The following is a 72,089-nucleotide window of genomic DNA, read 5'->3' on the forward strand; positions in this document are numbered from 1 at the left end:
TGATGGGTAAGGGCCATAATTTAACTAAGATAATAAATAGTGGCATCGTACTCGCGGCTTATATCCCGTCAAAACGAAAAAGTGTGTTAGTCACTCCCCTGCCAGAAAACCCAGGTCATATGTTATATAGTCGTCCGGCCTTAAAAAATGTTACTTTAAATTTGGTTACTGAATGCGAAGATATTAAAGATAACTTGAGTGCAATACCTAATATTTCTACGCTTATTATTGAAGTCTTGTTCGGAGATGCACCGGAAAATGCCTTCGAAATATTACCAGGTCTATATATTAAATGGCAAAAGAAACACCAACGTCAACGTTGCAGTATTATTCATATCGGAGCATCATCTGTTGCAACCCTCGAGGGGGTCCAAATTATCAAAAGTGACAGTATTTCTCTTACTAAGATATTCTTGCCGTATAATATACATTTGATAAGATTGATGTATAGTCTCAAAACATTTAAGCAAGACCAATTAAAGACTATTATATGATCGTAATATACACTATGAGTTTATATCCAGCGCTCGATGAAGCATTTGAAAAGATGGAAACTGTTGATTGATTTCGATTACATCAAATAAGCGACATAAAACATCGAATAGAGAAGGATAGGGAGTTGAGACTTGGATTGTATAAAAAGTATTGCAGAGCCGTGAATGCTCTGGACGGAGTTGACACCGCTCTTGTAGTATCTGGCATGGGACTCGGTGTAGCGGGTATCGGTTTACTATCAACTATAATCGCCGCGCCTATCGTGCTCGGCATGGAAATAACCGCTGTAGTCTCGGGACTGGTAGGAATAGTGATAAAATTCATTTCTCGTAGGTTACAAAAGAAAGCATTAAAACACGATAGTATTCGGATACTCGCCGAAGCAAAGTTGAACAGCATTGAGGATCATATTTCGACAGCAATGGCCGATTGTAAGATATCCGATGATGAGTTTCGTTTAGTGCTGTCGGAGCTCACCAAATACAACGATATGAAGCAGGAGATTCGATCAAAATCTCATAAGACCAGTGGTATTAGCGAGGATGAGAAAAAAAAGTTCATAGAACAGGGGAGGCAACAAGCGCGTCAATTATTCCGTGCCAAAACCAAAGAACTGGTTGGAGATTAAAAATAGATTGTTTACTATCGTGTGATTACATTTAGACAAATGCTTACATAAATATATATAATAATGGAGAAAGCTATTAAATAGAGAGAATTACCACAAGGTTTTTATTATATCAGTGATGTCAAACCAACCAAATACGGTTATCAATTGTTTCTTATCAATTTACAAAAAGAGTGTAGTTATATAGTCTGGTCTCCTAGTAAAATGAACGAAGAACTTAATAAAAATGTTGAATATCGCTTTATCGATAAAAATAATGAAGAATATTTTTATTACCATTTAGGCTCATCTAAAGCAATGATTGGCCCCAGGTATTGGTGAGCTAGAGCCAATTTAGCTGAATCTTATGACTATCGTTGAATCGCATAGTCATTTTGCCATAAAAAATTCCATCTGTAGTAGCAGTATAGGTATATGAATCCGGCTCCAGTGGAAGTGAGCCAGAACCATCATTACCTATAAAAAATTTGTATCATAGACTCCAGGTGGTGGTGAGCTGGAGTCAATTTAACTCAATCTCATGACTATCATTAAATCGCATAATCATTTTGGCATAAAAAATGCCCCCTGTAGTAGCAGTATAGGTATATGAATCTGGCTCCAGTGGAAGTGAGCCAGAACCATCATTACCTATACTACTTGGTTTAAGGCAGGTTTAAGGCGCATTTAAACAGTATTCCCGTTATATCATGGAGTACAAAAGAAAGAAACGCAACACAAGTGTACACAAATCCCAATTTGAAAATACAATACTTACAAAGTGTATTTACAAACCAAGGAAGTGACTAAATACTAAATTTACAGACAACACAGATGGAGTGGTAGGGGATGTCAGTAACAAAATGTGAAATGTTCAAAGAAAGTGCAAAAGTCTGTCGTCATACAGTCAGTAAATTAAGACATGTTTAGCTTACATTTTATTTATACAATTACATTATATTTGCTAACCTTTTATTTGATTAAACAAGGAGAGAAAGTAGAAATGAAACAAGCTATTTTCATACACACTGAGTTCCGTTATATAAGTAAACTAACTAAAAGCTGATGGTAAACTAAATCAAAACTATATAAACATACCAAGCTAAGCTAAACTTAACAATACCAAACAGAACTAAACTAAACTAAACTTAACACATGACATCACAAAAGAACCTGTAGTTACGTAGACAATGTTGGTACCAACAGGATAATGAGAAGTAGCTGACAAAGAAGTCTACAGTAATACAAAGCTTTGTACACAAACAAAATACGAAATATGTGACGTAAACAAAGTCACAGTTTACAGAACTCAACTGAACTGGCGCCAGGTACAAAGGAAATTTAAAGTTAAATGCTAGATAGCAAAGGATGTAATATTTATACAATGAATTAATACACGATGGGGACTCACATGATCAGAATGTCCATGAATTGAATTGAATGTCCAAGCTGAAGTAGCAATAACCAATACTGGAAAAGTCACAACAAACACACAAAGGTCACTTCAAAGAAATCATCAAAAGTGGATGTTGCTGGCGATCTATGTCGTTCCTTCCATGGCGACTATAGTCCTCACTGGGGGCTCCATTTGTAGCAGGGCAGTGAATGAGTGATAGGCAAACACACGCTACGGGTGAGAGACGTTTATTCCGCCAATGGATTTGTCATATATTTATCTATCTAGGATATAGGATCTACACCCTGAAACATATTAAAGGAATGATAAGTAATATTAACAATATACATAAATGCAGTCATCGACATCACAGTATTACAAACCGTTTTACATTACAAACACATCTTATTCATATATTAGTTGTTATACTGCACAATGATCTGTTAACTGATGTAAGAACCAAATAGAATAATTTAATATATTATATTATCTAAGTGTAAGGTGATTATAAATCTCTTCCAAATACATACATATACATTACGGGTGTGACACACTTTTGTTATTATGTGCCTACCCTGTGGGTGAGACTGGGGTGTCTTCCCGACTAGCGCCGCAACTTATAATTCCGGATATCTGAATAAAACATATACTTTTATAACAATGACTAATACAACCATTTACATACACGTTAAATTATTTCTCCGGATCCCGTATAGTACAGACTGTATATTATACAGAACTGATCACAAAAGCATTTAAAACATAGCCTATTCCATAAAACAACACATACACTCTTCCTCATACATACAAGAATAAAGAGACAGAAAAGTGATATATTAGTAACTACCAAAGCTTACAATTTATAAGTCTTGTTTATCTCATTTACATAAACAGATTGTAACTGAGAATATGATAATGTTAAACACGTTTAGTTAAGTTTAAGTTAAGTTTAATATACTGCAACATTTAACTGCAATAACAACAATACAAGTATACACATACATATTAAACTAACCTGATTTTAGATGATTTCACCTGACAACTTGTCTGTGCAGGAAATGTGTGCAGACTGAGAACATGCAGTGAGACAAAGGGTCAACTTTGAGGGTTAGCTTGGCCAATCTGTTGAGCACGTCATGACTTGGGTTTGTTAAGGCTTACAACATGAAGGACATATTAACTACATTTTATCTAGCTTAACTAGTGATTTATGTTTAAAGTTGAACACTTAAAAGCAGATACTGAAGGTGAATAAAATAAATATGTACAATGTTGTATCTGTCACATTTAAACCATGCGATTAAATATACACACTTTAATTCATCTGGGAAATAGTATGAACGTCGTCACTATAATGACATTCCCAAAGACATACACACGACTATGAATGTCACCAACTGTATGGTTAGGGTAACGAATGAGTCACTCACTGGGAATGAAGGAGCGCGCTGCGACACACGTACTTAGCTGGGTCCCGTCTCTTCATATCCAGCTTTAAGTGCCGATACAGGCCAAAGAGACGCTCGATCGGAACTCCTCCGAATAGAGGGGTAAACACTATAAGTTGTAGCGGATCACCAGAGGTACATGGGGTGTTATGCGTTCCTCGTTAGGTTGTTTTTTTCACTCCCCTGCGTCCCTCGTTAGTGACCCTGCCACAACGAATTTATCTTACCGATATGTTTTAATAAAATTATGATTTTGCAAAGGAACTAAAACAAATTCAAAATTGATGGAAAACAGCTGTTCGATTGAACGGAGGTTCGCCTGTTCCATGTCACGGGATTTGCATTGACTAGGAAAAAGAGTGCGGCTTACAAGGGATTTATTCCGCGGCTCAGAAGTCCACATGCACCTTGCCTTGCTCGTGGCGGAGTATGAGGGATTTATTCGCCCCCTGAGACAATTATTCCCCTCCAAGGTGGGATACATCGTATTATCATATTTTGTCAAGATCACGTGGACCAATCAGGTCTTATTATTGTGATATAATTTTTAGACGAAAACTTCATGCCACAGTTGCGGTGCAGGACTACAGCTAAGGCAGAGCGAGTTTCATTCGGTTTCGAAACCGGTCGAACCTGTACATGTAAACGTTCAAGAGATAAATTCTTAACATGCTGTCATCGAATAAAAATAATACTAGCCTAAAGTGAAGGAAAGACAACGAGTTACCTCCCTTCAACCGTAGCCCGTCATATGCAGTCACCTGGCAATCTCATTGACGCATTGATGTTGCATCGGTGTAAAAGATTTGATTTTAATTAGATTGATAAGATTTGGTTCTTGGGGCTTTTTTGACCAAAACTAATATATGTTTGCAATCAACTTATTGTGATTAATATAAGTGTTGTCTGCATCCTTTGAAACGCACACAACACGACCCGAACACACGGAGATTCGTACCCAACGAAACTGGCAAAGGCGTGTTCTGACGTTGACGTACACGTCGATCGAATTTATCCCAGAGGTGTCCGATTGGGTTGAGATCTGGAGATCTCGACGGCCAGGGCAAAACGTTGAGGTTGGCATTATGAAGGTAGTCTACCGTGACACGAGCTGTGTGCGGTGGAGCGTTGTTCTGTTGAAACAGCTCCCTCTGTCGGTCAATGATTGGAAGAAGGTGAGGTTGAAGAATTTGATTTATGTAGCGATTTTCTGTCAAATGTCCCTGAACCACAACTAAGTCAGATCTCGTGATGTAGGATATGGCCCCCACGTCACGACACTACCGCCACCGAAATTGTCGAGTTCACGTACACAATCAGGGGTAAAACGCTCATTTCAACGACGATAAACACGTTGTCTTCCATCTCGCCGGTGAAGAAGAAATCGTGATTCATCGCTAAACCACACTCGTCTTCAGTTTCTCGAATTCCAAGGCTGCAAGGTATGGAACCAACGCAAGCGTCGCTGTCGATGGATCTGTTGCAAAACAGGGACGATAACTTGTCTTCTGGGTCGGATTCCAGCCTCGCGAAGATGGTTCCTGACAGTCTGTTCCGATATTCTCCTCAAACCAGGGATGCGTCCTGCAGTTTCCGTAGCTGTGGCATTGCGATGACGTAGGTGGAACAGTTGAATTTAGCGATCCTGTACAGGGGTGGTAACTCTTGGTCGGCCGGTTCCCGGACGGTCTGCAGTACAATTGAACTGTGTGGATGGGTCCCAAAGGCAGCAATTGGTGCTGTGGTGGACGTTTAAGTGACGTGCAACAGAACACTGCGATTCCCCCCTTTAGATACGTCATATGGCGATGTTCTGATCGGCAGCGCTGCGACTCGGCATTTTCGAACTTGAAAATTCTTGACAATTGAATGACACATTATTGACTTATGCTTGCCTTTTTATAGCCACTACCACGAATTACGAATGCCATAACTTGCACGTGCATTTTCCTTTACTGTTTTCCTCCATGACATTTTTTAATAAGAGTGAAAACAATGCCGTTTAAGACATTGCAAATCGAAAATGGCTGCGTTTTGACGCACCGTTTGTCGAACATCAGGCCACCAACATTTTCCAATAACATATATCCAATTTACCGGTTTTTTTTGTGTAGTCAGGTTCTGTGAACTACATTCTACATGTGCGTTTCTTTTTCTTTTGAAGAGCGGGCATTGCAAATGATTCCATGGGATTTGATTAGTAATTTAGTAATTGTAAGCGTTTATGTAGCAGAATTATGTTACTGATTTCCCATCTTTTCCTACAGATTGATGTTGTTTATTTTTACTGTGAAGTTGTTAATCCATTAATATTTAACAATTGACCTCACCATGCTAAGTGTTTGTGGAGTTCATATTTTAATACCCCCATAAACGCAAAAAAACCATCAGTTGTTTCGGGTCAAAATAAAACGAGTGTCAACTGCATATTTTGCAGTTATTGTTTTCGTTTTACAATTTTATTGCTGCCACTGTCACTAGTTTCAACACAGTAGTCAGAATGTAACTATACTGCCCATCCACTGTGACTGAAAGTCAGTTACACTATTTACGCCCTGTTGTTATAAGAAGCCCTCCATTCATTATGATGCCACGTGGATTACTGTGGAAAACCTGATTTGTAACCTAACACTAAAGAAACACAATTACTATGATAGCATCACCAGGCTGTTTTTGTGTGTTAGGCTAAACACGAGGCTTTCTTAGCTGAGACAAGTCTTAGCGACCTACGACCAACAATACGAATGTCATAAGAGCTACTCTTGAAGGTAAAGCTGTCTTTCACCTGTCACAACGTTATCTTACTTACGACATAATAGTTATGCCCTGTTCACACATACCTCTCTACACATGTGCATAAATATACACACGTGATGTACTTGTCACGTGAACGAGCTTACCGTGTGTAGATTTTAACCAGAATAAAATTTGTACCATAGCTGCATCATGTGCAAATGTAAATTTAAACAAATTTGCACTGTGTGTAGATGTTGCCATGTGAAAGTTTATGTCAACGTCAGAGGATGATCTATGTCATATATCTGCTGAGGTAGATTCCATATAGCGTTAACGTGATTGTCGATATGAAGATTCACGCATGAATCACTGGATAACCAGTGATGCAACAAGGTGTCTACTGACAGTGAAATCATTTACTTTGTCGTACAGCTTGGCACAAAGGCTATCATCGTTCTGAATGTCAGTGCATAGATCCAGAAAAGACGCTTAATACAGTTTCTCCGTTGTTTCTTAAATTTCCAATTCTGTTAAATAGGCATGATGTAGATATTTATTCCTTTTGGCATTATGGAAAGAAAAATGGTTATCTATTTGGTCATCTCTACTCCGGTTCCAAGCTTATCTCTTCTCCAAATTAAAAGTCAACAACACTTAAAAAAACTGACAATAAATATTAATCACAAACAATTGAAGTCTAAGAAACTTAAAATAGAAAACGTTATGTAAGCAATTAGCATGTTTCTTCCCAACGTTAGATTGTCTGAGTGATGTCAACAGCAGGAAGTGAGATCCTCTGACACTCAGGACGCAAGTAGGACATAAGCTCCATGACACATGCTTGCATGATGTTGAGACGTCCAGAGTTGTCTTGTTGTCTTGCATCCCCAAGGGTCTCCACAATCAGGCTGTCATCATCCCAGCTGTCGTCATACCTCTCTGCGTGTACATCAATACGATATGAGGAACCTTTCAACCTTCCAAACGAATTTCAGTGTTCATTTTGCCACTGCTGTGACAGTAGTTAAATGGTTTTGGATAATGTACCGAGATTAGATATTTTCTCAGCTACAGCTACAAAACGAGAAATTTTATTATTTAAAGCTATGAGTCTGAATTTGTTTTTATGAAAAACATCTTGCCACAATCTGAAACATAATATCTTTTTTCAATATCCCCCACATCTTGACCTTGCGTTATCAAAGCTAGGACGACAGGAGTGCATTGGAGAACGTCAGAAAAGAACGACGTTGAACTCAAACAATAACTTAATGTTGCACAGTTAGATCATTCAACTGATTATTTACTATTTTGTTATTTCAGACAACCATGAATGAATGAATGATCTTTATTTCCTCCATTAATTTCGGAGAGTGATCATCATTGAAACCCACGTCACAAAAATAAACATAGTACTTTGTAAACATGCTGAATGTTTCTTCTCGTAAATGTATGTTCAGGATTTCCCTGTGACATCTCGTCAGCTATCTCCTGTCACATGTGTAGGATCTAACACCAAGCCAAACGGAAATATATCTACCAGGACAGGGAATACGTGTATCTTATCACACACTTATAACGAATATCCTTGAAGATATTATGATAGTGAATTTAAAATAATATCGTTGCAATCTCATTCAAATCAAATCTTTTCTTACGGCTACTGTCATGTCGATGTCTCACTGCATCTGAGGATCTCTGAACAATAGCGATGGACACTACTTCAGCAAGTGTGGTAGACGTGAGTAGACAGTTCACTACAATGTGAACAGACGTATTGTTGCTTTGCAATCTACGAAAACACCATATGTAAATGTAGTAACATTTATATTTGTGTGTCCAGTTTTGTGTCTAGTTTGTTGGTGATAGTTTCAAATGATAAAAAAGGTAATGAGTGTAATGAGAAACCGTTTTTGCCGGCAGCTCATTAAGTCGAGTTATTGAATTTTATATATTAATCAGAATATGACTTCAACCTATCCTCCAATAAAAAAAAGCAGTGATTATTTGCAGGTAGAAACAGAACAGAACAAATCATACTTCCTTACGGCTACTGTTATGTCTTTGTTTACCATCTGACATTTAACTTGATACCTATTAAACACAGAAAAAGAAAACAAATATCGCAATTACGAGGGGGAAATTTGTCATATCGACATCTTATATAATCTGAGACAAGCAGAGTGGTACCTTATCTCGTATAATCCAAGTCGTGTGTTAAGATCAGTTTTGATAGACAAATGTATTTTCTTTCCCAATTTATATTTGTTTCCCCATAGCTAATGTGTTACATTAAGCCTAAGTCCTACCCGGTACTTGATAGGAATCTCTACAGAACAGCACAAACAAAGACAGGACTCGATATATCCAACGTTAATTCGAGATGTTAAATATAGCCTGTCTTCCCGCTGTGTGGTGGAACACCGTTGACTGACCACCTGCATGTCGCTGGGTAGCTTGTTCAAACGTCTGGTATCTGTTCCATGCCCTGCTGATCACAATGTGGCTGACACCAAAGGCGTTTGCAACGTGGCGATGTGTTGACCAAGTCCCCAGCATGCCAATGCATCTTCCTAACTCTTAGGTCGTCAAACATATCTTTGACGCTGAGATGGCATACGTCCACCCAGTTGTGGCAATCCTCAAGCACAAATGTTCAGATTCTGTCACGATACATCCAAACACAGGTTTACAATCACCTCGTGCACATAGTACCCTTGACTGCTTGACCCTTGACTTTTTTATATCATCAAAACTTGATCTTTTGCAATCTTTGAGTAGTATAATTATATAGTTTCGTAAAATGTTTTGAAAAAGTAATCCAACCAGTCAATATTTTAGTGATGCCATCCAATCATTTCCTGACGTCATGCGATGGCGCCTTCCTCTGCCTTATGTGCGTGAATGTTATTGGTTTTATGCCGCAGTCAATAAACTACTAGTTATGTCACTTTACCCTTTAAATAGTCAAGTCTTTGCAAGGCAAACCATTGGTTGGCAGCATGAGTAGCACTGCGCTCAGTCAGGACGGATAACTTATATTGTAACCATGCAATCCTCAATAGTCAGTAATCTATGGTAATCTATTTATTTCGGCCTGGTATCCCACGAAGACCCTGATGTATATATTGTACAAGAAAACATTGATGCAAAGCATCAAAGTTCCCCGCCATATGTGATGCCTCACAAACGCATAATTATGATGTTACTGAAAGGCATTAAGGAGCATAATTATATTAACCACAAATAACACAACGCTGTTGTGGAAGAAATAATATTTATTTTGAGTATGGGGCAATACAGTTGATACATTTGCATAGGGAAGGTCTATTTAAAAATAGTTTCTTGTTTAAAGCCGCACTCAGCAGTATTTCAGCCATATGACGTCGGTCTGTAAATAATCCAGTCTGAATCAGATCATCCAGTGATTGACACCAAGAGCATCGAACTACGCAATTGGAATATGATTTTTTGCATCGACCAAATCGTCGAGCCTGACTAACCAATCCTCTTCGTCGCCTCTTACGGCAAGCATAGGTTGCTGAAGACCTATTCTAACCTGGGTCTTTATTTAAAAAGTAGATCGAAGGAAATGGAAGCAATTTCTGGCACAAATGTAAACATGTGGAAATAGTATCAAAATAGTATCAAAATTAATGTAAATGAAAATACTAAGGGCTCCATATGGCAAAAAAGTCATACTAGATAAGGTCTATTGGTCACAACTCAAAATATTATCGCGTAGTTGGAGAACATTTCAATGCCGGGACTAATCAATAACGGAGATTCCTCGTCTCTTGTTTTACGTTTTTTGGTCAGTTTCTTTTTCGTATTTCTTTCTTTCAAAGAATAGTAATTGTGATCATGATGAGTTGAGTTACTTGGTATTTTTTCTATGTACTGTTTTTTATCCAGTGTCAGTAACTGTTGTGGAATGTGGTTTACTTGTAACAATGACTGGTTTGAGTTCATATGATGATGATTGATTGGTTTGTCGTTTAACGCCGCACACAGCAATATCCCAGCTATATGGCGGCGTTCTGTAAATAATCGAGTCTGGACCAGACAATCCAGTGCCTTATATCATGAGCATCGATCGACGCAATTGGGATCGATGCCATGCATCAACCAAAGCCTGGCCATCCGATCCCGTTTGTCGCCTCTTACGACAAGCATAGTCGCCTGATATACTGTTAAGATGTAACATAACAATCCATCCATACCACTAAACAGAAGTAAAACCGCTTGTCCATTCGGATCAATCTGACCCAAACCATACCGTTGATGAGAGTCAAATAATGCATACGAATCAAAATCCGTAAAAATTGCAATGGAGACATCATTAAAAGTTACCAAACGTGACGGGGATATCAATATTGCTTTTTGAAATGATTCTATGAAATTTGTTTTCCCAATCTCATTAAAATCAGATCTTAGTTCTCGCTACCGCTAAACAAACTAAGATCTGATTTTAATGAGATTGTTTGTTTTCCCTGCTTCAATATTTGGAGCACCTGTGGCGGAGCCATAAAACTGATCTGTTATGTAGATAATATCGTTTGGGGTGGTGACTGCTGGGAACTGATTATGACCTAAATACCCCTCATAGCCTTCGGTGTTAACTATGTGACTGTAGAGAGCTGTGCCTTCATCCAACAGATTATCGAGGTCAGTGGAACACGGTACAGACGCAAATAGATTTGAGCCATGGGACACAAAATATATGAGTGACCAGAGCTACGGCTGTACATTGAATTCCATTAAACGGTTGAAAAATACTACAGCCTTGATGCAAATTCGCCGACACACTGCTCCGATTTTGCTTTGACTTTGCTACCAAACGTTTCACATGTGGCTATGTGCGGTGCACTGATTAAAAAAATCACGGGGGACTGGGTTAATTCAAAATACGGAATATAACTATTCCAAATATTTCCAGTGAACATGAGCATCCAAACAATCAAAAGTGTGGTATGTAGAATGTGGAATTCAGCCATATTACATTTAAATTGAGATGTCGTCGTTGTTCATGAATAAGCATATCATTCAGAAAATATTTTTTATTATGCTGTTATTTACGATCTCCGGAGTACAATTCTTCTTTTGTATACACCGTGAAAATCAGAAAATTAGTCCTTGGGGGGAAAAAGGACATCGGATTACACATGAATGGTTTAATAATGTCAACTAATGACCAGAAACGGTCAGATGCATCAATTAACTACATAAAGACGATTTTGAAGTATCTCTTATTGCTGGAAAAGAACAGCATCAACATTCCACGCACATGATTTGTAAGTTTTGTTTCCGTAAATGCGTGGCTTGAAATTTCAAATAAACCAACATGTCGACATACATGCTACAAAATTAACGTTTCCCGTATACTTCCCCGCCTTAAGGGCGGGGGAGAATTAATCAACAACATATCGTCTACAACCGGATGAGTTTAAGTTGTAGAAGGGGAGACACGGTTTTGACAAACTTTTCGCATTTACGATAAGAATGTCATTATAATTCACTCAAGTTATATTGTTACCCAAAGACATGTTTTTATCAAATTACGCTGTATTCATTATACAAATGCCAAGTTACCAGGTAATCAAGTATCTGCTTCTGCTTAAAGCGCGCATGATATTGAATGCTTGAGCCTCTTCACTATAGTTTTGACGTGTCCAAATGAGGCATGATAACTATATGTTGCAGAACCGACGTGACATTTTCGGCTACGTATTGATTTAATCAACGCTGTACAATCGCGCTGCGTCGCGACCGCGACCACACTCAATAGGAAAGTTTTGTCCAGAGCACTTGCAACTGTTGTATTAAAAATATTAATCTACAATATTTCAGAATATAACCTCGTGTCAACATTATCACACCATACATCATCGAAGACTCTCAATCAGTGTTGAAAATATTACAGTGTGCTTTCATTTGCAGATTTTCTCTTCGTCGTGTGCAGCACAATAGAATGTCGACGCTTCACACGTTAAATCGACTTCACTGTTTCGCAGTTCGGACTGTCATTTGCACCTGCGACAGACAGAACACCATGAAGCTGATTATGGTCACATAACAAATTTGGACGTACATACAGGATGCACGATTCTTTGTTCTAACCATGACGAAAACGGATAACGGCACATAGTGTATAAAGTTTGAATACTGGTAGAAAGAACATGGTTGGATACATTCCCCGTGAATGATTGATTTCATTATTCGTCCTTGTAGGTTAAACGATGGCATGCATGTAACACACTCCAGGTGAGGCTTGAACAGACGCTGGAAGAAGCATTATCTCCATCTCGACAACAGACTAGCTGATTCATGTATGTTGGGACTTGCGCAATTATCTACATAAATGCTGGAGAAAGAACACATATTCCAATTTTAGAAAACTTGAAGCTGAGGGTATTAAGAAGATGAAAGGATGTGCCTCAAAGAACAACTGCCAAGTGGTTCCTTTGATTCCAGCCAGACCTTTCACGTCTACAGAGGGGGGTACGGAATGTAATAAAAGCAATTTCTGGAACTGTGATTACATTCTAGAAAGAGGCAAATGTGTTTACGGTTTCGCAGAAGTCCGCACTGCGTCAAACACGCGAAGAAGACATGACTTGATAAATACTGTGTCCCTGGCAAATTTCCGTATACATACCAAATTAAACGTATTTGATGAACTAAATCACTTTTATGTGAATTTCGCGTGAAAATGAAATATTTTCGAAAGGTTCAAATGGTAGAAGACCAGCTTCTTTCGATAAAATTCTAGTTGTATACATGTCATACCTTGTCATGTGTCTCGTCAAATACATCGATAAAGCCACATCGAAAGATCGTGCCACAGTCAAAGATCACAACGATTCACATATTTTCGATTAATTATCCCCATGGGTACCTACTGTGTTCCTCGCCCTGCTTATCCCTTCCTCTCAGAACACGAATCGGATTTTTTTACTACTTCAGTTAAATAGAAAAAGGAAAGGTTGACAAAAGCATTCAACTTCAGTTTCAAATATATACATGACATCATTTCGTTCAACAATGCCAAGGAAAAATAAAATCTCCACCTCATCTGTCCAACAGCGATGAACTGTAAAGAAACAGTCCTTTTCAGTGTCCTATCTGGATCTGTGCATTAAAATTCCAAAATATGGCAACCCCTTAATTTGTCTTCATTTTTCTCCTTCATGTTGAGCAATATTGCACAAGCTCCAGCTTATTGGGGTCTATATTTCGCCTTTGCTTAGGTACCTCAGAGTATGTCCATTTTGTTATACTTTCATGAAAGTCACACTTGTTTACACCTGAGTTTTTAAATCACTATTGCGCCATCTGAGTTCAGGTTACGTCACTCCAGAAATTTTATAGTAGATGTCCAAACGAATTTACTGACGTACACGTCAACCCTAATCAAGCGATGCTGTCCCATTCAAAGACCTTCAACTGGGGTTTTGACACACTGGCACTTACTGCTTCCTGGCCGGGGTTACCGGTTGAGCAGGACATGCTTTCCTGGTTTGCGAACACCTTGTGTTATGACCGATTTTAGTGCCCATTCATGTATACTCATGGGCAAAAGAAAGTATACACTTTTAAATTGATTTTCCCCCCAAAACTATCAAAGTGAGCAAAATGGTATCAGGCTTTAAACAGTTGCCCAAGAACTGGAAAGTCACTCCAAAACAAAACGAGTTGGCCTTAAAGGTGCACGTGCAGTGGCCAAAAGTCACCCAACAGCTTTTCCAGGTATTCGTAAAATTGCACCTGCTGAATTTGTATAAAAAGGCGATGAACCGTTGCAAAGACATCACATGTAATTAAAAAATCCGAAAGATATGCCGCGGTTAACTGCGGAACAAAGAGAGAGAGAGAGAGACATAGGTATGGAGCCAGTGGGAGCCCACCACACCCAGATTGCAAGAAACCCTTAACTGTACACCGGTGTAGGAGGCACAATGACTCCCCATGCTCAGACGACTCTAGAGTTATTTGAGCCTAGGCTCAGATGACTCCCCTAAGGCCCAAACGACTACCCCGTCGTAGGCTCAGATAACTCCCCAGGGTCAAATGACTCCCCCATTTGTTTTGAAGAATACACATGTTTTGACACTTATTGTGCAACAGTCTGTGAATGTTGTACACAAATAATGTTTTTTCGACGATACAGCACAGTATTTTCGATGATTGCACCCCATTTCTTTTACATATTGTAAAATTACCAGATGTTTTGCATGATAAGATTTTATGTGATAAATTTGAAGGTCATTATCAAGTCATTTCGTTTAGACCTTTTAAATACTGTTACACATCAGCAACTTAATTTTCTGACATAATGGCTGGTATTGACGCTTTAATTTACTGCAATATTTGTTTAACTTTGAAAAGATTTGTATTCAATATTCTGTTTGATTTACTAACTTTGTATTTCAAATAATACTGCACCTGATGTTTGATTGTAATGTCTGTAATAACTAATTGTCTTGTAAATTATAATATATTATGGGTTTTAGTAAAGTTACCTATTGTTTTTAATGCAGCGACTCGCCAATTACAATACACTAAATCTCGGTAACTGCGCATTATAAACTGTGAGTAAATGAAATTAGATATATTTAACTTCTTAGGGAATTTTATAATAATCTGTACGACGTGGTATTTGTTATTTGTGATACAAAATTTACCAAGTATGAAGAGTTCATAAAATACAAATGCGTGTCTATGACTTTTAAAGGAAGTGTGAGTGGATAGTCTGTTTGACAAATTAACAAATGGTACTCATAATCTCACAACTACTATGCACTGTATAAACATTTTCTCTGTTCTTTCAACCCTATACCTGTAATTGACTAGATCGCATTGACGAATGTTGCCTCATCGACCAATGTTGTTTTAACAATATAAGTGGGGTCGTCTACTCAGGTTTTGAGCGGGAAATCCTCATAATGACTTGCAATGTTGAAAAACAGATTCGTAAAGATTAAATTCTCGGATATCATGAGAACTATAGAGATGATGATATGTAAGACGACACAGAACCAGAACGCGTTCTGCTCCTGGGGTGCTTAACCCGGTTCATTCGCAGGACGACGACCCCTGTGTCGTGTGAAAACAAACTAGCAAAAAGTGAGGTCGTCGTCCTGCGAATTTTTTAATCCGCCAATCTAATTAAACAATGGGTATCGAGTGTTATTTTAACAACTCGAGCAAGTAAAAAAGTGGAACTGGATTTGAAACGAACGAAAGAAAGACAATAAGGGTGGAATATTGATTTATTTTACGTAATTACATCTGCATAAATACGTTTATCTCATACAGTAATCTAGTCTTTTTTTACCTACAGTCTCAATATTGATATTCTTATGAGGCCGTAATGCATACCTTAAAGTCATGATTCACTGGTTCATGGTTATGAGGACTTGACACTTTCGTCATGATGTCATTGACTGTCGATACTGTGGAACAGTAAAAAGATGAGGAGATTAAGCTTATATGATTTAAAATGAAAACACAAAATATGTTTGTTTTATATTTTTGAAACAAACGTGGCATGTTGAGCTCGAAGATTACTTATGACAACATTAGTTCAAAAGTTGCGACCTTACAAGGAGCTTATAAAATAAATTTATAAAACAAAGATGATCTTTGCAGCTTTTGTTTTATTTAGGTATATATATCACACTTCTCGATAACATTTCACTCTACATATCACTAATTAGATCAAACTAGACTACGGCTGCGCCATATACAACACCCTAAACAACTCTCTATCTGAAAAACTTGACCCAATACAATATCAGGCTCTCAAACTAATTACACGCACCCAACATGGCACCTCCTACACTTCACTTCAGGCCTTAACACGAGAAATGCCACTAAGTCTACGCAGGGAACAGCTAAGCTTTAATTTCTGGGCCGCGTCCCAATCAAACCCTCTCATCCAAAACTTAATAAACCAAAACATCAGCCCCCAAAACCAAGCTCTAGCTCGTAATCACCCCTTACTTACCCCAATATCCCAAAGAATAACAAACTACCTAAATGAACACCAAATTAAAAATCTTAAACAAAACTGCAAACAATCAAATATCTTCACCCCTAAACTTAAAATACCCAAAATAGACACAACACTAGCGAGCCAAATAAATAAACAAACATAGCTAAAACCACCACACTAGCATACATACACGAAAATTGGCCAAATTGGTGTCACATTTACACGGACGGATCTTCAGATCCGACCTCCAAACACACAGGTTTCGGAGTCCATACCACACAACCAACTAAACCACACAATCCATCCGACTCCCAAACAACCAATCAATATTCACGGCAGAACTAACAGGCATGGCCTCAGCCCTCCATAATCAAGAATCCAAAAACCACAAAAGAAATCCTAATACTTACCGACTCCCTAAGTGGACTGCAAGCCCTCCAAAACAAAAATACCACAAACCGACCTAAATTAATAAATCAAATACTTTAAAGCTCCAACGACCTAACTAAGGCAGGCGAACAAATAACATTCTTATGGATCCCCGCCCACGTAGGAATATACGGTACTGAAAACGCCGATAAAGCAGCTAAACTATCCCTCAAAATCCCAGAAATAAGCTTAAACTTACTCATCTCAAATTCATAAATTAAAAGTGTAAACAAGCAAAAAATCACCAAAAAATGGCATAACCTATGTCTAGACTCAAATATCCAAATAAAAAAGTACTCAGCAAACCACTTACCATACCAAAAATTCTCCATCCATAAAAAAAATCGACAGAGTAATCACTAAACTCCAAACAGGACACACCAACCTAAATAACCACCTAATTTATTTTTTTTAAAACACTACAGGTAACTACCCACACTGCAAACAACTAGAAACCCCAGAAAACGCACTCATCCACTGCACACACTACCTAACACATCGAACCGCATTACAAACCACCCTCAATCTAAACAAGGCTCTCACTCTAGAAGCAATCCTAAACCCACAAAATAAACAAGAAAACTTCAAGGCCTTAGGCGTATTCTTAATCAAAACGGAACTAATAAAACGCATCTAAAAACAAAATAATCTACCAAATCAAAATCACATAAACAAACAAACATCCACCACACCCAGCTCCCTTAGTTCTCCTCCCCAACCCCATCGGCATCTATTCCAAATCTCAAAATTCCCAAATTCTATATAAGCAACCCCTAAAGCCCCCTCTTGGGTTGCACAGACCACTTTCGCCCCTTTCGGAAACACATTAAATGGCCTGGCCGGGCCCGTGTGCGAAATACGCATCAGACATAACTGAAGAGGCCGGGCACGTGCTGATAGACGCTGCACGCGCTGCCTTCGGGACCCGGAGGCAGGGTGTCGGTAAGAAATATAAGATGAACAAACCATGGTTTGGAAAGGAATGTATAAATGCTAGAAAAAGTTTTTATAAAGCAAAACGCCGCTTGAAAAGATTTAATTCTATTTATAACAAACGCCTGTTAAAATATGAATCTAAGGCTTATAAGAAATGTATGGATAAGCATATAAAACAATATAAAGATAACTTAGGTAAAATGTTAAGAGAAAAACACAAACACTCCCCAAAAGAGTTTTGGAAAATGTTAAAAGGAGATAAAAAAGATGACAATATTTGTCCTGAAATTGAAGATTTTTACCAGTTTTTTAAGTCACTCAATGAGACAACTTCAGAAGACCCGGAAATGAAGGAGTGTACTATGGATACACAATATGACTGTGAAACTTTAAATGGAGATATCACACCTTATGAAGTTATGATAGCAGTAAGAGAACTAAAGAGAAATAAAGCATCCGGTATTGATTTTATAGAAAATGATTATTTTATTGATAGTATTGATTTATTAACCCCTTTGTTAGTTGAACTATTTAACCTGATATTTGAAAAGGGTATACTTCCAGAACCTTGGTTAGTGGGTATAATTAAACCGATTTACAAGAAAAAGGGTGACCCACTTGACCCTAACTCGTATAGGCCAATCACTATCCTTAGTTGCTTTGGAAAACTATTCACCAGAATTTTAAACAACCGTTTAACTAAATTCTTAGATAAAAATAATATTCTAACACCTGCCCAAGCAGGATTCAGGAAATCTTTCTCAACTGCTGACAATATATTTGTAATTTATACGCTTATGCAAATTTTAAAAAATAATAAACAAAAATTATACTGCGCTTTCATAGACTTTACTAAAGCTTTTGACACTGTTTGGCGAGTGGGATTGTGGAGGAAAATGCAGACTATTGGCATCAAAGGTCGGTTTCTTACGTTAGTTCAAAATATGTATAAAAATATTAAATCGTTGATACAGTGTGATGATAAAATGTCAGGTTACTTTCCTTGTAATATAGGTGTCAGACAGGGAGAAAACCTATCCCCTCTATTATTCTCAATTTTCATAAATGACGTGGAAATCTTTTTGCTTTCATCTGGGTGTGGAGGAGTTAATCTCAACTATGATCAAGATAAAGACTTAATTGTATGGATCCAATTCATAATTCTATTGTATGCAGATAATGCTGTATTATTTGATGAATCACCAGAAGGTTTACAGAAAGCCTTGGACACTTTTAATGAATATTGTGAAGAGTGGAAATTACATGTAAATATAAATAAAACAAAAATTGTGATTTTCGGTGGTGGCCCATCGAAAAATTCGAAACATAAATTCCACTATTCTGATAAAACTCTAGATATTGTCGACACTTATACGTATTTAGGAATTGTACTTCACAGGAATAGAAAACTAGTATCAAGTCTTAAGTCCCTCAGTGATAATGCTTTGAAAGCAATGTTTTGCCTGATAAAAAAATCAAGAAATTTAAATTTACCTTTGGACTGTGTATTATCAGCTTTTGATACGATGGTATTACCAATATTAACTTATGGTTCAGAAATCTGGGGCTTTGAAAATTTAGAAATTATAGAAAGAATACACCTCAAATTCCTCAGACTTATCACAGGATTAAGAAATTCAACTCCTCGTTATATGATATATGGCGAATTAGGTAGGCTACCATTAAGAATAATAATTTCTAAACGAATGATATCTTTCTGGCACAAATTAACATACCAAACTGGAGTGTATAAACTTTCACAGCTGTTATATCAATATCTGTCAATTAACGGGAACAAGACTGTTGCATCAACAAATCCCTGGGTTAGATGTGTTGTGAATATATTAGACAGTATTGGATTATCTTATGTATTTAACAATCCGTCAATCTGCACAACAAAGTGGCTAGTGTCAGAAGTAGAGCAAATACTTAAAGATCACTTTTTTCAGAAATGGAGAAGTGACGTTAATTCTAGTTCTAAAGGCTTATACTATAAACATTTAAAGGACACTCCGGTTCTCGATAAATATCTTCTATTGCCAAAACGAATAGCAATTCCAATACTACGATTTCGAACCTGTAATCATAATTTACCTAATGAGACTGGTCGATGGAAAAATATTCCCAAGGAAAATAGAACTTGTAAATTATGTAATTCCCCATCTATTGCTGATGAATTTCACTACTTATTCAGATGTAATTATTTTAAAAGAGAGAGGCGAACATTTCTCTCACCATATTATACTGAATGGCCAAATATTATAAAATTTGTAAAACTCTTATCAACAACAAACACACAGGATCTAAAAAAATTATCGAGATTCATTGTAAAAATGTCCATTAGTATTAAAAATGCTAGGTAATCACATGTTGTTATTAATTGCCATCTTGTCTGCTTTTTGTACATATGCATAATTATTTATTGTAATATGCTCTTGTACCACCTTTTGTGGTTTCTGAGAATAAAATGATTCTGATTCTGATTCTGATTCCGGAAAGCGCACGTTAAATCTCCAAAGTAAGTAAGTAAGTATAACATTTCACTTATTTCAATTATGGCCAACGTTGCAGTTGAAGTCCGCTATCTTTCCAATGCTCGTGGCTCACTATTTGCTTATCATAGAGGGTTTAAGTTTAGCGTCAACAAGACAAAATAATGACACAAAATACTGGCGATGTGTTGATCGCAGTTGCAAAGGTCACATTATTATTATTTTATATCATTTTCTATGTAAACTGAATATTTTAATTTGATAATGTTCTATTTTGTTTGTTATAATGTTGTAATCATTTTGTTTTGTGTTCATGTATTTTTTTAATTGAACAATTTGGTTTAATAGTGTTGTATTTTGTGTTATAAGTGTGTAATCGTGTTGTTTTATGTTTAGGTACTTTGACAACAGAAAACGATGTCCTGATGAAAGCAATAGACCACTACCACCCGTCATTACCTCACAACTATGATGTAGACGTCTTCCGAATGAGATTGATCGGTCGTGCAAGAGATGAGACAACCCCTATCTCCCAGATCTACGAGGATGAGCTCTCCAACATCAGAAGAAGCGCTGACAACCTTCCTGAGCAGATCTTGAGCCACATTCCAGCATTGGACAGCGTCAGAACACCCCCTGTATCGAGAGAGACGGAAGAACACCCCAAAGCTCCCCAAGACCCCGGCAGCGATTCAGATTGAGGGTGAATGGTCCAAGACTGCTGGAGAAGACTTCCTCATCGCCGACATCGGTGCAGATAAGAAGACGCTGATCTTCACCACACCAGCCAACCTTGAACTTCTATGCGACGCTGATGTTATTTATGCTGATGGACCGTTCTTTGCTGCTCCCCACCTCTTCCTGCAGATGTATACCTTCCACGCCAAGGTCCAGGGACAAAACTTTCCTCTTGTACACTGCGTCCTCCCAGATAAGGAGAAGGAAACATACGTCACCGTTTTCCGCCACATCATAGACGCTGCAACTACCCATGGGTATTTATGAATAAAGATCATTGATGAATGAAGATTACTTGATAAATATTTTATATTTATGATTATTTATTATGTTTTATATATTATGTATTACTTTCCCGATCCGTGTAATTATTTTACCTACCTTATTTTCAGAAATTCGACGGATCGGGTGGACACCCACCCCGTTGGTCACTCGTGTGCAACGCGTGGCACACGCATTACAGGGGCAACAAACTTTTGACCAAAGGAGGACCCGTGAGGGGCACTGATCTAAAGCAATTCCCCGGGCCGGGACTGGTTGTTGCCTGTTATATCTGTAATTGAAACGCAGTAGTTTTAAACAAGCTAGTGTATAATATTATGACAGGCCAACAGATGTCCGCTCTTGTAATGCGATTAGTTGCAGGTAAGCACAATCACGTGCTGTTATGTAACATGCGACAGTCGGAATAAACAGCCGGTCAAGTGGCAGGCTCGTCTCCCTGCTCCCGCGTTTGTCGTTCCTCCCTGAGAACCCAACATTTTGGCGACGAGGATGGGATTCAAGGTAGCTATGAAGTATATGTAAAGGAATTTTGGTACGTTTATCTGGCTGTTTGACGATACATTGACGAGGTGTGTTCGTTGCGACGAGTGTGTTAGCCAAGAGCACGTGGTCTGCTGACCTTTGTTTCACCCGTCAGTGTGAAGTAGGAGAAGCGGTATAGATGAACATTGACTTTTGTTTCGCTCTTCTTGAGGCATTATAACCGTCACTATCTTCAGCTCAGAGATTATGGCTACCACGGGTTTTGTTTGTGGATTGTTTGAATTTAATCCAAAGAAGTCGACATGGGAGGAATGGTGTGAGATACTGACACATGTTTTCGTGGCAAACGGAATTACAGACGAAGACAAACAGAAAAGCATACTGTTAGCGTCATGTGGAACTGAAACTTACCAGTTGATAAGAGCATTGGTTCAGCCCGTGAAACCTAGCGAGAAAACGTTTGACCAGCTGGTGGTTTTATTGAAAGAACATTTCACGCCAAAACCATCGGAAATTGTACAGAGATTTAAATTTCATTCACGGAATAGGAAGGCTGGTGAAAGTGTAGCTGCTTATGTCGCCGAATTGAGAAAGTTGACTGACGGGTGTGATTTTGGAACGTCTTTACAGGCCATGTTGAGAGACAGGTTAGTGTGTGGTATTTGTGATGACAATATTCAGAAAAAGTTGTTGTCAGAGACTGCTCTAACATTTAGTAGTGCATTGAAAATTGCTAACGCAATTGAGGCGGCAGACAAGAATCTACAGGATCTTCACGGTGATAAAACTGTGGGACATTCAGTACACAAGTTTCGCAGTAAACCATCAGCACAATCTACAAAAGACCAGAGGCCTCATGTTGGATCTGGAAATAACAAAACTTGTTTTAGATGTGGAAAAACTACTCATGCTCCACACATGTGTTTTTATAAGAATGAGAAGTGTCATAAGTGTGGAAAACGTGGCCATATTGTGAGAGTCTGCAGGTCAAAAGAATCAATTCCGCAGAAACAGAATTCTAAGGCTAAATTCAAGGGAAGACAGAAAGTGAATGCTGTAGTGAGTGAGGTGAACTCGTGTGGCCCAGGTAATAGCAGTGCTAGTGTGGAAGACTTGTTTGAGAACTCGCTATTTCATGTTAGTACTCAGACTTCGGCTAAAGGTGATCCAAACTACCCAAACCCCTACTACATTACAGTGGATGTTAATGGCACACCAGTGACGTTTGAGGTTGACACGGGATGCCCAGTGACCATTGTGAATGAGCAGACGGCTCAAAGAATTGGCCTTCAGTCATCGACATTATACACGTCACAAGTACCCCTGCGAAGTTATACAGGACAGGAAGTAGATTTGAACGGTTATACTACTGTGGAAGTATCTTACGAGGAGAGATCTTACTCCTTACCGATTTCCATAGCCAAGGGTAATGGTTCCAATCTTCTAGGTCGTACATGGGTACAGCCTTTGAACTTTGACCTGAGGGATGTTTCGGTGAACCTTATGAAATCTACAGATTTGACACTTAATGATGTTCTTGAACGACACTCAGCTGTTTTTGAGGAAGGTCTTGGAACACTTAAGGGATTCCAAGCTCACATCTACGTGGATAAAGATGCAACTCCGAAGTTTTTCAAACCTAGATCTGTGCCGTATGCATTACGTCAGAAGATAGAAGTTGAACTTGATCGCTTGCTGAGTGAAGGCATTATTGAGCCAATCAAGCATTCTGAGTGGGCGTGTCCCATTGTGCCAGTCATTAAACCTGATTCTTCTGTCAGGATTTGTGGAGATTTTAAACTGACAGTGAATCAGTTTTCAAAATTGGAGCAATATCCAATACCGACGTTGGAAGATTTGTGCACGAAGCTATCTGGGGGTGTAAAGTTCACCAAACTTGACATGAGTCATGTGTATCAACAGTTAGTCTTGGATGAAGAATCGCGAAAATATGTCGTGATTAACACCCACAAAGGACTCTTTAGGTACACAAGATTGCCATTTGGAGTATCTTCGGCACCCGCTATCTTTCAACGGATGATTGAAAGTATTCTACAGGGACTCGATTACTCAGCGGGTTATCTCGACGATATCATAAACTCTGGAATCAACGACAGTGAGCATCTTCGTATTCTGGATGAAGTACTTCATCGATTGTCAGAAGCAGGATTACGTTTGAGACGAAACAAGTGTGTCTTTATGGCTGATGAAGTTGAATATCTTGGTTATAGACTTGACAGTGAAGGTTTGCATCCAGTGGAGAAAAAGATTGCTGCAATTCAGGAAGCTAAGGTCCCTGAAAATGTGAAAGAATTGAGAGCTTATCTTGGTATTCTGAACTACTACCATAGGTTTCTACCAAATCTGCCTGACACTCTCTCCCCCTTGTACAAGTTGCTACAAAAAGAAGTGAAATGGTCATGGAGTACATCTCAACAAAAAGCGTTTGAGAAGTCGAAGAACTTGCTTCAGTCTTCGGATGTCTTGATTCATTTTGACAGCTCCAAACAACTTTTAATGCAGTGTGATGCATCCCCCTACGGAGTAGGTGTTGTGTTGGCTCACCAACTGCCTGATGGTTCGGAGAGACCTATAAGTTTTGCTTCAAGGACACTGACTAAGGCAGAGCAGAATTATTCTCAACTTGATCGTGAAGGACTGAGTGTGATCTTTGGACTGCGAAAGTTTCATAAGTATGTTTATGGACGTCATTTCCAGATCGTGACAGATCACAAGCCGTTGGTGTCATTATTCAATGAGAATAATCCAGTGCCACAGATGGTGTCTCCAAGAGTTCAGAGATGGTCAGTGTTGTTGACTGCATATGACTATAAAATTGTACACAGGAAAGGTACACAGCATACCAATGCAGACGCATTGAGCAGGTTGCCAGCGCCTGACTCAGGGAAGCCTATGGAAGACATGACAGTCTTAATGCTTCAGGAATTGGACACATGCCCTCTGAAGTCTAAAGACATAAGTATCCAGACTGGCAAGGACCGAACATTGTCTATTGTTCGAGAATTTGTGATCCGAGGTTGGCCGCAGCGTGATAAGTTGGATGACCACTATGAGCCGTACTACAGAGTTCGTTCTGAACTCAGTGTGATGGATGGATGCTTATTGAGAGGTTCGAGGGTCATCATTCCATTGAAACTCAGATCTGTCATATTGTCAGAGTTGCATCAGTCCCACCCAGGAATCACCAGGATGAAGGGCTTGGCCCGAAGCTATGTTTGGTGGCCGCATCTAGATGCTGACATAGAAACAACAGTAAACAGTTGTGATTCCTGCCAGGAAGACAGGAATTGTCCGAGTGTAGCTCCCCTACACCCTTGGGAGTATCCTTCTCAACCTTGGCAAAGACTGCATATGGATTATGCTGGTCCATTCATGGGTAGCATGTTTCTTATAGTGATTGACGCCTACTCCAAATGGATCGAATGTGCACCTATGTCGTCGTCAAATGCAAAGGCTACCATAAACCAGCTGCGTCGGATGTTTGCAGCTTATGGCATACCAGAAATTATTGTAACTGATAATGCTACAGCTTTTGTTGGGGAAGAATTTGCTACATTTATGTCCAGAAATGGAGTTGAACATGTGACAACATCCCCTCATCACCCGGCTGGGAATGGCTTAGCAGAAAGGGCGGTTCAAATAATAAAAGATGGATTAAAGAAGACAACTGGTGACACAGTTGCAACTCAACTACATAGGTTACTATTTTCTTATAGAATTACACCACAGTCTACAACTGGTGTATCACCTTCAATGTTGTTTCTTGGACGCAGATTGCGTTCGCGATTGGACTTGATGTTTCCAAACCTTGCCTCAAAGGTGAAAAAGAACCAGAGAAAACTTGTGGATCAGTCAGCTCTAACGAAATGTAGGGCATTCCAAGTGAATGACTCGGTGTGGGTTAAGAACTTTGCTTCAGGTCCAAAGTGGATTAGTGGACAAGTTGATAGTGTAACTGGTCCATTGTCGTACATCATCAAGTTAACGGATGGAAGATTGGTCAGAAGGCATGTGGATCATGTCAGACGCAGGATGTCTTTATCTTCACCCCGAAGGGACGTGATTGAACATTCAGACACTCCGCTAGAATCACAGTCTTCACGAAGGAAGGAGTATGAATCAGACTTACCTGACACATCACAGGTAGATTCCCATGAGGAAAGTATCCAAGGGGATGTTTCAAGTGTACCAGATATGTCTGAACCGGGGGAGGAAACGCCGGTAGTGACATCGCCTGTAGCACCCATACTTCGTCGTTCAACCAGAGTGAAGCAGCAACCGTCTTATCTGAGGGACTTTGTGTCAAAGTGACATTTGAGTGAACTGTGACTGTCATTTGCAGTGAACTATGTGTCAAGGTGGCATTTGATTTAGCTGTGAATTACAGTTACTTGTATCAGGACTATAATACTTCAGCAGGTTATCAGTATTATTATGTGTCGAAAAAAAAGCTCAGTTTAGTTAAATTTCACTTTCTACTTTAACAATGTTTTCATTATGACTGACTTGTCAAGTCACAGGGTTATTAGTACTTTACAAGAGTCAGTGTACATTGTTAAGTTACTTATACTTTATGAAGTTCCGTGGACTATGTTGTTTATCAAAGATTATTATTTTGGTTTCAAAGTAACTTAAATTTAGGAGGGGCGGATGTTATATCTGTAATTGAAACGCAGTAGTTTTAAACAAGCTAGTGTATAATATTATGACAGGCCAACAGATGTCCGCTCTTGTAATGCTTGATTAGTTGCAGGTAAGCACAATCACGTGCTGTTATGTAACATGCGACAGTCGGAATAAACAGCCGGTCAAGTGGCAGGCTCGTCTCCCTGCTCCCGCGTTTGTCGTTCCTCCCTGAGAGCCTTTGTTATTGTTCTTTCCCGTGAGTACCCGGATGATATAGCAGAAAAATAGACTAGTTCGCGACTTGTGCTGCGCAATTCGTAAGCGCATTTGTCACTTTTATTGATAGTATAAGAGCGTGTGGTCAAATTGATCAACAAAATGAAATACAGTTTTGGAAATAATAAGGAAATGTAGGTATCTTTGTGGGTAGCATCGGTAATGGTGACGAAGTTTTGATAAGTCACTTGCTTGGTAATTGTGCGATTTTCGTTTACACTATTTTGACTTGCAACACAAAATAAATATTTCTCCTGAGCATTGCTTATTTTATCGTGTTTTTATTTTTACAGTCAAAATGTGCAAAATTTTAACTTAGGAAATTTATTAAACGCCTGAATATTCAGTTATTTTACAAACTGACTGAAAAAATATGTCCACCTCTATTATTGTGACAACGAATTCAAGACATGTTTATGTTTAATATGATCACCAAGAGACTGAATATGTGACGAAGAAAAGTACATTTCTATATTGTATGGCTTCTAATCCTACATAATAATCTATTATGAAGTTTTTAGGCCCTTTTGATCGTCTTAATCAATTTTAGTCAATCTGTTAAAGAAATGGACAGATTTTGCAGTCAAAATGCCTGAATATTTACACATTTTATAAATTGCCTGAGAGAATTACATTTTACAAATTAACTGTAATATATATACGCTTACAAAGGAAAAGACTTCAACGTCTATCGCGCATCGAAGAATTTCCCAACAAAGACGTAGAGGAACAAGAATGAATCTGTCCAATGCTACAGTAAATGAAGGAAAACAAAATGCAAATATCATAACTACAACCTACCATATTTATGTGTATAATGTATACGTGAATATCTACACAAGGGAACAATACCCCACACGTCTGCAGCTGTACAAAGATGTATTCGATGTCACGTGTCTCTGTAGCAATCAACTATTTTAAAATATATATATATCGTTTCGGGATATTATAACCCGTGTTCGTTTCTCAACTGATCGCTTGCATTGTTTCAGGTGTTTCCCATAGGTGTCAAGTCTCAAAGGTCGGCTGAGAAAGCCCACGTGACAACAATTTTCATAACGTCCACGGTTCCTAAAAAAACACCATTTAGTTAGATAACAATGAGCAATCAATCAACGTATTATCGGTTAACCCTTTGAACAAAGTATGTTGTTTTTACATCGGCACTTCACGCCATGATATGAGTGTATTCCCTGTGTTTCAGTAAACCTAGACATGTGAACACTCACTTTTGACATATCCACTGTGCAAGAGATAACAGTGATTAATCAATCAATGTATTTTCTGTTAATCCCTTGATGCCTAGGAACGATACGTTGATTTACAAAAAAGTAAATCAACTGATCATTCATCTCTTGCTGGGCTGCCACGTGCATATTACACCACACACATTTCACCTCACTTCAAACCTGGATTTAGATTGAATAATTACCCCAGACACAATAAATGCCAATGGGAACCTTTGTCAGGTATTCTGAGAGGTGCTACCACTAATTAAACCTGTAATAAGTTCATTAACTGAGAATCAAGTGAATGACGACAAATACACACATGTAGGGTTATACCAGAAAGAGAGAAGTAATCGTATTGTCGACGCAATCCGAAATCCGAAAATGCTTTCACTGCATGGAGACTTTTGTATTATTAAACTATTACAATCAGGGGTATTTCCAAATAACGACATCCGACGAGCTCCGCCGTTCTTTTTGTGTTTGTTTAGGCTAAAGAAATTAATTAAATTGCGCCCTTTGTCGAAATCTTTATAGATCACGGTTAACCAATCAGTGTTCATAAATGAGTAAAACAAATATTGGCTCCAAATTTATTTAGCTGTCCTTGAAGACGGTAGCCCAGTCTCTTGTCACGCTCAGTTGCGTTGCGTATCATCCGGGTACTCACGGTGAAAAAACAATAACGAAGGCAACAACCAGTCCCGGGGAATTGCTTTAGATCAGTGCCCCTTTAATAACGTTTGCTGGAGAATATGTTTCTTGTACAAGCGTTATAAAACATGTTAACATAAAAATATATGAATGTTGAAACTAGGCTTCACTTCAGTTTTCCTTGATTTAGCAGGCCCATGCAGAAAAACAGTCTAACAGTCAACAAAGCTGGGGGTACGTGTGGCCCAGTCGTCTAAAGGCGCCGCGATTCGCTGTGCAGAGTTGCGTCCCTTGGGACGCCAGAAACCTATGATTGTGGTTTGAATCCCGGTTCGCCCCGATTATGTTTCTAGGTTTGTCAGCACCATACCCGTGCTCGTGGGTTTCACCGAAGTGGTGAACGTCTGATACCTGCATCACTTCGGGCTCTCCTCTCACATTAAGCTGACACGCCGTGATAAAACTGGAATACTGTTAAAAGCGGCGTTAAACGCAACTCACTCACTCTAACAAAGCTATACATTACTATTATATTAGGACTTAATCTTATCTTTATTTAAAACATTCTCCCACTGTAACACAACCATATGTTCTAGTTTTATATTTAATATATCCGTATTTACATATATACATCATTTATAATCTATAGTCAACATGTATATCTGTAAATCTTTACTATACCCAATAATGTATTACATCAAACTTTTCACCCACAATTAAGTATGGTGGTTTATATCTATTAAGCATATTATTTATTATTCAACCCGGCCTACCCCGTCGATGAAATACAGGACTGTGAAGTTGACGTAAAACCTAAACATTGATGATGATAATATTTGAATGTTAATGCAACAAGCGCTGCGTGTGAAGATAAATTTAAATACGTTTGACACATTAACGTATTTCAACACCCTTTTGACGGTAAAATTAGATATATTTAAACGTTAGTAGCACACAACCGTTGAAACTAAAAGGTCTACAACAAGATGGTCTTATAATAGAGGGTCCATAAGGGTATTCAGTGAAGTACCGTAACTCTTTACGAAAACATAGTTCTCTTGATATTCAATACTGGACATTTCCCCACAACCCACTTTTTGTTTGTTGTTTTTAAAAGTTAATAAGAGGAGGTTTAGTGGGGACTAGAGGTGTCCCTTTCAGAGGGTGTTTTTCTGACATTACCCACTTTTTACTGGAGGATATTGGAAATGAATATAGACTGTCATCTTGTCTGACCGCAGATAGGATTTGTTATCTAAGCAATCACTGGGGGTTTCACATTAGGGGTTGTGATTTTTTACAATTGCCCAAATGGTCCTGCTGCGTATTGGTGCTTAGTGATATCAAAGGTAACAGACAGACAGACAGACAGACAGATTGTTTATTTGAGTCACACATCACAGAAATAATTACATAAATACATATAAAAGGACATAAAAGTGAGCCACCCGTTAAGGCTTACGAGAGACTTAAAATGTATCACAGTATGTACAGCATAAATATATTGGTGTAAAAGGGGTATGAAAATATACTACCCGTAACTAGCCATATAAAATATTTTTTCTTCGTTGGAGAATTAAAAAGCAGGTTTTGGCTGTAAAATATACATAATATTTAAAAAGTACAATAAGTTTATCCGTATTGCATAACTCTAGAAAGTTGGGATAGCTAAAACTCACCTTTTCGTATAAACTTTCACGCAAATCATCTTACACAGGGCAATCAAGTAATACATGACATTCATCTTCAATACTTTCCTTACATTGAAAACACACTCTTTCATTCACATTCATATTCCTATATCTGCCTGTTTCCAACTTCAGAGGAGCAGTACCTGATCTAAATTTGGAGAAGGCAGAGCGGTAAGAACGAGGCATATACATACTTACATAACTTTCACATCCATACCCATCTTTAAACATTCTATACGTACGTAATTTGTTACCACCCGTTCTTCCGCCAGGCTTGCATAACCGTTCATTCCAATCAGACACATACTTTCCCATGCATATATCTTGCAGACGTACAACTACACTTTTCACGCTAACATTCTTAGAAATATTCAGACCCCATTCGTTCAGCTTTGCCCTCACACGAAAATTCCAGTTTTTCACACGTCCACTAGCATAACGTTCAGACCACATAAAAACATACTTATTTGATCTAAGGGACATTTTAGTAAAACGACAATACTGTCTAACAATACACATCCACTGTCTAACTATCGGAGGAATCCATCCCACATCTCCATTAACAGCAACATTTGGAGCGTATTTACCCAACCCTAAGAAAAATCTCAAAGCACGATAGTGAACGGCATTTACAGAAGAAATGTCACGATGACCCCAGATAGATGCCCCATAACTCAAGACTGGCCAAACCATCGTATCATATACAATTTGGAATAAGTAGTGGATTGCATACCTCCAATTGCCTTATATTTACATATAAGAAGACCTAATGCTCTGTTAGCCGATTTAGCTGCTGCTTTTGCCATAGCATTGTAGTCAAGATGTTCCGTGAGCAGTAGGCCTAGATAACTATAACAATCAACCATGTCTAAAACAGAGTTACCAATATTAAAAAAAGCTGTTGTTCTTGGAACACTTACATTTCTAAAGTGTACAATCTTGGACTTGTCATTATTAATAAGGATACTATTATCAATACACCATGTATTCATAACATGTAATAGACGATTCAAATCATCTGCCGATTCTGCAAGTAAAATAAGATCATCAGCATATGCTAAGGCTGCAATAGTAATATCATCAACACAAATACCAATACCAGTTTCATTTAGCTTGCCAAGCAAATCATTAATAAGTAAGTTAAACAGAATTGGCGAAAGTAAACATCCTTGTTTTAAACCACGAACATTAAACCAGGGTGTAAGCATACCATTTATACGTACACTGCATTTCACATTATCATATAAAGATTGAAGTGCTAGAAACATTTTCCTTTTCACACCAATGTTACATAATTTCTCCCACAGCACACCTCTGTTGATGCTATCATACGCTTTATGAAAGTCAATAAAAGCAGAAAAAGTGTCTTTTTTAATACATTTTCTAGTTTCAATAAAAGAACAAACAGAGTGAATATGATCCGTAGTTGATCTACGCTTCCGGAACCCATTTTGTGCATCATTTAGAGCTCCTGTGCTTTCAGCCCAAGATTGCAGACGGTTATTTAAAATATTACAATATAATTTGTACATAGAATTGGTGAGGGTAAAACCTCTATATGATAAAGGATCTAAAGTAGAACACTTTGGTATAGGGTTAATTATGCCCTTTAACCACAATGCAGGGATTTTCCCTGTGTTAAAACATATATTAAAGATATTGTGCATCGCCGAAATAACATTTTGTGATTTAAGACATTCCATCGGAATACCGTCAACACCAGGAGCCTTGCCACAGTGGCTTCTATCAACCGCTCTGGTTACTTCAAAGAGAGTAATTTTAGCGTCGAACAATATATGTGTTTCACCAGTCTCACTGTCACACTTAACATTCTGCATCCTCACGTCACCATTTAGCAGTTTACAATAATCATTCTTCCACTTATCTAGTACATCACTCCATTTCTCAGACACATTTCCATCCTCTAAAACCACTCTCATGGGGATCTGTCTTCGTCTCTCCCCACCTACCCCAATTTTACCAATCTTCTTCCAGAACTCTCTATCATTATCCTCACACATTTCATCCAACCGTTTTCTTTCCCCTGTCGCATACATTCGTTTAGCAATTTGCACTGTTTTGTCAAAATGTTTTCGCTTTTTAACAAAAATATGTTTCAGAAACATTCTCTCATTACCAGGGCGTTTACATTTACACCACTTTCTCTCTGCCTCGCACATGTCATTCCACAACACACGCAGATCATCATTCCACCATGACTTTCTCACACGACGCTTTTTATTGCTCTTACCACCAAAAACCACATGAGAACTTGGTTTTAACTTTTCATGCATCTCTCTCTGAACTAAGTCTGTGAGAGTCTCCGCACCTAGATCTAGGGCATTCTGAGACTGGGTCGACATCTCGAGCTGCAATATGATGTCATTCAAGTGTGCTATACATTTATCAGATGTTAAAAAGTCAGGAGGTACATCAGATGTAATAAGGCGTGTAGCATAAACCGTCTCTGACTGGTTATCTGCTACATGAGAGCCAATATTAATAGTCTCACAAGACAATGACCACTGTAACAGCGAGTGATCAAGCTTACTAAGTAAGTCTGTATTTACCTGTTCAACACCAGCGCCCTCTTATTAACGCTGAAGGTCTAAGTACCTGATAACAGCTAAAATCACATAGAGATTCATGTGGTATTATGCAATAGTCAACTACAGAGGCACCCCTCGTAGATATGTAGGTAAAGTCATTGGATGCTGTATTTCTTCCATTCAGTATACAGAAATTTGCATCTATCAGAAAATCAATCAGTCTCCGCCCATTGGCGTTATTCACATAATCTACGACCTGCCTTTCAGGTAGCATGTCCACGCCCTCTATAAAAGCATTCAGGTCTGAGACCCTGCTATTGAAGTCTCCACATACATACAGTATTGTACCACATGACTGAAACTCTAAAATTTGCGACAACAAGGTGTCGAGATAGTCAGCTACACAAACATTTCTCGTTGAATTCTCAGGGGGGAGATAGCACGCCAAATAAAACTTTGACTTACAATGGTCAGTTAGTTCTAGCCATAATATGCCTTCAGAAGAAATATCAGCAACATTTATATTATTAAAATTACCTAGGAATGAGGTTTTAATGAAAAAACCTACACCACCAGATCCAGCCTTGGCACGGTTATGGAGTAATTCTCTGTTGTGTCCAATCCACTTATAACCATCTAAATACAGTTCTTCATCCTTACGTAAGTGAGTTTCAGCTATCCTAATTATATCCATGTCACGTGAAAGTAAAAGGTCACGCCGTAATGCGAAATTATTATTCTGTGCATCACAGGGCCATCCAGCTACATTCCAAAACCCGCATAGGGCTTATCTTCTACCCCCGGGTCTACCCCATGTAGACGGGGACGCTGTATCTGTTCCTCTCCTGCTTGTGGTTCTTTCCTCACTGCCATACCGATGTCTGTCATGTTTGGCATACTTTCCCTGGGTCTGCCAGTCACCATCTACATGTGATGTGTCGTATCGGTCGGGGCTGTCAGTGTGACGCTCACCCACCTCACACCTTTGTGCTGTGTATCTGTCTCCATGGTGTATATTGTCATCACGTGATCTTCTTACCTCGAGACGCGCACCCCTCACAGCGAGCCTATCCTCACCCACAGCCGTAGCGATCGACCACAGATTGGCTTCATATAGCCTTTGTTGTTTTGATTTGTCAGAAGCGATGTATATATCTTTAAAATTTCTCGAATCTTTGAGTTTGACTTTTGATTTTAGAATGTCAATCTTATCTGCCATGGACATACAGGTAGCCACGACTACTCCAGGGTAGCGGTTGTTTGTAGTATGTTTTCTCACAGCTCTGTCAATCATTATATTTCTCAACTTCAATCCCTCCTGTAAAATAGCATTCACTTTGTTCCTTATATTTTCCCCTTTTGTCTCGCGTACATTTTTAAGAACAATGTTCAATTTTATAGATTCTTCTTGTCTATCGCCAATCTTCTTTCTTAGTTCACCCAATTCTTGTCTTACGGTGTCATTGCTATTACGTGCCGTCTGCTCAATGCAATCTATTCTATCATGTACGAGTTTTACTTTCGTCTTCATATCTTCCTGTACCTCCTTCAGTTTTCTGACAAAAGTATGTTCTATCTTCTTGAGCATACCATCTTCAAAGCTGTCCATAAGTGTTGTGTGAGTGCTGTGGTCAAAAGATTCATAGCTCTCACCACGTCACTAAGCCGTGCATCGTCACGTAAAAGTAAATCATCACTGTTCACTTTGTTCTCACCTTTACTTTTCTTATTCAAATTGTCCACCTTGTTATCGCTTTGTTCTTCGTAGCGTCGTTTACGGCAATTATCACCATGATCAATGTCAACACAGATCGCTTGGACCCTGGACGCCATGACAGTAGCGACGAAATCCTCGTCAGAAGTTTGAGCCATCGCTGTCAGAGACTATATTAATGCTCAGATGTGCAGATTTTGTACATACAGTGTATATATATGTAACGATAGTATAATATTTTCACGTTACTGGATTTACCTTGAGGTAGTTATCTGCGGGTATATGTTGCACATAAGTGCAGGGCGTCAGCAACAAAGACAGACCAAGCCAATCAAGACCCAAGGTATAGAGCTCTCCTCAAACACGTCTGCACCCTACGACAGCCAAGCTCACTAACATTTAATTTTTAGGGGAAATTGGTAGTGAATACTTAATACCTTTCTTTCTCTATATGCAATTCTGTTGGAAAGAGGTCATTTGACCAGTTCATGCATTCCATGGCAAAAGAAGATCAGACTTGGTTAATATCCGTGTTTATCTGTGACAACTTCCCACTGGTGACATTTTAGTGAACTTGGCAAATAGTGATGAATTTTGATATTCATATTACATGTATTATAATCTGTCAAACTGTACATAAATGTGTGTGTTAAATCATAACATTCAAAGGGACTGTTCCCTACACCCATCAATATCTGAATGAATTCACATTAGTTTATCGTTTGGATTATATAAAGATCTCACTAAGTATATGTTTTGCATGCATGACAGATGGGATTAAGTGAGAAAGGAAATATTTTCCTGAACGTTACCAGGAACTAATGGAGGAAATTGGAAATGGCTGAAGCGTCAAATTTGATTTGACAGATCTCACAGGGTAACATTCCACAGGCTCATTACCTTGTGATCATGTTAACGTTTTTCTTAACAGTTAAGAAAAAGAGAATTAAGTGAGTGAGGTTTAACGCCGCTTTTAACAGTATTCCAGTTATATCACGGCGTGTCAGCTTAATGTGGGAGAAAAGCCCGATGTGATGCAGGTCTCAGACGTTTACCACGTCGGTGAAACCCACGAGCACGGTATGGTGCTGACAAACCTAGAAACATAATCAGATTCGAACCCACAATCATAGGTTTCTTGCGTGCACAAGGGACGCAACTCTGCACAGCGAATCGCGGCGCCTTAGACGACTGAGCCACCCGTGCCCTCAAGAAAAAGAGAAGAAATTTGAAGTGAACTACATTGGAAAATGAGAGAAGAAATTAATAGTCATATATAATATTCATAGTTTTTATCATAAAAACTATGTTCAGTTAACAACAGTTGTTATTTAAGTTCAACAGTATTTAAGAAGAAGAAGAAGAAGAAGAAGAAGAAGAAGAAGAAGAAGAAGAAGAATATTTTATTATAGTGTCACCCGCTGTACATATAAAATGACAAGGCAAGAATGTAAAAATTCAGCGGCCGGCCAAAATGGCCTACGAGACACTAAAAGACTCATAAAAACACTATTTTATATATGTACACACCACATTTAATAGCAATTATGAAAATAACATTCATAATATTATCCCCCATACAAACATCCTATATACACACAACCACATCCATTCCCACATCCAGGCCTTCACTCACAGCAGCTTACGCAAACCACGCAAACACACCCACACATTCAGACACACCCAAACCCTCATTGACATCACTTCAATCACATCCGAACACAGTAGAGGAATCCCAAACCTTCTCTTACTCTGTTATGATATATTATGTCAAAGTGAAAAAAACCCAAAACATTAACGTGCAAGAAAGCATTTTCCATGGACTTGTTTATGTGCTTAGTGTTGATATACATGTGTTCAGATTAATTAAAACATATACTATATCAACTATAAATTGCTTGCGTGTGTGAATGCGTGTAATGCATGCATACTGGCTCCCCAGTTCTCATAATGCTTCATATGAAAGCAAAATTCGGTGTTGCTTTAACCTAATCTCTCATGTCAGTGACTGATTTCAAAACGCATGTCTTGGTGTTACACAGCCAGTGTCCCAACTCTCGTGTATCTACTTTAATGTTTCGCCCTCGCGATCTAACTTTATAACATTTCAGGTCATAGACATCCTCTGAGACACAGCAGATGCGTTCTGGACATATTATCTTTCGGCTCCATAGACTGTACTGTCTTAAAATTGACTTTATTAGTCTTCAGATATTACGTCTAATACACACACACAGGACCATTTAGCCTATATATGGAATGTAGCAGGCAGTGGATCTTCCAGTTGGCTGACTTACTGTTGATAATATCCGTTTTCTATAAGCAAATAGAAATAGTTAGTAACAAAAATATACGATATACGACGAATACTTGCACAACTATCACAAAACCTTTCGACACTGACACCGCATCAAACCCGCGGTAGAGTGGACACAGTTATGTGCGCAACGATTACATAACTCGCACCGACAGAGTGGTGATGGTGGTTCAAAGCGAAACGGACAACCCTGTGTGTTGTCTAATAATGGTGAGCGGGGCCTTTGATCTTGCCTCTAGCCATGCATGTAGTAGGAGTAAAAGATGATCAGAATGGCCTGGAAATAAACAAGATTCTTTCTTGTTGCATATCAAGGCACCAAGTCATCGTGTATCTACTTTAATGTTTCGCCCTCGCGATCTAACTTTATAACATTTCAGGTCATAGACATCCTCTGAGACACAGCAGATGCGTTCTGGACATATTATCTTTCGGCTCCATAGACTGTACTGTCTTAAAATTGACTTTATTAGTCTTCAGATATTACGTCTAATACACACACACAGGACCATTTAGCCTATATATGGAATGTAGCAGGCAGTGGATCTTCCAGTTGGCTGACTTACTGTTGATAATATCCGTTTTCTATAAGCAAATAGAAATAGTTAGTAACAAAAATATACGATATACGACGAATACTTGCACAACTATCACAAAACCTTTCGACACTGACACCGCATCAAACCCGCGGTAGAGTGGACACAGTTATGTGCGCAACGATTACATAACTCGCACCGACAGAGTGGGGATGGTGGTTCAAAGCGAAACGGACAACCCTGTGTGTTGTCTAATAAATGCTGAGCGGCGCCTTTGATCTTGCCTCTAGCCATGCATGTAGTAGGAGTAAAAGATGATCAGAATGGCCTGGAAATAAACAAGATTCTTTCTTGTTGCATATCAAGGCACCAAGTCATCGGTCACGGGGTTTTATTATGTATGTGTGCCCAGTGTATCCACAATTAACTAGAATGTTTCATATCTACAAAAAATGTATATCAACACATGTATAATGCTTATTCACGCTTGGTGTGGCACACTGAAATTGAACATTATGTTAGAGTCAGCAGGGATAATAGAGGTCATAAGACATAACTTTATTTGCTTTTCTGGCCACAGACCGTGGCATATGAAGATCATACATAAATATGTTTAAGTTCCATAGGCAGCAGGCTAGATTATTACCAGCAATACAGTTCAAATATTGTGTTCAATAAAAGAAAACGTTGATAGATTTTTAGCACACCCATTTTTGTACTATCAAACAAACTGTGGACTTTGAAGACATTTTCGCGTATTGTAATAACATCAAGGTAAAAATCGTATCTATCTGTGAAATCCACGAGCATAGTTGCTGTCAAACATAAGAACATGATCAGGGCGGCCCATTTTGACTTGTCGTGTGCATTAAAGTGAGTTTAAACATGCCAAAAGTGATTGACCATACATATAGTGTCATTTACTCCAACCTTCTAACTGTCAATCGTCTTAACAGGACCATAACTTTTGTTATATATCGACTCCCTCCTTACTGTGAGTGAGTGAGCATAGTTTTACGCCGCTTTTAGCAGTAACTGTGCTTAGACAAGCACAGAAGTCATGCCAAAAACGCCCACAGTAGTTAGTGAGTAAACTCAACTGAGGATTTTACAAGTATCCATCACAACTTATGAAAGCTAACATGTGAAAAATCTCAGTTCACAGAAATTTAAATAATTAAGGCACTTGCATTGACCAGTTAAAAAGTAATCAGTGAGATTGTATATAAATACTGGGGACGCTAAACAACCTCATTGTAAATAGACAAATGCACCTGTGAATGTCGTGGTGGCCGTAGCCTTGTATATCAAGGTTTTTAATACCGAGTGAAAGAAAGACGAGGTGCCAGCCTACACTGGAAATGCTGTATGCTGCATGCCCAGCCTCCATCAACACCTCCAGTGATCTTTTCGTGATCCCGAGCCTTGCGCATAACCATTGTCATGATCTGGTTGAGTGACTTCCTTCCACCAACTTGAAAGGATTACCCACAGAGAAAGTAAGGATTAAAATCCTAAAGATATCCTATCAACACGGTATAAGTACTCACAACCAATTTCCTATAATAGTAAACTGTCACCTTTGGTATCCCCAGCGATACCATGGTCCTGGGGCAAAAAAAAAAAAATCACAAACCCGAACGAGATTCTGTCTACATGGTCACACCCGGTGATTGTGAAGATCTCAAATTCTATCAACAGTGAGACAACATGGTTGTTCATATTCATTTCCAATATCCTCTTAGGATTAGTGATAATTAAAGCATAAATTTGGCGAACGAAAAACGTTTTATTTGCAGTCACCTGGAATGACTCACGTGGACAAAACTTAAAACAAATATGTCCAAAATCCACAAACAATCACTTCACTAATGGCGAACATTTACCAACCTGCGACAATCGTGTCAACTCGGTGGTTCCCCAAGCAATAAACTCGCTTCTAAATTCACTACTGTTCTACTGTCGGGTAGCCCAAATGGACTGGACCCTTGTGGAATGGTTCATGCCATCAAAGTCCAGCAGCCGAGCACTCATTAAGACGGGCCGACCTTGTATTTATGGTCTGGTGAACACAGGTCAATGGCCGCTCATTAACTCAAAATTCACATCTCACTGTTTTGATTTATCTCACTATTCATTTGATATATTTGCTAACTTCAATTGAAACCCGGTCCCGTGTTACACGCATGGCACACGTGTGTGCAACGAGTGACCCAAGGGTGCTCAACAAGTTGCACACGCGCTGCGCACCCGTCGCACACGCGTGTTCAACGGGTGCTCAACCCGCGTGCAACCTGTTCAGCAACCGTGTCACATGCGTTTTACATGCATTCTCAACGCGTGTTAGGGGAATGAGCTTAGACATTAGACAGTGCTTTATTGAAAGTTTGAGACATTCTAAATTTTGGTATCGTTTCTGTATATATGTCGTCAGTTTCAATATGCATATTCATATATTCCGGTACCATCTCCGGTGATTTGAAAAGAATAAATTGCTCTGTTCTGTTCTAAACCAACAATGAACGCGATAATAGTAGGAATCTCTTCAACACAATTTAAACGATGACGGTTGGAGTCTATATAACACAATGTGATGGTAGAAATCTCTATAAGACAATGTGCACGGTGATGGTAGAAATCTCTGAAACACAATGTGCACGGTGATGGTAGAAATCTCTGTTTCACAATGTGCACGGTCATGGTAGAAATATCTGTAAGACAATGTGCACGGTGATGGTAGAAATATATGTAAGACAATGTGCACGGTGATGGTAGAAATCTCTGTAAGACAATGAGCTCCGAGATGGTAGAAATCTCTGTTACTGTTCATTCAATTTTCAACTCATGCCTGTTCCAGTAATTCCGTGATGGTTGGATCGCCTTTGCCGCGTGAAACCGTGAACGTAGAAACATGGTGTTGCGTCGACTGTTTGTGGTTAACACAGCAAATTCTCCTCTATGACATCTGTACATCTTCCCGAGGCAAGGGTGTTAACTGACTATAAAAGTCCGATTTCCACCCTTGCCGAACTAGACTGGAATTCCGGACTTACATTTTGGCTTGACTAACGAGTCTATGCATAGTCCAATCAAAATCGTGTAACAAACTGGACATCCGGTTTGTAAACAATATGGATTTTAAAGTGCAGGTTTCGGTCGACTACAGGATTTGCACAGCATGTGTACCGTCAAATGGGCGTCGACAGATATTTTGCAAATCTTTTCATGTTTTTAATCAAGGTGCTCAACTGATCTGATGCACTTCGCGTGGTAACACCCGTTATATTACAATAGTGATTTTGATTATCGATCAGACCGTCGTGATTTGGCGCAGCCATTTAGCTTGAAGCAAATGCAAGTGATATGAGAGATTGAATCTGATTGGTCAATGGGAGGGACGTAGAAGGGATATAACTCGTAATGGACGTACGTAGAAGGGATATAACTTGCAATAGCAACTGGTGGCGCTACGATCGAGCATTGAAACCCCAGCCTTGTTCGGCAAGGGTGGAAACTTTACTTTTACAGTCATTAACGACTTTGCCTCGGGAAGATGCATCTGTACTGATACGGACGTCTCAGTGAAGGTATTATGCGCTGCGAGGGATCCTCAGTTTGTGAAACGGTTCACATCTTTCTTCGATTATGTAGACCTTAATTTGAAGCATTAATGAATTTTCTTTATATTCTATTTTCATATCATACATTAGTATACCACACTTATCCTTATCCAGATACTAATATCTGCTCAAATGCGGTTTATGTGTCCCCCGACCAGTGGATCTATAGGATTCCAGTCATCATTCTCAACTCCATGGGAATCATACAACCCAAACTGCCTATGTGCGCGGGAGGGGTGTTTACCTCCGCCTCACAGCTCTTCAAGCCGAATGCCCACGATAGGATCATTTGATCATTAATACGAACTGGATTTGATTGAGGTTCATGACATCACATTGAAATGAATCTCTGTATGACATACGAAGTAACACGTGTTTGTGGCACGGCGGAGACTGACAACACTAGTCACGGTAATGGTAAAACCCTTCTTGTCTGAACCTCAAAGGGAGTCATTGTAGGACAACGGTGATGGCAGGAGCTGTACAACATACCCAAGTCCTAATCTTACGAGCGAAGCTTAATGCGTTTGTTAATGCCCTTCGTTTGCACATTGATCTCACGTTAGATAATATGATATCTATATTGGCTTGGAGATGTGCTTTATTTTGAAACTTACATCTCCAGTGTAGATATAGTAATTAATTTGCTGTCCGTGTTTTCCCCGGGTTTACAAACACGTTAGCTTGTTGCCCCCGTCAGATGATGGTAAAAACAGAGGCCAGTGCGACCCTAGGGCGAAACGTGGCTCGGGAGGAGTCGGTGCCTTTTTTAAGAATTCACTTTTACAATGTTTTAATGTGCACATTTTAGATGATGATACGGATGATATTATCTGGTTTAGACTATCGCATAAGTCTGTGAAAGATTTTATTTTGGTGTTGTGTGTGTGTTATTTACCACCCACTGGTTCATCCAGGCTAAGCGATGCTGAAAGTTTTTTCGACACATTGCTTGAAAAGTATTATTTGTATCTAAATGAAGGTTTCACAATTATTTGTGGGGACTTTAATGCACGGGTGGGGTCACAAAGAGACTATATAGCCGGGGTAGACGAGGTGCCCGACAGAGATGTCATAGACCATACCGATAATTCTCATGGTTCTCTTTTTTTAGATTTTCTCATTAACTGCAATCTATGTATGTTAAATGGCCGTATTGGAAATCATGACTATACATATGTTAAAAATGGATGTTCGATCGTAGACTATATTGTGACCTCACATGAGAACTTACCTTTGTTTACTGATTTTAATGTCACTAGAATGACAAGCTTTGTTGACGCCTCGTCTGTCCCTGATGTCATCCCTGATCACTCTGTTATTACTTGTGATGTGAGGATTCCTAATGAGGTCAGTAGTCCTCGGTGTGATGAACCTTTACCTGATTACTATAGCCGTAAGAGATATAAACAAAGTGGGATTGATGACAATCTTTTTGACGATACGAGTACAACACTTGTCTCTGATGCTATCCGTAGAATTGAGTTTAATTTATCGGTACAACAAGATGTTAATGCTGCATATGAGGCGTTCTTAACTTGTTTATACTCTGAGCTAGACAGTAAAGTTGGCACGTATGAAAATAAAACTAAAACGTCTAACAAGAAATCCCTCCGTAAACCTTATTGGTGTGCAGAGCTTCAGTCTGCCTTGGACCTAGTAGTTGACAGTGAACGTCTATGGCTCAGATGTAAGAATGTCTCTCAGAAACGGGCACTAAAACACGTCTTTGTCTCTAATCGTAAATCTTTTGATAAGCTGCATAGAAAATTCAAACGCTCCTTTCAGTTAGAACGTCAGCAGCGACTGTTGCATAAATACAAAGATAGTAATAGCAGAGATTTTTGGAAACTTATTGGTAAGATTGGCTTAGCTTCCGATCGGGATTCTGTCATTCCATGGGAGATAATCCAGGGAGACACGGTTGTCACCGATAAGTCGCGGGTTTTAGATGCATGGAAATGTGAGTATAGCTCGTTGTTTAACGCTGATCCAGTGGGTGTATTTGATGAATCTTTCTATGACCAGATCAAGGACGAGTTAAGCAACATGGTTGTTGACCCCTCTCAGGTAGTTGTAGATGTAAACAGTCTGCAGGCCCCTATATCACGCGATGAGGTAGTCTGCTCTGTTAGCCGCTCTAAGTGTGGTAAGGCCGTAGGCTGTGACCATATACCTGCAGAGGCACTTAAGAATGAGACTTGTGTTGACATTCTGCACCGGATAATTTACTTACTGCTTTGAGAATAATGTTTGTCCAGATATTTGGCATGAAAGTATAATAACGCCTATTGAGAAACCGGGTAGTGACCCCAGAGATCCCCTTGGCTATCGTGGTATATCACTACTTTCCATTCCCTGTAAGATATATTCAGATATACTAAACTCTCGTTTCACAAGTTGGCTAGAAGATAATGACATATTGGCTGAGGAGCAAAATGGATTTCGAAGTAAGCGTAATACTATTGAGCACATATACACTTTGTTTTCAGTAATAAATAACAGGAAATCTTCAAAGTCCTCTACATTTGTCTGTTATATTGATGCCATGAAGGCCTTTGACCGTGTTAATCGAGACTGCTTATGGTACAAACTGATGAAGTTAGGAATTAATGGTAAATTTTATTCTGCTGTAAAGTCTCTATATGACAACAGTATATCCCGTGTATCGGTAAATGGTCGGCTTACTGAAGGGTTTGATATACAGAGCGGTGTCAGGCAGGGATGTGTCTTGTCCCCATCACTATTCTCAGTATTCATTAATGACCTGGCCCATGAGATAAACAATCTAGAATGCGGTGTAGACGTTGGTGGTAGTCTTCTCAGTCTTTTGATGTATGCTGATGACATAGCATTAATTGCGCCAAATGAGCATTCATTACAATCAATGCTTCACTGTGTTGCTGATTGGTGTAAGAGATGGCGAATTCAAGTTAATACCAACAAAACTAAAGTAGTACATTACCGGCCACCATCTGTGAAACGAACATCATTTGAGTTTCAGTGTGGCAATGACAACATTGACATATGCTCATCATACAAATATCTTGGTTTATGGCTAGAAGAACACTTAAATTTGAATTCTACAGCCAAAGAAATCGCCAAATCCGCGAGTAGAGCTCTGGGTGTAATTATAAGTAAATTTAAACTATTTGGAGGAATGCCATATGACGTATATAATACGCTATTCAATAATCTTGTTCAACCAATTTTATCATATGGCTCAGTTATTTTTGGCAATCGAGAATTCAGTTGTATAAACGCAGTTCAAAATAAAGCTTGTCGTTTTTTTCTCGGGGTGGGTAAATATACTCCAAATTTAGCTGTCCGGGGCGAGATGGGTTGGCCTGCTCAGCTTACTAAACAGAAAATAGAAGTTTTCCGATTTTGGAGAAAGATAAACTCTGTTCCGCCATCTAGACTTGTTTCACAGATTCGAAATTGGTCTCTTACCTTCCGCAAATCATGGGATAAGACAGTTAACGCAATGTTTATATCACTACAACTTCCATCTATGGATTTGTTTAATTTCTCTATTAGTGAATTCCATTTAATCACACGCACTTTGAGATGCAAGGACGCCGATTGTTGGTCACGTGATTTATGGAATGACACTGGTCATGAACATGGGAATAAGTTGAGGACTTTCAGACTCTTTAAGAATACTCTAAATACGTCGACCTATGTCCGCTCTGTTTTAGACAGACAGCAACGTAGTACCTTGGCAAAACTACGCTGCAGTTCTCTCCCTTTGGAGGTTGAAGTTGGTCGCTTCTCCCGTCCAAAGACACCACTACACCTCCGTTTATGTAGGTTATGTGACCGCCAGTGTGTCGAACACGAAGTACATTTCCTCACAGAATGTGAATTCTACTCTGATCTACGATATGACTATTCTCATTTGTTTTCTCCAATACATACTTGTCTAAGAATTTTAACCCCAGAAGACCAATTTATATATGTTATGCAGAATGACAGTCTAGCTATTTCCCTAGCCGCAGTTGCTACTGCTATTTATAAAAGAAGAAAATTTCAACTTGCATTGTAAGTAGTGCACTTCTGATCCACAAGTATCTCACTAAACGATACTAGCATAATCTCTTCATATAAAACTGAGCTATTTTTTTATCTCTCGTGTCTCATAGGCCAACCGGCCGGGTGGTATATTATATATTTTGTCTTGTACTTTGAATGTATGTATTTTTATACTGCGTGACACGCAAATAAAATACTATCTTATCTTATCTTATCCGTATTCCCCGGCGGTCCCCCACAAGATGTTTCATCCGCAGTCCGCGCCAAGGGTAGTCGTCTATTGTAGATGGAGTCTAAGTGACTCATTTTAGGGATAAGCTCTCGGTGTTGATTTCTCCTTTGTTTACTGAACCGAGGTCATTCACTCATTAGAGTGTGGAATTAATTGATTCAGGTGTTATTTGGTCGCAGCCGACAAAATTGCTATTCGACACCCTGGGTCCATATCTTGTCAAAGTGTTGTTTTAGCTACCTTCCTTTTTATTGCTGAAATACAGTTGTTTGGCTGATAGAATTAATTTGTGAACTGAGGAGCGCCGAGTGGATTTATTTGTAATTGTCAACCATTAGTTCAAATAGTGGTTATTTAATAAACCTCTGTACTTATAACCACGTTTTCGTTATTCTATTCTATGACACCCCTGATCATTGGAGCACAGCTCCGTGACACTTGTATAAATAAATATATACCTAGATCAGTGTATATAGGTTATCACGCCAGTGATGTTTGGGATGGTGGATATCTGGCATTAGGGTTACGCAGTGTATATATTCCTAATACAGGATATTTACCATCCCATATGATAATATCTATATGAATGATACCCAATTTTCGTGACCCTTTGTTGTTACTTTTGTTTACATTTTGTTAAGATTTTGCAAACACGAAACTACTCTATTAGTTGCAAATACAAGGGGTGGTGAACCTTGCCTGTGTATTAGGTTGGGAGAATTCACGTGTCAATGTTTTACATTTAATTACCCAGTAGACAACTTCGCAATATATTATAAATAATCGTATATAATAAATAGAATATTCGATGTGTGTTGTGAAATATCATGTTTCACTCATCTCGTGACGGGGATAAAAGAGATAAATATCTTCTTCCCCCCGTCACTTGATGAGTGAAACATGATATTTCACGCGATAAATGAAATGTCCTCTATATCATATAATGTATTTTGTAAATCTGTCGTCGAAAAACCTCTCCTCATCTCTCACAAACATTACTAAGACATTCATGACATGCGTGCATTAATGTATATACATCAGAAGATAGTTCCAACTGCACGAAATAGGTTTGTACTTCGGCATTAACACACTTTTTGGTCTCGCAGCTCAAAGCAACAATGTCGCTCTCAGCTGCATTTTTTCTCCATCCGCGACGAGCGTCTGTCATAATGTCATTGCCTGGAGAATCTCCCTGGTCAATTGATTTCAACAATGTAGTAATACACACAGCTTGAATAAGTTTGGTCAATCTTTGGTAATTTCGATAATGACATTGATGACTTTATCATGGAGAAACTTCCAGTTCAAGATGACATTATTCCTGCTGTCACTTCGAATCAACAAGATGGTGCTTCTCTTCCCGCTGTTGCAAGTGCAACAGAAACTTTGACAAATTCAGTGCCGATTCTTGGTATGAGTTGACCAGTGTCTCAGCCAGATATCATTGTGGAACCACATGAAGACCAAGATGTCTGTTCACACTGCTTTTGTCAACAATGTGCGACACAGGACAGGCAATCGTGGTTGGGGAAGGATGCTCCACCAACTTGTAGACATTCGTCGATTCGAAAACAGCCCTACAAATGCTTCTGAACTGAGCTGAATAGACAAAGTATTAGGAGAGATCCTAGATACTTGGACTTGAAGAAACGGACATTAAACGTAGGTGTAGATGAAGGCTTGGTGTGGACAAAACGGGAAGTGATTACGGATTGTGTTTTAAAACCTGTGCGCGAATGGTATCCAAATCCACCGAACAAATACTACATGGAACACATGTTGTTTGTTTGTTGTTTAACGCCGCACTCAGCAATATTCCAGCTATATGACGGCGGTCTGTAAATAATCGACTCTGGACCAGACAATCCAGTGATTAATATCATGAGCATCGATCCAAGCAATTGGGATACGATGACATGCATCAACCAAGTCACCGAGCCTGACCACCCGATCCCGTTAGTCGCCTGTTGAACTAATGATCAAACTTGTGTGTGAAAATTATGTAAAAGAAAATATGTTCCGTAATATAAACTGTCTTGGAATATGTGTATTGGATTTTTCGTTTATCGTTAGTACAATATCATCAAGACAGGCCTTATGTAGGTGAAACATTTATTTAGTTGGTTATGTCGATTGTTATGTTTAGAAACCTGTCTAATAATTGAATTTTAAAAAATATAATCTGTTTGTTGTGTGGTATAACTGTTGAATGCAAGTGAGCAAAACTAAACAAATAGTCTAAACATTTATTTGTGTCATTTTAAAGGATAATTGCACTAGCTATTCCACTGTTAAACGTTAAGCAGCTATGTTTAAGGCTGGAAGAACAAGCCTTGATGATGACCCTTGGTCCAGACGTCCCTCAACTCCATCAATGAAGATTAAATCAGGGAGATAAAAAACTTATACTGTCAGATAGACGTATTACCATTACCGAACTTGTAAGGAAGACACAGGTCCAAGCCATGAATCCATTGATACTACTATTCGTGAACATTTACAGATGAATAAGATATCTGCTCGTTGGGTGCCAAAGTTTCTAATTTCTTATCTACAGGAAAAAAGAACTGACATTGCCAGAGGCAATTTAGAGTGAGTGAGTGAGTATGGTTTTACGCCGCTTTTAGCAATATTCCAGCAATGTCACGGCGGGGGACACCAGAAATGGGCTTCACACATTGTACCCATGTCGGGAATCGAAACCGGGTCTTCGGCGTGACGATCGAACGCTTTAACCACTAGGCTACCCGACCGCCCCCGATTTAGAGCTAATTGAGGTTTTCATCAAATTCAAAAAGTTATTAGGAACGGGTGATGAAACATGGGTCTACCATTATGATCCCGAGTCAAAACGTCAATCAATGGAATGGCTCCATTCCACTTCTCCGGCACTAAAGAAATTCAAGTCTTCAAGATCAGCGAAGACAGTTTTTGCCACTGTATTCTGTTATGCAAAGAGAGTGACCCTTGTTGATTACTTAGAAAGACGAAAGACGATTACCGGTGCCTAGTATGCTGATTTGTTTCGTCGCCTGAGAGATTCTATCAAAGAAAAGCGACGAGGAATGTTGGTGGCTGGAGTTCTACTTTTTCGTGACAATGCCGCTCCTCACACCTCTCGACTTGTAAATGCTGTTGTACAGAAGAGATTCTCACCCTCCCTACTCGCCAGACCTTGCACCAAGTGATTTTCTTCTGGTTCCTAAACTGAAAGAGCACCTTCGTGGAAAGCGCTATGACGACAACGATGACCTCAAAGCTGCCGTGAATGGGTTTTTCAGGATGGCTTCAGAAAACGTCTCACTGGAATTGAAAAGCTTTACTGTTGATATGAGCAGTGTATTGAAAAGCAGGGAGATAATGTTGAACAATAAAATTAAAAACACTTTTACAATTGTTGGTTTTGTTTGTTAGGCTTAGAACTTTTTGACCAGCCCTCGTATACAACACAATACAATTTGACCACAGACGCATCGAATGTATCACATGTCTTCAGGATCGTATTTTCTGAAAACAACAATTTTAGTTTTATTCAGATTTTATAGATAGTTACCACGTAGTGTCGTAGTATGATTTCAAAGTATTCTGAGTGCTTCTCAAGTCCAAGAACATTGTCTGAGTAAAGTATAATATGACCAGCAAAAACCAGTATCAGCAATGATATGTAGTCAGGACTTTATATAAAGAAAACAAAAATAGACTGAGGATACAATCTTGTCTTACACCAGTTGTACATGTGAACACTTCACTAAGTAAGTTATTACTTTTAACTTTACATTTTACACTGTCGTATATTGAGCATATTGCTTGTCATACCTTTCCTGATAAACATTTTTTTCCGAGCAATATCATCAGACGGTTCCTATCAACTGAATCAAAGGTTTTCTTAAAATCAACAACGGCAAATAAATGTTCCTTTTCGTTTAGATAAATATTTTTGGATTAAATCATTTAATACAAATATCTTGTCTATTGCAGAATGTCCTGATCGAATACCAACTTCTTCCCCTGTTATATTTCTATAATCGCCAACCCATGATGAAAGTCTCCCATTTAAAACAGACGTATTTAACTTGCTCAAAACGCTCATCAATGTAATACATACCCCTATAATTATACCTGACTTCGTTCTATCTCCGCCTTTATATAATGGAATAATTATTCCCAATTACAATTGTTTGGGGAAAATATCGTTTTGTAAAATGTGATTGAACAATATTAGATACTCTACCACTGCTTACCTTCCTTTTCACACACTGTATTAAATGTATCATTTATATCTTCGTATACTGGATTTTCCGCGAACAGGGGGCTGAAGTATGACTGAACAATGACTCAAGTGAAATAGGACTCGAAGCTTCTTCGCATGCTCGCATTTGTTTTGGTTTCCTAAAAAATGGTAAATTCTGATGTTGTATATTATCCAAACATTTAACTGTTTTTGTTTTATAGTCTTGTTTTCTTCTTCTAATTACTCTTATTTCTAGCATCATTGTAATGGTGGTATTGCTTGTTGATCTGTTACTTTTCAGTTTCCGTAGCACAATTCTCTCTTCCCTTCCAGCTTGTCGACAGTCATTGTCAAACCACTAACCCTTGTATTTACTTATGTCATCAAAATGTTTAAAACAGCATTCTCCAGCTTTTGTCAGTGTGTCACAGAACGTATCTGTTGAATTTTCGCCATTTTTAATTTGCTGTCTAATCTTTCTTTTCCACATTCAATATCAATGTTTCTTGTGGGACATTGTTACTGTTACTTTCTATTATACATGTGTATTCCAAAACAAGCTGAAGATTGTGTAATTCCAACCTGTCATGAAAAGTAAAGTATTTGATAAAATCTATAGCATGAGTTGATATATGCAATAATCAATTAAGCTGCCATGTATGTTTCCAAAAAGGTCATTGATCCAGTCATGGCGACAGGGATAAAACGACCATGTACAATATAGTAATCAAGTGTACCACACATATCAATTAACAATTTCCCATACCAATTAATGTTGTTATCCTGAGATTTTCTATCTAACACTATGTCATCTGTACTATTCCTATAATAATAGTTGTCATCATAAGAAAAGCTTCTTTCAACGTACCAGTTCTTGCATTAAAATCACCCCCATTCAAAAACATAAGTTCACTATCGACATGAGGTCAGTGATAGTATGCGCTTGGTGAACAACCCCCTCCGACATGTTGTTTGTCTCATAATAGGGTGAACATTGTGGGGAGATAAACATAACACTCGTCTCATAAATGACCAAACATTTCACGACTTAATATAAGAAATACACTCACATGGAATGTGTGAAGACATCTTCAGATATCTACTGAAACAATGTTTCACCAACACTGATATACCACCAAAGTAGCGTCTCCTGGGATCGTTTTGTGCATGCTTTATTGCAATCTGTGAGTGGATTTGGAAAATCACAAAAATACGACGAAATATCAAGACCGTGCAACCATGTCTCTGTCAGTCCCAGTATATCAAATGTATTTATATAATTAATGAAATCTATGTCGTCAAGCCAACTCAGGAGGCTTTCTATATTTCAGAAACCAGATGCTATTTTAAGTCCCTTAACTAAAGCCAGACCGTGTTCCTATAAACGAGCTGTCCTCCCGTTGATAGACTGTTCGCAGGTCTATTTTCCAAGACGCCCGGCTGTCAAGACCCGAAGGGACCCACGATGTGGGTGTTGAGCGTTGGAGTAGGACGCCGCCTCTGTAGTAGCCACGAAGACCTCTTTCCCATAGTCCAGCAAGTTTATCTTTCTATCCTCGTGTTATGTCCCCACAAACATTCACGCCTACTACTAGAATTGGTCTCTTGCTCCCATTACTAATTAATTTCATTCATAATATCCTCCTCCTATGTCGTGTTAGAACCTGCGTTCAGTTCAATTTAATATGCTGCCGTCTTCAGTTAACTGATTATACACATCAAGATTGGTATTACAGAGACAGAAATAAAGTTCAAGATATTGTTATTCTAAGCTACGCGAATTTCTGATACAAGAAATTATTAATCAATAATAATTATTAATATCAAAGTCAACCCCGGGATGACTGGGACAAAAGTATCGTCACTTTACTTTTGGGGGTTCTGATCCATCAGATAATTAACTATTTCAATTTATTTCTGCATTAATATTAAAACAAACTGGGTAAATGTTGTTTAAAAGCTGCCGTCAGCAATATTCCGACCAGAACATAGTTGCTTGTCAATAATTGAGCATCACGTCACAAAGTATGACAACCGAGCAGTTGACCCTTACGACAGGTGTGACGTAACCAGGGCTTATTCTTCTCCAACCCTGACGTGTACACTGTGTACCTCCTCTGTAGTCTTCCACAGCCAAATGTTGCTTCAATGTGATTCAAGTTTCAATATTAAAAGCTTCTCAAACAACCCCTGTTTCGATAAAACACTCATATGTGCGCGAAGAATCGTATAGTGAATTATTGTAAGAGTTAATATTTGAACACGTGTGCGATTGACAATGTGGTTGTTTTGAGTATTTCAGTCATTTCGCGGCGTGTCAACTTCATATTGAAGGAAATTTGAACATTGCACATGCCGCAGATGTTAAGCGCATTTGTGAAACCCATGAGAACAGGCAGCAGTGGAAGAGGCATTGAGGTCTGAAGAAAGATATCTGTAATGTTATTGGCCGGAATGCGGTTTCCTGCGTACCTCACTGGAATGGCTTGGTATTTAAGAAAATGCCTGTTTCGTATTCAGAGTATATGGAGGAAAATAGCGTTTCAGTGGACACAAAACAAATTCGCGAACTGTTGACCTTATCAAAGAGTTGGCAGCTTCACAATAGCAAGGCCAACTAGTATTTGGCTAGTATATGGCTATTGAAAAGGAGCTTCAATGAATGTGCAATTGACAAAGACTCAAGGACGACGTCAGACGCCCTAAACGTTGGAGATGCCAAGCTTCTTAACTTTATCGTTAATGTTAGAAATAAATTAATATTTAAACAAACCAGACATAGTGACACTTATTTCCGGTAACACAATGTTTGTACGAAACGTAAATGTTTACATACTACAAACACATCCACGTTGGTAGAGTAAAACTGGCTTATTGACACGCCCACCACCCAAAAGTCAGCTCTTACAAGCCATGCTGCGAAAAGATAAATGGTTATATTTTTTTGTTTTTCCTTCGGATGTAAATACCCGGCGATTAAAAATGCTGAGAAAACGGGGCCACTGTGAACAACGCACTAACGAGAACAGACATTCATCATTACCTTCAGTCTTTCATATTTGATTTTGCATGCAGATTACAGCTACTTGCTTTTACATGCAAAATGTTTCACATAATAGAGCAACCTTTAACGTTTAAACATATTGTACCTTGAGTCTACCCTTTGTACATTTGTAAATTAAGAATTGAAAAGCGCCAGAGCATAAGGACTAATACATACATGCATGTTCAAATAAAAGCTGAAGTGACAACTGCAAACATTGACACTCAAGAAAATATAGAATGGCAATCAAAAATAATAATTACATCAGTATGTGTTGACATTCATGTCCCCACCTGTTCCAAAATGAGACACTGAATGTGGCACAGATTAACAATTATTTTTGTTTGACTTTTACCAAGTGTTTGTCAAGTATCTAACCGAAACTCAGGTATCCTCGTCAAGACGTGCAAGCAGACGTAGAGGATGGTTCCCGTATTCTTGTACAATAAATTTGAAACAGTTTATTATTAATAACGCAAATGAGCTTCTGTGTGCATAAAGATTGCGTAGTATAAGCAAAGACCTACTTTGGTTGACATTCAAGATTGACACTGATTCTAGCACACACATAGAATAGACGTGTATACTTATTCATGAGAACACGTATTGGACTTTCATTTGTAACACTATACGTGATAAAGAATAACATTACGATTTAAGAGGAGATGCTAAAAATGCAAATATTTTCCACCTAGCGATTGACATACAACAGCATACACCAAGCGCACAAAGACAGAATCACATCGTTAAAACTTGATCTTTCTTAAGGTAAATTGCTTATGGATACCCTTTTGTCAGTCGCTATCATGTGAGTCCACAACCACTGAGCAGAGATTTTATATTGCTTTCCAAAGTTGTTCTTTGTAATAGGCTGATGTTGATTATTTGTCAATAAAAGAAACAAAATTGATACTCAGAAGGAATCAACTACCACAGACAGTGAATTCTTCTGCAAGAGGATTGGAAACTGAGAGAAATTACGTGTTTAACAAGTTTAACGACAACTCGGATGAGGACAAGACAATCGTAAGGGCCGTTATCAAAGCAGTACGAACAATCCCACAAACATGTGACTGTAAAGTAAAACAAAGCACGCGTCATATTCTGTTACATGACGTTATCAAGCACTTGTGATGTACTATGAAAGTGTTGCTTGAAAACATCAACAGCTGTTCAAAGAGTGGTCAGGATCGCTGATTTGGTTGATGAATGTCGTATTCCAATTGCGTGGATCGATGCTCATGATACTAATTAGTGGATTGTCTGGTCCAGACTTGATTATGTACAGACCACCGTCATATAGCTGGAATATTGCTAAGTACGATGCATGCCGCAGCTTTGAAAAACTACTACCACTTTTACTACCAATGTATATATTAGTAATGCGCAACATCCACTTCCTGAAGCAAAGCTACTACTACTACTACTACTTCTACTACTACTATATAAGTAATGCGTAAAATCTCCTTCCTAAAGCAAAGCGCATTTGCTAAGTGTACACAGAATAAATTTCCTTCTCAGGTCTATGGGAAGTATACAACCCAAGCTGATTTCCCAATCATATCTCACCAAACCGGGGACCCATTCCCTGCTTGGTAAATAGAGGCATATTTCGAATAAAGTAGCTTGTCTAACGAGGCACCACATGTAACCTGTCTGTCCGTGTGGGGCAGGTCCGCCCGTTAATGACTTACTGTTGCATCGTGTTCGTACAGGTTTACAAACGTGAGTAGGAAAATCTTCATAGTAATGTGGGGGATGTAGCTATTTCTCTCCTTGACATCTTGTCAGATCCCAGAACAGCATCACCAGGAAGAGGAACAGCTATGGTAATGATGTGTGACATCTGATCATATGTCTCGTCAGTTCGACGCCTGAGAACCAGTCTACAAACATGTATGTCCACATTTAACCAAAAATGATGTTTTTGCATTTTCGTTCCAAATGGGTGCTTGTCTAACATTGCTTTAAATGTCATGATGCCCCTGTTGCTGGGAAGTAGTTTTTTCATCGATTCTACGTCCAAAACCTCATACGTTACTTAGAACTAGCCTGTTCTATGTCCATGTTAATGTCCATGTGTCCAATCAAATTTTTGACACAGATCATGTGACAAGGAGCTTGGACCACTTAGTTCCAAATCATTTGGATATATAACTTTTTCGTCATCATTTATCAACTGTAGAATGTGAACATTGGGAGTGAATTTTGTGATCTGTCAGCTGAAATACTGAATAAAAGGTGATGACTTCATTACAGTAAGTTGTCTCAAGTATGTGATCTCTCCTTGGGTGAAAACTGTGGACAAGAATAATCAGAATAAGCCAACTGAATTTACTAACGGAGTATGGATCTTACAACAAATGTCCTAACTTCTTTCGTACTCTTACACAAACAAAATTACATTTATCTGTAAATAGGAAAATGGATAATTACTTTTTCTTTAAACACAAATTAATTAATTTGTATCTGTTTGTTTCATGTGAAATAAATGCATATTGTTTTTTTAGGTAAATATTATACAGCACTTCAAATTTTAAAATATAATTTATTCAAAACTTATAAAAGTGGAAAGAGGACATTATGGTTCTAAGGCGACGAGTTTCTAATGTTGCCATGTATATTGTCATCAGTAGTGCAGCAAACTGGCTCCTTTGCTTCAGTGTTATCAGCATCTTACAGCATTCGTCATGCACACGACAGGGTATGGTTGTCAACCCCCAGTGGGAATGGCTTACCAAACTGTTTTAGAAGCAGCAACACGAATATTGTCCAAACCAGTCAACAAGTAAGGGCACATAAATATCGGTATAAACTGTTCGAACGTTCCACAGTAGAAGATCATTCCCTTCTTAGCTTAAGTTCTGTACACGTATATAAATCTTGGCTGTATTATTTAGATCAGCTGTGTCACTCCACATTTCATGATCTGATGGCTTGTATCTTCTGGTCGCTATATGGCTGAAATAATGCCGATGCGACGTTATATTTTACATTCACTGGATCTTCTTAATGGCTTGCATTAATCGATCAATCAAAGCGACATACAGGGTTCGTGTTTTGATATCAGTGAGTCAAATACTAAGATTTGTTCAGTGTCATGGCATGTTTGAATAATGTTTAGATGCTGATTCAATTACACCCCATTCTTTAGATTATCTTTTTTAAATATTACCAGTTCGGAGCTGGTAATATTCCCAGCGAGGATGATTGTCCGCAATCTTGAAACAATTGCTGATTGACTTTGTCAGTTGAGTCTTGCTGTCCGAATGCCACTGCGACAATAGCATCCCTGCCGATCGCATGTTCAAACCACATTTTAAAGGGGACGTGAGAAAGAAAAAGATGGCTTTCATTAATGTAACAGAAGAAGGGTGAAGGCATTTCCCGCTCAAGGACTCTATATGCTGTCTTTACACTCTTCGTCGTGTAACAGCACAACAACTTCCAAAGTAAATACTGTCCTGGTGATAATGTGTTACTCTATGGGGATATCATTTGATTGGTATAGGGATTGTCTTTCTCCACGTAGTAATAACCAGGGAAGTTCTAATATATTGTCTCGTTCGGATTCTGTCACAGCATTCTACACTAACAATTCCGTCAAATGTCACATTGTGGCTGTCACATCTTATTTCCTAAGACATTCACTATGTTTCATTTATTTGCGATTTATACTCTAATTTGAGTTATGTTGCCAATCAGTCCATTGTTACCCAGACCTGCCTGAATAATGGCAACAGGACCGTCCTCATTGTCTTCTGCTTAATCGACATAATCCACGTGCGTTGTGTGGACAGAACAGAATCTTATTCTTAAACATCACACATAGTGACACAGATAACATACCTCATCGTATATACACACATAACACATAGTGACACAGATAACATACCTCATCGTATATACACACATAACACATAGTGACACAGATAACATACCTCGTCGTATATACACACATAACACATAGTGACACAGATAACATACCTCATCGTATATACACACATAACACATAGTGACACAGATAACATACCTCATCGTATATACACACATAACACATAGTGACACAGATAACATACCTCGTCGTATATACACACATAACACATACAAATCAAAACAAACACAGACACTTTTCAATATTTTGGTAAAAAGGCAATTCGTTGATCCATCAGTGATGGACATACTTGAAAGAAACATATATGTCTACGTTTCACACGTGTGTATAATATGTCAAACTTCCTGTAGATATTGAGGTTTTCTGGTATTCTGACTGCTTGTGTACGGACGACGTATGTGTTGTTATTTTTTGCTTGTTGTTTAACGCTGCACTCAGCAATATTCCAGCTATATGACGTCGGTTTGTAAATAATCGGGGCAGGACCAGACAATCCAGTGATTGACAATTGGGTTTCGACGACATTCATCAACCAAGGCAGCGATCCTGACCATCTGATTCCGTTAGTCGCCTCTTACGACAAGCATAGTCGCCTTTTACATCAAGAAAGGGTTGCTGAAGACCTATTCTACCCCGGATCAACACGGGTCGTAGGTGTTGCTATAGTGTTCATATGCTCTGTAATAAACAGTGATGCCCCTGTTCATTCCCCCAGTGAGCTACTTCGGCACGGTGTCATTTACAACAAATGTATGCTGGTACCGTAATTATTTGAGTGATAATAATTTCCATTTGGCTTTTGCATCATGAGGCAAACCAGGTAACTACTTTGAAAATTTGTCCGGCTGGTATTTGTTTATGTCAAAGTAAAATATCTTTTGGATATTCCAACTGAAAACTAGTCACGAAATGGCTGAAATACCTACGATGTGACTATACATTTTACCTCACTCACTCCAACTGAAAACAGTCAATTATTTTGACTGAAGAATCATTTTAACACTTTATATGTAATTTGAGCGCTGTAGAGCCTTTGGTATATTAATAAACAACCATCATGGCAGATTTGTGTTGGCTACAAAGCCATTACAATACTTAGCAGCGTAACTTTATGACAAAACTGAAGCCATCATTATTGCTTTAACTTCCAGGATACACAAGTGCAGTATTGATCACCTTGCTGTTTGTCAGTCGAACATATCTTTACCGCCAACAGTAAACAATCTTGCTTTCCTTCTTGACTCTGGTCTTACCATGGAAGATCATGTGAACTGCCTCTGTAAAACATGCTATTTCCATCTGCATGACATAGGTTCAATCCAGCCACATGACATGACTGCCACTCTTGTAAGAACAATAACAGTGATTTCTCGTTTAGGCTACTGTAACAGCTTGCTGACAGGTATCAGGTAACTGACGAGGCCCCAGAAAAATCAAAATACGGCCGCATGCATTGTTTCAAAGACTAAGAAATGATTGCATATTTAACCTGTTCTGTGTTCATTGCACTATGTGTGAACGGATACACTTTAAAACTGTGTCCCTTACATATGAAGGGGGCAGAACCAAAAGGGGCATAATGCCAAAATTGTGTGTGATTTGTTGTGAACCATCAAAAAAGAAACAACACCGTCCCTTCCATTTCATAACGGGGGCACGGGTGGCCCAGTCGTCTAAGGCGCCGCGATTCGCTGTGCAGAGTTGCGTCCCTTGGGCACGCCAGAAACCTATGATTGTGGGTTCGAATCCCGGTTCGCCCCGATTATGTTTCTAGGTTTGTCCGCACCATACCCGTGCTCGTGGGTTTCACTGAAGTGGTAAACGTCTGAGACCTGCATCACTTCGGGCTTTCCTCTCACATTAAGCTGACACGCCGCGATATAACTGGAATACTGTTAAAAGCGGCGTTAAACCCAACTCACTCACTCACTCCATTTCATAACACACATTTCGTGTCCAAGTTCGCTTTTTAAGCGGCCCGAAATAAGCATTAAAGTTGACATGTCAGAAGACAAAGGGCCTAATCTTTTTACCAATTCCGTGTCTGTATTAATGTAATGATCGATGTAATAAGAATTCGTTAATCTCAAACTTGACATGGCAATCTTAAGTTATTGTTTTTTAAAGATGCCCTTTTGTTACTCAGTAACTTGTTTAGTTATAGGCTGCAAAATCTCTTTAATTTTGATTTGCATTCTATTCATATTACATTTGAATAATGAAAATGAAGCTTTTATGTCAGTTTTTAGCTTGACAAGGAACAGCTAGCAACAGCTGGAAACGTGATAAATTATATTATATTCACCAATAGAACGACCCATTGGTTCTAATTTGCTTCGTGTTATTTTGTGGAGTGAGGGGTTTCCCTGATGTTCTGCTGCTTGTTCAAACTTTCCAACTGCTCCCAATTGAATTTCTTCTAACTGTTATCAATACAGTTTGCCTGAAGTTCAACGATATAATTGAAGGAAACTATGTTTATGAAGAAACTTTGATTATGATGCTGTTTTGAATGTGAAGGAAACCAACTGAGACAACTATGTCACGTATCATGTCAGGAGTTATTAGATATAGGTTATGGCTCCTTCAAGTTTGCAGATAATGATGTAGACAGCCTTCTGATTACTGTTCCATGCAAAAAACACGGTGTACTTAGATCTTTGTGCTTCACCAGTTACTTTACTGTTATCAAGTACAGCATTGTCCATGTCCACTGTACTTTGGATACAGTATACTCCCCCTTGGAGGATTTATCATTTTCTTTGTGATGATTCGTCAAAGCACTAAGAAGTAACACATTTATTATAGTACTTTTGTGACTGTAGATTGCATGTTGTGTAGACTATGGCACAGAACATTTCACTGGAAAAAGCATTTGTTGAGATTTGTTACAGTAGTGACGTGGAAGAGGAAACTCGTGACATTGCGTCAATTAATCTGTTGATTTAAACATTGGAGCTGAAATATCAGTACAGGCGGAAATACATGAAGTTTTACCTGTAATAGATTTTGATTCTTCACAACTTGAGGTTGCTAGTCCTTGTGATATGTTTGATTTCGATGGCCATGGAGAGATAGTGATGAAGATGACGAAGCTAGATATCCGATATTTACTCCTGCTTCTGACAAGGATGATTTCAGTACTGAATCCGATTCAGAAACCCAAAATGAACAAACTATGTTACAATCGAACACCTAAACATACAACTGGGACACCTATTGAGGATTCCACAATAACATCGAAACCAAGATGTTAGTCGCCTCTTACAACAAGCATAGTCACCTTTTATGGCAAGCAAGGGTTACTGAAGACCTATTCTACCCCGGATCTTTACGGGTGACATAATATGTAAGCAACTTCCTGATAGTATTTGGGAAAAGCATAAATCATTTGCTCGATTTCCCCCAAAATGGCCTATTGAAAGTCTGATTATATGCATTGCAGGGTAAGTAATGGGCAATTACAATTACATTAACATGATGATATGCCCCCTTTTCTGACATGGGTTTACCTGTCACTCGTATAAGCACAAGGCTCCTGGTGAATACAAACACTAGGTAATAAAAACAGATGAAGGAAACAGCAAACTGTGATGAAATGAAAATTTTATATTTATTGACCAGGAAGGAAAAGGAGGTGTGTTGAGTTATAACTGAGAATATTAATCGGTTTCCGAGTTGCCCGACTTGAAATATGGAATAAAGTTTTCTGCATGATGCTACGTCATCAATAGTAAAGTCATTCGCTTTGAGATTCTTGTGACTATTTTAGCATGTTTAGCGACACAATGAAAATCGATACTTAATAAGAAGAAAACTTACTTGCACAATCTTACTAATGATAGTTGATTTTCGAGGAGACTGCTTCTAAACTTCGTTGCAACCACTGGTATGTGGTTCTTCAGGTTGGGTCAGCTGATCATCAGCGACGTGATGAGTCGCAATATTTGCCGTGAACGAATGGTGTTGGTACCAACAAAATCACGTGTCTCCCTTTTTTCAACGAATTTTTAACTCATCTGTTCTGTTATTTGTTCTTTACTGCTTTTGGAAGCACCTTATATTTAGTATTTCCTCTTCACTAGCACCAATCATGTTGAAGTATGTCATCTGTGTCTAGCTTTTCATGGAGGACAAAGTTCCTTAGATTTCTTTAGAATCTTTAGGATCACACTTTTTTTATCACTTTCTTGATTCGCATAACGTGGGTGTTGTGCATGACAATTATAAAGACAATACTTGTCTAATTTATGTTTTGCACACAAATAATAATAATAATAATGATAATAGTAATAACACAGGGATGTTGGGGTTGTAAGGATCAACTGCTGGTTTAGAAAATGATCCTTGAAGAGGCTAAAACTTACCACCGTAACTCCTCAATGTGTTGGATAGACTACAGAAAAGCTTATGATTCTGTACGTCACGAATGGATTTTGAAGTCACTGGAATGTATTGACCTCCCCGACTAATTGATTTACTCAAGTCTTTAATGAATTGCTGGTCAACTCAACTTGAGATGCATTTGCAGGGACAGGTTGTGTCTTCGGAACCCATTTTTATTAGAAAAGGTCTATTTCAGGGCGATTCTTTCAGTCCTTTGCTTTTCTGTTTGTCATTAAATCCTTTAAGCTTTTTGCTTAGCAAAGAGGAAGGTTATCACCCTGGACCTCCTCAGCACAGATCCCCAACACCCCTTACTCACCTCCTTTACATGGATGACCTTGAACTTATTGCCAATGGAGGATCCACACTAAAAAAACAGATTCTCCTTGTCGAGTCCTTTTCTTATTATATCGGCATGTCATTTGGACTCGACAAATGCAACGTTCTTCATCTGAAACGTGGCAAGGTCGAAGAGGATCAGTCAGTTTACGTCGAGGAGGAGGTATTGACCATCTTGTGGAAGGTCAGGCCTCGCTCTTCCCTCAATCGCTTATATTTACCAATCTTTATGGGAGGACGTGGTTTGATTAACGTTGGGGCTCTTCATGATAGAATTGTTTTGTGCACTTGTATACACATTTATTTGTCTGACGACCCTCTTGTGAAGCATGTCAAGACTGTCTGATGAAAACAAGGCATTCCACAGTTTTCTAAAACGAGCCAAGGAGGTGGGACATAATCTCAATGTCAGTGTTGATTTTGTTGATGGTTCTGTACTGCTGGGCGGTACAGAAATGAGTGTCAACTAAGCGAAGTGCCATATCATGTCGGCCCAGACTCAGGTTTTCAAGGAGAGGCTTTCTGAACGACCACTGTTTGGTCGCTTGGATGAAGTCGTCTGGCCTGAAAAGTGAAACTGAAGGCTTTCTGTTCGCTGCTCAGGACCAGTCACTTCCCACTCGAAACCGTCAATGTGTGATTTTGCATCAAAATGTAAATATGAAATGTAGATATGTGATGAATTTAATGAGACTGTCCAACACATTGTAAGTGTATGCCCAGCTTTGGCACAAACACAGTATCTTAAACGACATGATGGTGGAGCTCGATCATTTTACTACCGTCTTCGCCATGCTTGTAGTTTTGTCACAGAGGTCCACCCATGGTACCACCCGGAATATGTAGAGGGCGTCATGGAAAATGATAAATACAAAATTCTTTGGAATAGTCCCATTTACAGCCTTAGACGTATGCAGGCCAACAGACCTGATCTTGTCCTTTTTGGTAAATTCAAAGAAATCATTTATATCATTGAATTTTCTGTCCCCTTTGACACTAATGTGATTGACAAGGATCAGGAAAAACAGGAAAGTAGCATCTGAGATCATTCACAATCCTCAGGAGGTTTCAGTGCTGTCATACTGTCAGTACCCTGATTGCAATTTATCTACCAGTGTGTGACTGGATAGATGATCTTTGAGTCTATGGTTTGCTGTTTTTACAACGATTTTGGAGAGAAAGGAGACATTTGATACTGGTCTAAACAAATTAGCATTTGATTAGGATCAAGTTTTTCGTTTTTCAATGGCGGCCGGTTTCTAGACTTTATTCACGATGGCAGTGTTGACGGATAAATATATCCAGGTGCTGTACAATGATACCGGATGGGATGGGGTCCGAAACACTGGTTGCCGTTTTCGATGATCGGACAATATTATCAATTTCCTACTCTGTTAATAGATTGAAATCACGGAGAGTAGTACGACTGAATGGCATGCCGTGTTCAGATGCTTTGGAATCCCGATTTCCTTTCAGATTAATTCTGATTTTCTCTATTTTTGTGATTATAAAATGTGATGAATGAATCGGCCAGTTCTCTTATGTTATTTGATACGGTAAGTTTGACATTTGATTTCTTGCCCAAAAGAGATTTCGAACAGGAATGTGTTTTGCCAGGATGGCCGTTATGTTCTTCGATCTTATGCAGGCAGTGATCTCTCTTTGCGAGACGGATGACTCTTGCGCAACATTAAATATATATGAAACAGGTTGATTTAAAAAACCCATGACTCATGTATGAAACTCTTTATAATAGTCCTGGATTATGTACCAAATATCAAAACCAGTCTCATACTAGCATCTATACAGTGTTTTTGTACTACCGTAAAAGATTAAAAGGTATGACCTAAACATGTTCCTTACAACATTAATTTGAAAATTATCTTATGTAAATTCATATATAAAAAAAAATGGTACGTTGTGTGAAATAGAAAATCTTAATCTGTCATCAAATATACCGACAGGAGACAAAACCTTTGTGTCAAATTTCAATAAGCCCAAACGCGACAAAGTTCTTCCTCCACATAAAGCTAGGTATGGCATCCCCGATTCAAATACTGTAGTGCCTGAATCAATTACAATATGATCCAATGACATACCCTGAACTGTTCATGTCCATGCCAGGTAAGAGGAAACTGATGTCGTATTACGTGTCGTCCATTATGGATGAAAGTGTGATTAATTCTTTCATTAGCTACCGCATTACTTCAGGTTGTTCGAAATTGCCCCGACGGTCTTTTCGTCAAAAATAATTCTGATAGCAAGAATATACGAGTAATCAGAAAATGTAAATGACTGAACAGGCCCCATTTAAGGTAAATCTCCTGCATCTCAATCATTGTTTGGAACACAACGTAATACATCTTGTCCCACAGGAAAACTTTTGGAATAAAAATAATGTTGCGCTTTTAATATGAAAACATCTGTTAAAAGAGTATGTTGCATCACTGTGACGTGAGCATGAATGTCTCTCCTCAATAGGAATGTGTAAAAGAGATTTCATAATGAACACTCAATCGTCACTAAACAATTCATGATCTTGCTGTTCTAAAACACGTTTTCTGTTCAGTAAACAAGCATACAAATGGTCTTATTTTTGTCATATATTTTTTTAAAGAAACACAAGAATATTGCAAAATTCCATCTATAGACGTCAATTGGGAAAGAAAATCACCTCACACTATGATGTTTTGATATTTCCAAAAGGACAAATCTTATAAATGATATCTGAGACTCGTCGGCATATAAATGTCAACATCTGATCACTAACCATGATTGATTATCTCATCAATTACATTTGAACAAACCCCTTTGAAATTTCTTTTTAATTTTAAGTGAAAACTTGATAGCTTTTGATGCGACATGTTCCAACACGGGAACACCAAGGAGAGAGTGTATTGTTTGGCCATTCATTTGTTTGACAACGGTACATTTTACAACAGGACTACAACCAGTTATGGATGTCATATACATCTGCATGTAAGCTAATAACGTACAGTTGTATTAAGAATTTGGTTATGAAAGGTTTGCCAACATCAGTAATATATAAGTGGAAAGAATTATCATTTCTAAAGACTTTGAGTTACACAATCAGTGTCATCAAACTGTTGATTTGAGCCATCATGTGTTTCTGTAAGATCTAATGGAGTTTTTCTAGGTTCGAATCAGTATCAGTATTCAACAGCACACTACTGGCCGTTAATTCTGACATTTGGTAAATCTTGTCATAGAACACGAATCTATTACATGATACATAACTGTTTAAGGGTTGAAAACGAATGAAATGTTCTTTAAACTCGTCAATAATTGTTACATTTACACAAAGATTTTCAACAGAACAATTACAAATAGACCAATAGAATAAACACCGCCGACAACGCACTCTTATGTTTCATTTGCATTGACTTCACTGTTACTTTCGGGAATGAAAGAAAACTTTTTGTGTCGTTCTGAAAACGCAGTTATCGTTCAAAGCCCTGTATAGCTAGCCAATAGAAATATAACATCCATAGAACTCGTAAAGTTGGCAAGGAGCTTACAAGAACATTTTCATCAAATATATATGGGACTTTTGTTTAATTGAAAAGCAAAAACGATTGACGGTTGACTCATGTTTTTCCAAATCATTGACTAAATACTGCCTTCACTCCCCTCTCTCCCACATACGGTCACACATAAACATGTTCATGCCAATCTGTCTCTGTCCACAGTCATAGAATAAGGAGCAATATGTCTTGCCTTGAAATCTTCTGTCAAGATGTTTAAAGGCGTTAACATGACATTTCTGCTACTTCGCTCTAATCTTGTCTTGCTCACGCATTGTATTAATCCCAAAACTAATCCTGCATACCGGAAGCCCGGGTCTGGTTGGACGTGCTTCTCCACTGCGGGGCATATGCCCTTGCTTTGTGAAGGATACAACAGTAAACCCTGTTTCCTTTAACATAAGAAGATTTAAAAGCTAATGTCCTGGAGTCAGAAATCATGACAATTTGACTAATGTAATTGAATTGCCATCATTCCTGTACTTGGCCTAAATTCTGAAATATTCATGAGGGAGATGGAACAGTCACATTTTATGAACACAGACGCTCGGAGCGAGTTTTTAGATGTCCTTTTGATGGTTCAAATTTAGAGGAAATGTTTTCAATAAGCTTCTGTAGACGAAGAGGCACCATGGGGGTTAAATCTTTGCCTCTAGGTTATGTGATTGTGCTATTTTACTCTGGAACGTGCCTTACGACGTAGAATGTGTTTGCAATTGCAGCGCACAGTTCAGCTTATACAAAACTAATGCCGCCAAGAATCGATTCCTTGTTACGAAGCGACTCGGCAAATATAGCGCTGCTCCTCGGATCGTATTAAATGAGTAAATGGAAAGTAAACTTATTAAGAAAATATTTTGAACCGTTATACTCAAACCATATCAAAAGTAGCCTGTCAGTTGGTGGTAATTTCCTGGTAGCAGATTAAAGACATATTGTATGTCGGCCATGTATTCACTGGATATTGGCGTACATGTTGCAGCATCGCATGCGATTACTATCTATTAATAGACATTTTACATCTTTATGTATCATACAATTTGCTCTAGAATGTGTTAATCGATTTTTTTATAAAGACATGCAAGCATTGTGCAGTTCTTACACCTTCAGATAATTCAGTAACGATGCAACTAAATACTCATATCCCCACAATTCACCAGGACATCGTTTATACAAATCGTTAAATTTCGCAAACTAGGTTCAATCCAGATGTGTATTCGTCTCCAGTTGATAACCATACAGACCAAACAAGAAAGTGAAGGATACAATCAAACTATAATGGATCAGTACAGGGGGGCATTATGGACGCCTACTGTACAAGGTACAAACAACACAGTTCTGGAAGGACAAGAATATATTCTACCATGAATTAAAAAACTACACGGTTTTGATTGATCAATCAGATATATCAGATCAACACCTCTGAATGAAACAACCGATGTGGCGGCCGCATCACCGCGGAAGCTAATATATTTATATAGAAAAGTATTCCATTCACAACAGGCATGTATAAATTATTATACGTTCAATTTAATGGTTATATAAACCAGATTTACCGTTACTACCATATTTCAAAATATGTGTGACAATACATTTCGGGCAGAAGACTAGATAGAAATCGACTGAGAGTGTGAATTTCATGTTTTAGGGACGTCACAATGAGCTCTTTGATGGCATAACATTGACGCGTAGAACTGAACCAGTCGAGGCTTGCTCACAAATCAAATTCTAAGTGCAATATAAAAGAATTAACCAACCACACATTATGCTAGTACATGTCACCAGTGTTCTAAGTATATCAAATCTAATCTAGTTGGTCTAGTGGTAGAGGGTCCGCCCGGCCGCGTCATACCCAAAAAACGTTAAAAGATGGTATTCTTATGGATGGTTCTTACCCTGTCTGGCGCTCGGCACTAAGGGGCTAAAACAAGGATTGGTCGGGTCGGAGTCAGTATACTGTGAGTTGGGTATCCATGTTCAGTTGGCGAGCACTATAAATCAGTCCGGACTAGTACAAGCACGCACACACACACACACACACACACACACACACACACACACACACACACACACACACACACACACACACACACACACACACACACACACACACGTGCATGCACGTCGCTTTATAAAAATTGCAATAAGCTCTAATCTAAACACCATATCACCTCACGTCACCTCAACAGTTTGCCAATAAAATGAGTTAAGCCATGACGAGGCAGCGTTCAGACATTAAATGTTGTATTTTGTAGTAAGACTTCCATTTCCTAGAATATGAATGTCCAGCACCAACACGGTTCCATGTTTCAATCTGATTCAGATTCAGGTCATTCAAAACTAATGCCGTGGACGACTTTTTCTTGTACAATACTAGACTAACAGGGAGCAATATAACATGAGAGTATATGTGAACGTTGGCTTTCAGGAATGGCACACACACCCACGACTTACTGACGTTGGCTTTCAGGAATGGTACGACACACACACACGACTTACCGACGTCGGCTTTCAGGAATGGTACGACACACACACGACTTACCGACGTCGGCTTTCAGGAATGTTACGACACACACACGACTTACTGACGTTGGCTTTCAGGAATGGTACGACACACACACACGATTTACTGACGTTGGCTTTCAGGAATGGTACGACACACACACGACTTACCGACGTCGGCTTTCAGGAATGTTACGACACACACACGACTTACTGACGTTGGCTTTCAGGAATGGTACGACACACACACACGATTTAGTGACGTTGGCTTTCAGGAATGGCACGACACACACACGACTTACTGACGTTGGCTTTCAGGAATGGCACGATACACACACGACTTACTGACGTTGGCTTTCAGGAATGGTACGACACACACACGACTTACCGACGTCGGCTTTCAGGAATGGTACGACACACACACGACTTACCGACGTCGGCTTTCAGGAATGGTACGACACACACACGACTTACTGACGTTGGCTTTCAGGAATGGTACGACACACACACGACTTACTGACGTTGGCTTTCAGGAATGGTACGACACACACACGACTTTCTGACGTTGGCTTTCAGGAATGGTACGACACACACACACGACTTACTGACGTTGGCTTTCAGGAATGGTACGACACACACACGACTTACTGACGTTGGCTTTCAGGAATGGTACGACACACACACGACTTACTGACGTTGGCTTTCAGGAATGGTACGACACACACACACGACTTACTGACGTTGGCTTTCAGGAATGGCACGACACACACACGACTTACTGACGTTGGCTTTCAGGAATGGTACGACACACACACGACTTACCGACGTCGGCTTTCAGGAATGGTACGACACACACAAGATTTACTGACGTTGGCTTTCAGGAATGGTACGACACACACACGACTTACTGACGTTGGCTTTCAGGAATGGTACGACACACACACGACTTACTGACGTTGGCTTTCAGGAATGGTACGACACACACACGACTTACTGACGTTGGCTTTCAGGAATGGTACGACACACACACGACTTACTGACGTTGGCTTTCAGGAATGGTACGACACACACACGATTTACTGACGTTGGCTTTCAGGAATGGTACGACACACACACACACGACTTACTGACGTTGGCTTTCAGGAATGGTACGACACACACACGACTTACCGACGTTGGCTTTCAGGAATGGTTCGACACACACACGACTTACCGACGTTGGCTTTCAGGAATGGTACGACACACACAAGCTTTACTGACACAACCAATGGTTGGTGAAGCCGGTCTGCAATCAATGCAACCATTAGTTTAATCAGCAATTGATTAAATTGGCGAGAGCAAGCACCTGATCCGACGAAAACAACTTCATATTTCCTTCTGTGGTTGCCTGTGCGTTTTGTATACGCACCTTGAGATCACGTGTTTGGAATAAAAAAATAATCTACTGATCTTATGGATGCTTCAGGAAGAACATGTAATATAAAAAACGAAGGCAAAAGTACATTCACTTCTTGCTAAGCCGTTCATGACTTCATTGTATGACACGATCTGATCAATAACAGATTTGAGATGCGTATTTCAGCTGGGGCGCAGCAAGTTAGTGTCTGGAACACCCTGATCAAGGATGTAACTCAACGTATCTCCATGTCATCAGCAATCCAAACACTGAAACAGTTTGATACGAGTAAATATACTTCCATAACATAAAAACAAGTTGTGTCTATTTGTCTATATTTTATATGAAAGACAAAACAACAAACATCCACATGGGCATACATGTATATGTGTCTTCGCGAAGCTGCCGCGGCACACATCGTACCGACTTACAGGATGGAGCTAGTAAACACTACAATTTCAGTGACAGTGAAAACGAACAATTTATGGACATACTACAATACTGTTAAATTATCTCGAATCGTGAGTGAGGTATTTAAACTAATTGGTCTCGAAATTATAGCTTCACTGGCATAGGACGAACGATTAACGATGTAACCAACTGGTAAGGGAATCGAGTGATGTGGCAGGAAAGACCGAACTAGGCAGTGGTCGATTATTCCACAACGAAAATAATATATCACAAGCAAATTATAGCCGTTTCCACTCCCAGCACGAGGGTGGTAATACAGCAATTTAAGACATGTCAGATGTCAGCAACTTTATTTTTGACGCAGATCAACTGATATTAACATGTCACAGGCACTGACTGCCAAACAGATCATAGATGCGATCATTACAGCTGATACAGCGCCTGATAGTTTCAAACTAATGTCCACACCTAAGGTTTTCATCGGGAATTGGCTTCACCATTTTGCTCTACTGACTGGACGTCAAGTTAGCTCATGTCGCGGCCTAGCTGTTAGTCCGTCGTGAACATGTTCTCCTCAGAAACTAATAGACCAACGAAGCTGAAACTTCAACTGCTTGACAACATCAATGATAACACCATCCAGAGGTTTGAATCCGATGTTCAATATTGAACATATAATCAGTATGTTTTTCTTCTGGACCCAATGCTGGTTCTATCGAACTTCAATTCCTAATTTTAAGTATGGGTATCTACTATACTATCTACATGTATGTCACCAACGTATGATGACCAATTTTGTCGAAGTAGCTTTTATCTTTTATCTTGTTCAGTGTAGCAATGCCTTGGTAGACTTAATACAATATTTTAACATTGGAAATGATGAATGTATGAACAACGGAAATCTGTCAGTTGAATATTTTAGAGTAAGCCGAGTGTGAACATACTCAGAGAAGAGCTTTTCAGTACTACGGATAATCATGGCAAGCTGATAGGTTTGAGAGTGAGGGAGTTTGTGATATGGGTTTACAATCGCTTTGAACATATTTCAGTTATGTCACATCATTTCAGCATATTATTTGAGTTTAGCCCCATATTCTGGGTTTGGTCTGCAAATTATTATCTAAGAACATATCTGTTCCTGAAAATCCAGGAAGATAAAAATGTGGCAAAGGGTTCACGAATAGTTCACTGGACGCTGTTCTGAAAATGATGTGCCTGTCACGCCCTACCCCAATGACCCCCATCTTCCCGACAGGAACTAACTGTGGGCGTGTATTTCATACGTGGCTATCTACATCTGAGAAGCATGTGACCATCGTTTATTATATGGTATCCGCAGACACCAATGTCATAACTGCGACCGGTTTTTCAGATATTTCGAAGCATGAATTCTGAATTCGATATTCCTCAGTAAAGACTTCATGAGAAGATCATAAGATCAAATATTGTATTCACGTTGCTTTATTTTCACTTATATGTATGGCTTTGACACCAATGTGTATACAACGTCAATAAGCTTAAAGTACGAAGGTCTGGCTAAACAAAACACTATCATGCACGTTGACAGGTTCACATTCGGTCACCAGTTTAATCACTTTGCTTCACCGGGTCGCAAGTTCTTCACAGTAGGAGCGTGAGGGAGTCTATCAAAATAAAACACCTGGCAAATGATCATGCGAAATAACAATACATTAATATGCTGTACAGATCCCTTCCATTCCTGCTTTCCACTGATGAAAGACAAGACACCACACATGCACATCACATACATGCTGGGACACCTTTACAGTGAAGTTTTGTTTGCTGAATGTCTGTTTGTTGTTTAACACCGCAGTCAGCAATATTCCTGTTATATGACGGCTGTCTGTAATTAATCGAGTCCGGACCAGACAATCCAGTGACTACCATCATGAGCATCGATCAACGCAAATATAGATACGATGACATGCATCAACTAAGTCAGCGAGTCTGACATCCCGATCCCGTTAGTCGCATCTTACGACAAGCATAGTCGCCTCTTTACATCAAGCATGACCTATTCTCTACCCGGATCTTCACGGGTACAGATCTACAGTTAGTGTACTATGGTAGCTTGGATATATAGCTTTGACTAACGACGCTGTTTTAATGGACTATGTTCAGTCATTTTCACACATGTCCATTTGTGAGAGAAACTAACAAGCACAGCTATGGAGCTGACATATCAAGAAGCTTAACCTGGCATGCCTGAGTGACCCATCTCTACAGAACAATGTGACACGCACGAAGAGGTGCACATTGCATTTGTATTTTATATGTCAACGACATGCAGTTTCAAAACGTCAACGTTTTAGTCGTATTAATATTCAAGAAACGGAACAAAAATGAAGAGACAGAAACCCAGAAAATACTTGTAATAGACGTGAAGAAGTAAAAACCTTCACTCGTAATTGACGTGAATAAGTAAAACTTTCACTAACTTCTGGCTAAACATTAGTGGAAAATTGTTGATGTTCCAGTAAGTGCATATATCTTTAGTGTGTGAGACATGGCTACACATATATAACAAACACACGTGTTTCTCGATCAGGTCCTAACTCAACTGCTAAAGCATGCGTCTATCACGCGTTATATACTGGCGCAAAAACATCGGGTGTGACGACCATTTGCATTAATATAGGCGAGGCAGTGGCGGTGCATTGAGGACACCATATGATTTCTAACAGCTTGGGGGATGCTGTTCCAAATGCTAGCGAATCAATGTCCCCACCGAGCTTGCGTATTCGGCTGGTTCTGGTCCTGCCGTAGGCGTCGTTTCAT

The 72,089-nt window shown here is 38.9% G+C and overlaps 1 protein-coding gene across 1 annotated transcript; it reads left to right on the forward strand.

Moving 5' to 3' along the window:
• Positions 1-4,347: 4,347 nt before the first annotated feature.
• Positions 4,348-26,374, forward strand: LOC124118432 (uncharacterized protein K02A2.6-like). The gene is made up of 3 exons (XM_048394863.1): positions 4,348-4,419; positions 21,149-21,531; positions 22,591-26,374. Exons 1-3 carry the CDS (start codon positions 4,348-4,350, stop codon positions 26,372-26,374), a joined length of 4,239 nt encoding a protein of 1,412 aa, XP_048250820.1.
• Positions 26,375-72,089: the final 45,715 nt, after the last annotated feature.

The sequence above is a fragment of the Haliotis rufescens genome, unplaced genomic scaffold (assembly GCF_023055435.1).
Source record: "Haliotis rufescens isolate VD_foot unplaced genomic scaffold, xgHalRufe1.0.p SCAF_13, whole genome shotgun sequence".
In the NCBI taxonomy this organism is placed as follows: domain Eukaryota; kingdom Metazoa; phylum Mollusca; class Gastropoda; order Lepetellida; family Haliotidae; genus Haliotis; species Haliotis rufescens.

What these genes read in the sequence shown, in the direction of transcription:
- LOC124118432 (XM_048394863.1), top strand. Translation starts at nt 4,348, where the DNA reads ATGCACCTTGCCTTGCTCGTGGCGGAGTATGAGGGATTTATTCGCCCC. An exon ending in GACAATTATTCCCCTCCAAG is followed by an intron (nt 4,420 to 21,148) that starts GTGGGATACATC and finishes GCCACATTCCAG; the next exon opens with CATTGGACAGCGTCAGAACA. An exon ending in GACGCTGCAACTACCCATGG is followed by an intron (nt 21,532 to 22,590) that starts GTATTTATGAAT and finishes TTCACGGAATAG; the next exon opens with GAAGGCTGGTGAAAGTGTAG.